General features: G+C 30.8%; 2 long non-coding RNA genes across 4 annotated transcripts; both read left to right on the forward strand.

The window, feature by feature from the left end:
- Positions 1-1,017: 1,017 nt before the first annotated feature.
- LOC146992739 (uncharacterized) lies at positions 1,018-10,296 on the forward strand. The gene is made up of 3 exons (XR_015038823.1): positions 1,018-1,112; positions 5,367-5,469; positions 10,022-10,296. It is a non-coding gene; the product is annotated as an uncharacterized LOC146992739 (long non-coding RNA).
- A 3,984-nt stretch (positions 10,297-14,280) lies between these two features.
- On the forward strand, positions 14,281-52,935 carry LOC146992740 (uncharacterized). 3 transcript variants are annotated; one of them, XR_015039059.1, is made up of 10 exons: positions 14,281-14,384; positions 18,634-18,736; positions 22,980-23,082; positions 24,905-24,959; positions 29,214-29,316; positions 33,557-33,659; positions 35,480-35,534; positions 44,181-44,235; positions 48,489-48,591; positions 52,833-52,935. It is a non-coding gene; the product is annotated as an uncharacterized LOC146992740 (long non-coding RNA). The 3 variants fall into 3 exon arrangements; XR_015039060.1 differs by lacking the exon at positions 24,905-24,959; XR_015039061.1 differs by lacking the exons at positions 35,480-35,534; positions 44,181-44,235.
- Positions 52,936-72,089: the final 19,154 nt, after the last annotated feature.

Genomic DNA, 72,089 nt, shown 5'->3' on the forward strand with positions numbered 1-72,089 from the left:
CTTCGAAACAGAAAAAGAGTATCTTAGTTTTCTTGAATTTTTGGTCACAATTTTAGTATGTAGGTAATTGCAATAGCTCTTCCGCGAAATTGCATTTAAATTTTTTGCGATATTTCAAAATGCTGTTTAATTCAATGGCATTTGATGTGTTTTGGCTTGCTGTATTAAAGCTGGGCTCGAACCCGGGCAGCTAGACAATATGTTCTTTTCCTGAGTGAAATATTGCTATCATTTCATTAAAGTGACGTGGTAATATTTCAAGATAATTTCTCTTACATTGGACTAAGCCGTCCTCTCTCGTGGTTGAGTGTATCTAAGTAAAGAACTTAAAATTAGAAATGGTTCTTACGTTAAAATTCTCAATGAAATATTTCTTTTATGGTTTATGACTTTTGTTTCCAAGATGTTCTTCGAAATCTGTGTTTAGAATGGTGTTTTTGAGCTTTTTTTTAAAAAAAAATCTTTAAAAGTGCTTTAAAAGTGTATATGTATAGCTCTTTTAATGTTAATATATTGCGAGTTTGATTCTTACTCTTTTTTGATCTGTTATGTCACTAATTCTGTGTGTGAATTAAGATAGTTTAATATATAACACCTGCTTCAAAGCTAACAGTAAAGTTTATTTTGTTTATTTGTCATTTAAAATTACCTGCTTATTGTCTCTTGGTGCCGTCTTTCTACCAGTGCTGAAATTATTTACTCTTCTCGAAGATCATTATCTGTAATAACTGTCTAAATATTTTTCCTTTCATTGTTCATGTTGTACCCATACATTAAAACCCCTTTTGCTTACTGTACTTCTGTCGTATTAGGGAAATCATTTGCTTTTCTCTCGACTGCAGTCATCATTTTAGTAGCAATGTAGCACATTGCTGGAATTTAAAACAAAGAAGCTACTTTTGAAGTTTTATATATTAAGAAACAATACTAGATATTTCTCTTTGTGTATAATTTTTCTTAAATTTCAAAGTAGTTAAAATCTAATGATTCCTTTCCCCCCCCCCATGGCTTCTTCTAGTGTAATTTGGCATCATTTTTGTACACTCTTGGATTGCAGATCGTGAAAGAAAAAGAATGGAGAAGCAGTGCAGACAAAAAGACATCTGTGGCTGGTAATTCTTCTTTTATATTAACTTTATTTTCACTAGAAATGCTTGAATGTTATAATTTGTACATCCCTTTTCACATGTTGCTTTATATTGGAGTTTTACTAGTTATTTATTTTACTTGAAAGCTTCATACTACGTTTTAATGTTTAGGGTAGCATTTATGCATTGATTTTTTTGGTTTTGAATTTTGTACCGAAGTGTCTGAATTGGTGCTTTCTTTATATTGTATTCTAATATTCGAAGTGAGGTAGAACTGTTAATCACACTATAATTATCAGAAGTCTGAGATTTTTTAGAGTTCCGTGGCTTTGTAGTGGTTTCAAAATTACTGCTGTAGTGTATTTTTTTCTGAATTGGCCTCCTTTTGCATTAAGAGGAGGAGGCTAAACATTTTCCTCTCTGTGTGGCCTAATATTTTCCCTGTCCAACGGGATCTTCTCTTCCCAACAGGTCAGTGTAATTGAACTGCCTGTGTATAAACCAATTTTGTTTTAGTTTTTCCAGAATTTAGAATCTCTCTATCAAGTGCTGTTTCTCTTAAAACCATTGAAAGTTAAATGTTGAACAAAAAAGAAATGTAAATAAAAATTTAATGAGTACTTATAAAGAAAGTTAGTAGAGCCAAATTGTCTTCTGTTAAGGCTGCTCAAAATGTGCTTTTTCTTAGTTGTTTTAAGCATACTTTATTATATTTTTTCCCTTAATCTGAACTATTTTAGCATATTGTGAAGATTTCTGAACCAATTTGCGAAGATCTATTTAAAATTGATTCAATAAATAAAAATTAATTTTGAAATCGAATCACTGATGTTTTATTATTATCCAAGTTGCATGACAGAATTATTTTTTGAAAAAGCTGATGTCTTTTGCTTATAAAAATGACTGATGCAACTGTAATCGTGTCGTTCTAAAAAGCACGTTTCCCAGCAGCTCTTTTATAGTGTCCAGTTTTTTCTTTAATTGGGTCAATCTTCGCTAGAAGATCAGACATTGCTTTTGTGTTATTTAAGAATTCCTTCATCTTATCTTCTGTTAAAATCTTTTCTTAGTAATGAGCGCTTTTATTATCAAGGGTATTATAAGCACCCAATTCTTCTTTTGTAATTTTCTGATTCATTGTTTGACTTCTCTGTCTTCCATATGTAGAAATTCTTCGGCATCCTTTGCTTTTGAGATTTGTTAGATTTTTTGGACTTCATTTTCAGTCGATGGAAATTGTTTAAAGTAGCAGATAAATTCTCTCCTGTGTTGATGGATGAATGTTGCACCCTGTATGAATGAAATTCTAGCAGTGGACAAATTAAATGGGATCCTTTAAAGTACTGCTATACGCGAAATCACGCTTTACGAGTTTGCGCTCAGCAAGTACCTGCCGTATTAAAAATGATAGACTACGAAACATCACTTGAAGAATCGTATGAGTTATGTGGAATGCAGGTTGGGAGTTTAGTCGTGATAGGTAAACAGACTATACAGATGACCCGAAGTAATAAAAATTTAGATGGGTGTACTATAAATTATTTTACTCCTGGACCATGGACTAGTCGTAAACAGTACTTGTGTAAAAACAGATTAAAGTATATGAATTTCCTGTTTAAGAAAGGAATTTCTCTATGACAGTATGCAGTCTGTATCATAGCTGGAATAGCGAGGTGTTGCGTCTTCAGGGAAACAAAATCTGTTATTCTGTAATTTTTACTGAAAATGTGTGTTTAAATTTTGTTACCTAGATAACCTATTTTTAACTCTTTCTACATAAAAATGAAACCAAATACAGACAAAGAAATAAAATTGCATTCCTTTCCTTGATGCAGTTATTCGCAACTTTAACTTATTGGGAGCCAATATTAAGTTTATAGAATTTTGGCTAGCTGCAATTATATATTGCAATTTTAATATTTCAGTTGTTAGTGCATTACACAAAGTATAAAAATGTGTGGTATAAAATGTTAAAGAAAAGGTATACTCTTTGTATTATTTACAAAAAATTCAGCAAGATGAAAATTAAATACAGGGAAAACATATTTTAATGTGAAATTTAACACTGCATTTCTTCTGCGAGTTATTTTCCCTCTCTAGTACATGCGATGTTATGGCTAAATCCATGCAGTCGTTCGGATGTTTGTTTGTTATCCTGTATCTGAACATTGATTTTTAACAAGTTCATTCTTGAAAATCCTCTTTCACCTTTTCACGTAAATCGAAAGCAGGAATTTATCTTTTTAAAAGTTTAACAGTTCATGATTTTTCTGATCTGGGACTATTCAAATGGGCTTTTTGTGGTATTCTTGATATTAATTAGGATGAAAATTAGATATTTCCATTTCTAGATCGGTAGAATTGTTATTTAACATATTTTCAATCTTTTACCATTTTTCTTAAATACTAGTATTATGTAATGGGTTTGAAGTGAAGGAAGTAGTTGGCCTAATTTTAAATACACTCAAAACATCTAATTTGAAAACTAACTTAAGCTCGATGAGACTTTCCAAATGTTTGTTTCAGTTTTCTTATATTTCACACTTTAGTTCTCCAGATTTTCCAAAGTGGCAAAACGTACATTACATTATGGTATATTATGTATATTCCTTATATTTGTGTAATATTTTCACAAAATTAATTTTCATTTAAAATGAATATATAATAGCCTTTAATTCAAAGACTTTGGTTTAGTTCTCTTCCCCCCCCCCTCAAGTTTAAGATTTTAGTTATTATGTCTGTAAGAATGACTAAATCATAGAACCAGGTATGTTCAGTAATTTCTTCGTAAGTTTCATTTCTGGATTTTTAAAATTCTTCTATGAAACTTTTGTAACAGAAGCTGGGATGGAACCCAGGCAGACAGACAGAATGTCCCTTCCCTGAGTGAAAATTTCTATCATTTCGCTGAAAGTGACATTATACTATTTCATAATGAACCCTCGTAACACTAATAAATGTATATACACTTTTTTATAATGTTTGTATAATGCGTGTTTGGTTCTTACAATATTTTGAGGTATTATATTACTAATTCTGTATGTGCATTAAGACAGTTTAATATAGAATACCTGCTTCAAGGCTAAAAGTAAAGTATTTGAATTAAGTTTTACGTTTCGTCTGTTTTCAGACGCAAGATCTATTCTACAATTTACAGAATTTCTCGGTATTGGACATCTCACATAGCTGACAAAATTTCATTCCTGTGTTTAGGTTTTATGTTATAGTACAATAAGTTGAGCATCCCTGCATTAGTATATGACTTTGGTTCCTTCGAAACAGAAAAAGAGTATCTTAGTTTTCTTGAATTTTTGGTCACAATTTTAGTATGTAGGTAATTGCAATAGCTCTTCCGCGAAATTGCATTTAAATTTTTTGCGATATTTCAAAATGCTGTTTAATTCAATGGCATTTGATGTGTTTTGGCTTGCTGTATTAAAGCTGGGCTCGAACCCGGGCAGCTAGACAATATGTTCTTTTCCTGAGTGAAATATTGCTATCATTTCATTAAAGTGACATGGTAATATTTCAAGATAATTTCTCTTACATTGGACTAAGCCGTCCTCTCTCGTGGTTGAGTGTATCTAAGTAAAGAACTTAAAATTAGAAATGGTTCTTACGTTAAAATTCTCAATGAAATATTTCTTTTATGGTTTATGACTTTTGTTTCCAAGATGTTCTTCGAAATCTGTTTTTAGAATAGTGTTTTTGAGCTTTTTTTTTAAAAAAAAATCTTTAAAAGTGTATATGTATAGCTCTTTTAATGTTAATTAATATATTGCGAGTTTGATTCTTACTCTTTTTTGATCTGTTATGTAACTAATTCTGTGTGTGAATTAAGATAGTTTAATGTATAACACCTGCTTCAAAGCTAACAGTTTATTTTGTTTATTTGTCATTTAAAATTACCTGCTTATTTTCTTTTGGTGCTGTCTTTCTACCAGGGCTGAAATTATTTACTCTTCTCGAAGGTCATTATCCGTAATAACTGTCTAAATATTTTTCCTTTCATTGTTCATGTTGTATCCATACATTAAAACCCCTTTTGCTAACTGTACTTCTGTCGTATTAGGGAAATCATTTGCTTTTCTATCGACTGCAGTCATGATTTTACTAACAATGTAGCACATTGCTGGAATTTAAAACAAAGAAGCTACTTTTTGAAGTTTTATATATTTAGAAACAATATTAGCTATTTCTCTTTGTGTATAATTATTCTTTAATGTCAAAGTAGTTAAAATCTAATGATTTCTTTTTTTCCCCCTTGGCCTCTTCTAGTGTAATTTGTCATCACTTTTGTGCCCTCTTGGATTGCAGAACATGATATCGTGAAAGAAAAAGAACGGAGAAATAGTGCAGAGCAAAAAGACATCTCTGGCTGGTAATTCTTGTTTTTTGTTAACTTTATTTCCACTAGAAATGCCTGAATGTTATAATTTGTATGTCCTTTTTCACAAGTAGCTTTATATTGGAGTTTTACTAGTTATTTTACGTGAACGCTTCATATTACGTTTTAATGTTTAGGGTAGCATTTATGCATTAATTTCTTAGGTTTTGAATTCCGTATTGAAGTGTCTGAATTGGTGCTTTTTTTATATTGTATAGTAATATTCGAAGTTAGGTCGAACTGTTAATCACACTATAATTATCAGAAGTCTGAGATTTCTTAGAGTTCTGTTGCTTCGTAGTGGTTACAAAATTACTGTTGTGTAATTTTTTCCCGAGTGGCCTCCTTTTGCATTATGAGGAGGAGGCTAAACATTTTCCTCTCTGTGTGGCCTAATATTGTCCCTGTCCAACAGGGTCTCCTCTTCCCAATAGGTCAGTTTAATTGCACTGCCTGTGTATAAACCAATTTTGTTTCAGATTTTTTTCCGAATTTAGAGTCTCTCCATCAAGTGCTGTTTCTCTTGAAACCATTGAAAGTTAAATGTTCAACAAAAAAGAAATATAAATAAAAATTTAATGAGTACTCGTATAGAAATTTAGTGGAGCCAAATTGTCTTCTGTTAAGGATGCTCCAAATGTGCTTTTTCTTAGTTGTTTTAAGCATATACTTTATTATATTTTTCCCTTAATCTGAACTATTTTGGCATATTGTGAAGTTTTATGAACCAATTTGGGAAGATCTATTTAAAATTTATTCCACAAATAAAAATTCATTTTGAAATCAAATCAGATATGTTTTATTATTATCGAAGTAAAATTCTGCAGATTGACTTTCAACTTTGTTTTGCAAAGCACTCTGAAAGTTTCTTTCGGACTTCTTTCCGTTCTCTTGGCAAATGCATGACAGAATTATTTTTTGAAAAACTGATGTCCTTCGCTTATAAGAATGACTGATGCAACTGTATGCGTGTCGCTGTAAAGAGCACGTTTCCCAGTAGCTGTTTTAAAGTGTCCTGTTTTTCTCTTTAATTGGGTCATTCTCCGCTATAAGATCAGACGTTGATTTTGTGTTATTTAACAATTCCTTCATCTTATCTTCAGTTAAAAGCTCTTCTTCGTAATGAGCACTTTTTTTATCAAGGGGTTTTATAAGATTCCAAATCTTCTTTTGTAATTTTCTGATTCATTGTTTAACTTCTCTGTCTTCCATGTGTGAAAATTCTACGGCATCGTTTGCTTTTGAGATTTGTAAGATTCTTTGGACTTCATTTTCAGTCGATGGAAATTGTTTAAAGTAGCAGATAAATTCTTTGCATTGTTGATGATTGAATGCTGCAGCACGTATGAATGAAATTCTAGCAGTGGACAAATTAAATGGGATCCTTTAAAGTACTGCTATACGCGAAATCACGCTTTACAAGTCTGCGCTCAGCAAGTACCTGCTGTATTAAAAATGATAAACTAGGAAACATGACTTGAAGAATCGTATGAGTTATGTGGAATGCAGATTGGGAGTTTAGTCGTGATAGGTAAACAGTCTGTACAGATGACCGGAAATAATAAAAATTTAGATGGGAATTACTATAAAGTATTTTACTCCTGGACCATGGATTAGTCATTAACAGTACTTGTGTAAAAACAGATTAAAGTATATGAATTCCCTGTTTTAGAAAGGAATTTCTTTATGACAGTATGAAGTGTGTATCATAGCTGGAATAGCGAGGTGTTGCGTCTTCAGGGAAACAAAATTTGTTATTCTGTAATTTTTACTGAAAATGTGTGTTTAAATTTTGTTTCCTAGATAACCTATTTTTAACTCTTTCTATATGAAAATGAAACCAAATACAGACAAAAAAATAAAATTGTATTCCTATCCTTGGTGCAGTTATTCGCATTTTTAACATAATGGGAGGCAATTTTAAGTTTATAAAATTCTGGCTAGCTGCAATTATATATTGCACTTTTAATATTTCAGTTGTAAGTGCATTGCACAAAGTATAAAAATGTGTGGTATAATATGTTAAAGAAAATGTATACTCTTTGTATTATTTACAAAAAGATCAGCTAGATGAAAATTAAATACAGGGAAATCATATTTTAATGTGAAATTTAACACTGCATTTCTTCTGAGAGTTTTTTTTCTCCTTCTGGTACGTGCCATGTCATGGCTAAATCCATGCAGTCGTTCGGATGTTTGTTTGTTATTCTGTATCTGAACATTGATTTTAACAAGTTCGTTGTTGAAAATCCTCTTTCACATTTTTAAGTAGATCGAAAGAAGGAATTTATCTTTTTAAAAGTTTAACAGTTCATGATTTTTCTGATCTAGGACTATTCAAATCGCTTTTCGTGATATTCCTTATCTTAATTAGGATGAAAATCAGTTATTTCCATCTCTAGATCAGGAGAATTGTTAACCTATTTACAATCTTTTACCATTTTTCTTAAATACTAGTATTATGTAATGGGTTTGAAGTGAATGAAGTAGTTGGCCTAATTTTAAATACCCTCGAAACATCTAATTTAGAAACTAATTTAAGCTCGATGAGTTTCTTTCAGTTTTCTTACATTTCACGCTTTAATTCTCCAGATTTTCAAAGTGGCAAAACGTACATTGCATTATGGTAAAAATGTATATTCCTTATATTTGTGTAATATTTTTACAAAATTAATTTTGATTTAAAATGAATTTAAAATACCCTTGAATTCAAAGACTTAGTTTAGTTCTCACCCCCCCCTCAGGTTTTAAGATTTTAGTTGTTATGTTGTTAACTAAATCATAGAACCAATTATTGTCAATAATTTCTTCATAAGTTTCGTTTCTGGATTTTTAAAATTCTTCTGTGAAACTTTTGTAACCGAAGCTGGGATGGAACCCAGGCAGCCAGACAGAATGTACCTTCCCTGAGTGAAAATTTCTATCATTTCACTGAAAGTGACATTATAATATTTCAGAATAAACCCTCGTAACACTAATAAATGTATGTAGGTTTTTTTTTAATGTTTTTATAATGCGTGTTTGGTTCTTACAATATTTTGAGCTATTATATTACTAATTCTGTATGTGAGTTAAGACATTTTAATATAGAACACCTGCTTCAAGGCTAAAAGTAAAGTATTTGAATTGTGTTTCACCTTTCGTGTGTTTTTAGACGTTCGTTCTACTCTACAGTTTACGGAATTTCTCGGGATTTGGACATCTCACAAATCTGACAAAATTTCATTCCTATGTTTAGGTTTTATAGTACAATAAGTTGAGCATCCCTACATTAGTATATGACTGATTCCTTCGAAAGAAAAAAAAGAGTATCTTAGTTTTGTTGAATTTTTGGTCAAAATTTTAGTATATAGGTAATTGCAATAGCTCTTTCACGAAATTTTATTAAAATTTTTTGCAAGATTTCAAAATGCTGTATCATTCAATGGCATTTGATGTGTTTTGGCTTGCTGTATTAAAGCTGGGCTCGAACCCGGGCAGCTAGACAATATGTTCTTTTCCTGAGTGAAATATTGCTATCATTTCATTAAAGTGACGTAATATTTCAAGATAATTTCTCATACATTGGACTAAGCCGTCCTCTCTCGTGGTTGAGTGTATCTAAGTAAAGAACTTAAAATTAGAAATTGTCCTTACGTTAAAATTCTCAATGAAATATTTCTTTTATGGTTTATGACTTTTGTTTCCAAGATGTTCTTCGAAATCTGTGTTTAGAATGGTGTTTTTGAGCTTTTTTTAAAAAAAAAATCTTTAAAAGTGTATATGTATAGCTCTTTTAATGTTAATATATTGCGAGTTTGATTCTTACTCTTTTTTGATCTGTTATGTCACTAATTCTGTGTGTGAATTAAGATAGTTTAATATATAACACCTGCTTCAAAGCTAACAGTAAAGTTTATATTGTTTCAGAAGTCAAACAACAAAAATCAGCGTTAATTTACAAAGTTTTCACAGGACTAGTTTCGATGGTTTTACCGAACCATCATCTTCAGCTGCAAAACCGCAAATGATGGTTTTGCGGTTTTGCAGCTGAAGATGATGGTTCGGTAAAACCATCGAAACTAGTCCTGTGAAAACTTTGTAAATTAACGCTGATTTTTGTTGTTTGACTTCTGAATTAGTATTTATTCGGCGTGTTATTGTGTCTTAATTTATATTGTTTATTTGTCATTTAAAATTACCTGCTTATTGTCTCTTGGTGCCGTCTTTCTACCAGTGCTGAAATTATTTACTCTTCTCGAAGATCATTATCCATAATAACTGTCTAAATATTTTCCTTTCATTGTTCATGTTGTACCCATACATTAAAACCCCTTTTGCTTACTGTACTTCTGTCGTATTAGGGAAATCATTTGCTTTTCTATCGACTGCAGTCATCATTTTAGTAACAATGTAGCACATTGCTGGAATTTAAAACAAAGAAGCTACTTTTGAAGTTTTATATATTAAGAAACAATACTAGATATTTCTCTTTGTGTATAATTTTTCTTTAATTTCAAATAGTTAAAATCTAATGATTCCTTCCCCCCCCCTTGGCTTCTTCTAGTGTAATTTGCCATCATTTTTGTACACTCTTGGATTGCAGATCGTGAAAGAAAAAGAATGGAGAAACAGTGCAGACAAAAAGACATCTGTGGCTGGTAATTCTTCTTTTATATTAACTTTATTTTCACTAGAAATGCTTGAATGTTATAATTTGTACGTCCCTTTTCACATGTTGCTTTATATTGGAGTTTTACTAGTTATTTATTTTAATTGAAAGCTTCATATTACGTTTTAATGTTTAGGGTAGCATTTATGCATTAATTTCTTTGGTTTTGAATTTCGTATTGAAGTGTCTGAATTGGTGCTTTCTTTATATTGTATTGTAATATTCGAAGTGAGGTAGAACTGTTAATCACACTATAATTATCAGAAGTCTGAGATTTTTTAGAGTTCCGTGGCTTTCTAGTGGTTTCAAAATTACTGCTGTAGTGTATTTTTTTCTAAATTGGCCTCCTTTCGCATTAAGAGGAGGAGGCTAAACATTTTCCTCTCTGTGTGGCCTAATATTTTCCCTGTCCAACGGGATCTTCTCTTCCCAACAGGTCAGTGTAATTGAACTGCCTGTGTATAAACCAATTTTGTTTTAGTTTTTCCAGAATTTAGAATCTCTCTATCAAGTGCTGTTTCTCTTAAAACCATTGAAAGTTAAATGTTGAACAAAAAAGAAATGTAAATAAAAATTTAATGAGTACTCGTAAAGAAAGTTAGTAGAGCCAAATTGTCTTCTGTTAAGGCTGCTCAAAATGTGCTTTTTCTTAGTTGTTTTAAGCATACTTTATTATATTTTTTCCCTTAATCTGAACTACTTTAGCATATTGTGAAGTTTTCTGAACCAATTTGCGAAGATCTATTTAAAATTGATTCAATAAATAAAAATTAATTTTGAAATCGAATCAGTGATGTTTTATTATTATCCAATTTGCATGACAGAATTATTTTTTGAAAAAGCTGATGTCTTTTGCTTGTAAAAATGACTGATGCAACTTTAACCGTGTCCTTGTAAAGAGCACGTTTCCCAGCAGCTCTTTTAAAGTGTCCAGTTTTTTTCTTTAATTGGGTCAATCTCCGCTAGAAGATCAGACATTGCTTTTGTGTTATTTAACAATTCCTTCACCTTATCTTCTGTTAAAATCTTTTCTTAGTAATGAGCGCTTTTATTATCAAGGGTATTATAAGCACCAAATTCTTCTTTTGTAATTTTCTGATTCATTGTTTGACTTCTCTGTCTTCCATATGTAGAAATTCTTCGGCATCCTTTGCTTTTGACATTTGTTAGATTTTTTGGACTTCATTTTCAGTCGATGGAAATTGTTTAAAGTAGCAGATAAATTCTCTCCTGTGTTGATGGATGAATGTTGCACCCTGTATGAATGAAATTCTAGCAGTGGACAAATTAAATGGGATCCTTTAAGAATCGTATGAGTTATGTGGAATGCAGATTGGGAGTTTAGTCGTGATAGGTAAAACAGTCTATGCAGATGACCAGAAATAATAAAAATTTAGATAGGAATTAATATAAAGTATTTTACTCCTGGACCATGGATTAGTCATTAACAGTACTTGTTTAAAAACAGATTAAAGTATATGAATTCCTTGTTTAAGAAAGGAATTTCTTTATGACAGTATGAAGTGTGTATCATAGCTGGAATAGCGAGGTGTTGCGTCTTCAGGGAAACAAAATTTGTTATTCTGTAATTTTTACTGAAAATGTGTGTTTAAATTTTGTTACCTAGATAACCTATTTTTAACTCTTTCTATATGAAAATGAAACCAAATACAGACAAAAAAAATAAAATTGCATTCCTTCCCTTGGTGCAGTTACTCGCATTTTTAACATAATGGGAGGCAATTTTAAGTTTATAAAATTCTGGCTAGCTACAATTATATATTGCACTTTTAATATTTCAGTTGTAAGTGCATTGCACAAAGTATAAAAATGTGTGGTATAAAATGTTAAAGAAAAGTTATACTCTTTGTATTATTTACAAAAAATTCAGCAAGATGAAAATTAAATACAGGGAAAACATATTTTAATGTGAAATTTAACACTGCATTTCTTCTGCGAGTTATTTTCCCTCTCTAGTACATGCGATGTTATGGCTAAATCCATGCAGTCGTTCGGATGTTTGTTTGTTATCCTGTATCTGAACATTGATTTTTAACAAGTTCATTCTTGAAAATCCTCTTTCACCTTTTCACGTAAATCGAAAGCAGGAATTTATCTTTTTAAAAGTTTAACAGTTCATGATTTTTCTGATCTAGGACTATTCAAATGGGCTTTTTGTGGTATTCTTGATATTAATTAGGATGAAAATTAGTTATTTCCATTTCTAGATCGGTAGAATTGTTATTTAACATATTTTCAATCTTTTACCATTTTTCTTAAATACTAGTATTATGTAATGGGTTTGAAGTGAAGGAAGTAGTTGGCCTAATTTTAAATACACTCAAAACATCTAATTTGAAAACTAACTTAAGTTCGATGAGACTTTCCAAATGTTTGTTTCAGTTTTCTTATATTTCACACTTTAGTTCTCCAGATTTTCCAAAGTGGCAAAACGTTCATTACATTATGGTATATTATGTATATTCCTTATATTTGTGTAATATTTTCACAAAATTAATTTTGATTTAAAATGAATTTATAATAGCCTTTAATTCAAAGACTTTGGTTTAGTTCTCTTCCCCCCCCTCAAGTTTAAGATTTTAGTTATTATGTCTGTAAGAATGACTAAATCATAGAACCAGGTATGTTCAATAATTTCTTCATAAGTTTCATTTCTGGATTTTTAAAATTCTTCTATGAAACTTTTGTAACAGAAGCTGGGATGGAACCCAGGCAGACAAACAGAATGTCCCTTCCCTGAGTGAAAATTTCTATCATTTCACTGAAAGTGACATTATACTATTTCATAATAAACCCTCGTAACACTAATAAATGTATATACACTTTTTTATAATGTTTATATAATGCGTGTTTGGTTCTTACAATATTTTGAGGTATTATATTACTAATTCTGTATGTGCATTAAGACAGTTTAATATAGAATACCTGCTTCAAGGCTAAAAGTAAAGTATTTGAATTATGTTTTTCTTTTCGTCTGGTTTCAGACGCAAGATCTATTCTACAATTTACAGAATTTCTCGGTATTGGACATCTCACATAGCTGACAAAATTTCATTCCTGTGTTTAGGTTTTATGTTATAGTACAATAAGTTGAGCATCCCTACATTAGTATATGACTTTGATTCCTTCGAAACAGAAAAAGAGTATCTTAGTTTTCTTGAATTTTTGGTTACAATTTTAGTATGTAGGTAATTGCAATAGCTCTTCCACGAAATTGCATTTAAATTTTTTGCGATATTTCAAAATGCTGTTTAATTCAATGGCATTTGATGTGTTTCGGCTTGCTGTATTAAAGCTGGGCTCGAACACGGGCAGCTAGACAATATGTTCTTTCCCTGAGTTAAATATTGCTATAATTTCATTAAAATGACATGGTAATATTTCAGGATAATTTTTGGTACATTGGACTAAGCTATCTTCTCTCAGGGATAAGAGTACCTAAGTAAAGAATGTAAAATTAGAAACGGTTCTTACATTAAAATTCTCAATGAAATATTTCTTTTATGGTTTATGACTTTTGTTTCCAAGATGTTCTTCGAAATCTGTGTTTAGAATAGTGTTTTTGAGCTTTTTTTTTAAAAAAAAAATCTTTAAAAGTGTATATGTATAGCTCTTTTAATGTTAATATATTGCGAGTTTGATTCTTACTCTTTTTTGATCTGTTATGTAACTAATTCTGTGTGTGAATTAAGATAGTTTAATGTATAACACCTGCTTCAAAGCTAACAGTAAAGTTTATTTTGTTTATTTGTCATTTAAAATTACCTGCTTATTTTCTTTTGGTGCCGTCTTTCTACCAGGGCTGAAATTATTTACTCTTCTCGAAGATCATTATCCGTAATAACTGTCTAAATATTTTTCCTTTCATTGTTCATGTTGTACCCATACATTAAAACCGCTTTTGCTAACTGTACTTCTGTTGTATTACGGAAATCATTTGCTTTTCTATCGACTGCAGTCATGATTTTACTAACAGTGTAGCACATTGCTGGAATTTAAAACAAAGAAGCTACTTTTTGAAGTTTTATATATTTAGAAACAATATTAGCTATTTTTCTTTGTGTATAATTATTCTTTAATGTCAAAGTAGTTAAAATCTAATTATTTCTTTTTTTCCCCCTTGGCCTCTTCTAGTGTAATTTGTCATCACTTTTGTGCCCTCTTGGATTGCAGAACATGATATCGTGAAAGAAAAAGAACGGAGAAATAGTGCAGAGCAAAAAGACATCTCTGGCTGGTAATTCTTGTTTTTTCTTAACTTTATTTCCACTAGAAATGCCTGAATGTTATAATTTGTATGTCCTTTTTCACAAGTAGCTTTATATTGGAGTTTTACTAGTTATTTTACGTGAACGCTTCATATTACGTTTTAATGTTTAGGGTAGCATTTATGCATTAATTTCTTAGGTTTTGAATTCCGTATTGAAGTGTCTGAATTGGTGCTTTCTTTATATTGTATAGTAATGTTCGAAGTTAGGTCGAACTGTTAATCACACTATAATTATCAGAAGTCTGAGATTTCTTAGAGTTCTGTTGCTTCGTAGTGGTTTCAAAATTACTGTTGTAGTGTAATTTTTTCCCGAGTGGCCTCCTTTTGCATTATGAGGAGGAGGCTAAACATTTTCCTCTCTGTGTGGCCTAATATTTTCCCTGTCCAACAGGGTCTCCTCTTCCCAATAGGTCAGTTTAATTGCACTGCCTGTGTATAAACCAATTTTGTTTCAGATTTTTTTCCGAATTTAGAGTCTCTCCATCAAGTGCTGTTTCTCTTAAAACCATTGAAAGTTAAATGTTGAACAAAAAAGAAATGTAAATAAAAATTTAATGAGTACTCATAAAGAAAGTTAGTAGAGCCAAATTGTCTTCTGTTAAGGCTGCTCAAAATGTGCTTTTTCTTAGTTGTTTTAAGCATACTTTATTATATTTTTTCCCTTAATCTGATCTATTTTAGCATATTGTGAAGTTTTCTGAACCAATTTGCGAAGATTTATTTAAAATTGATTCCATAAATAAAAATTAATTTTGAAATCGAATCAGTGATGTTTTATTATTATCCAAGTTGCATGACAGAATTATTTTCTGAAAAAGCTGATGTCTTTTGCTTATAAAAATGACTGATGCAACTGTAACCGTGTCGTTGTAAAGAGCACGTTTCCCAGCAGCTCTTTTAAAGTGTCCAGTTTTTTCTTTAATTGGGTCAATCTTCGCTAGAAGATCAGACGTTGCTTTTGTGTTATTTAAGAATTCCTTCATCTTATCTTCTGTTAAAATCTTTTCTTAGTAATGAGTGCTTTTATTATCAAGGGTATTATAAGCACCCAATTCTTCTTTTGTAATTTTCTGATTCATTGTTTGACTTCTCTGTCTTCCATATGTATAAATTCTTCGGCATTCTTTGCTTTTGAGATTTGTTAGATTTTTTGGACTTCATTTTCAGTCAATGGAAATTGTTTAAAGTAGCAGATAAATTCTTTCCTGTGTTGATGGATGAATGTTGCAGCCTGTATGAATGAAATTCTAGCAGTGCACAAATTAAATGGGATCCTTTAAAGTACTGCTGTACGCGAAATCACACTTTACGAGTTTGCGCTCAGCAAGTACCTGCAGTATTAAAAATGATAGACTACGAAACATCACTTGAAGAATCGTATGAGTTATGTGGAATGCAGGTTGGGAGTTTAGTCGTGATAGGTAAACAGACTATACAGATGACCCGAAGTAATAAAAATTTAGATGGGTGTACTATAAAGTATTTTACTCCTGGACCATGGACTAGTCGTAAACAGTACTTGTGTAAAAACAGATTAAAGTATATGAATTTCCTGTTTAAGAAAGGAATTTCTCTATGACAGTATGCAGTCTGTATCATAGCTGGAATAGCGAGGTGTTGCGTCTTCAGGGAAACAAAATCTGTTATTCTGTAATTTTTACTGAAAATGTGTGTTTAAATTTTGTTACCTAGATAACCTATTTTTAACTCTTTCTACATAAAAATGAAACCAAATACAGACAAAGAAATAAAATTGCATTCCTTTCCTTGATGCAGTTATTCGCAACTTTAACTTATTGGGAGCCAATATTAAGTTTATAGAATTTTGGCTAGCTGCAATTATATATTGCAATTTTAATATTTCAGTTGTTAGTGCATTACACAAAGTATAAAAATGTGTGGTATAAAATGTTAAAGAAAAGGTATACTCTTTGTATTATTTACAAAAAATTCAGCAAGATGAAAATTAAATACAGGGAAAACATATTTTAATGTGAAATTTAACACTGCATTTCTTCTGCGAGTTATTTTCCCTCTCTAGTACATGCGATGTTATGGCTAAATCCATGCAGTCGTTCGGATGTTTGTTTGTTATCCTGTATCTGAACATTGATTTTTAACAAGTTCATTCTTGAAAATCCTCTTTCACCTTTTCACGTAAATCGAAAGCAGGAATTTATCTTTTTAAAAGTTTAACAGTTCATGATTTTTCTGATCTAGGACTATTCAAATGGGCTTTTTGTGGTATTCTTGATATTAATTAGGATGAAAATTAGTTATTTCCATTTCTAGATCGGTAGAATTGTTATTTAACATATTTTCAATCTTTTACCATTTTTCTTAAATACTAGTATTATGTAATGGGTTTGAAGTGAAGGAAGTAGTTGGCCTAATTTTAAATACACTCAAAACATCTAATTTGAAAACTAACTTAAGTTCGATGAGACTTTCCAAATGTTTGTTTCAGTTTTCTTATATTTCACACTTTAGTTCTCCAGATTTTCCAAAGTGGCAAAACGTTCATTACATTATGGTATATTATGTATATTCCTTATATTTGTGTAATATTTTCACAAAATTAATTTTGATTTAAAATGAATTTATAATAGCCTTTAATTCAAAGACTTTGGTTTAGTTCTCTTCCCCCCCCTCAAGTTTAAGATTTTAGTTATTATGTCTGTAAGAATGACTAAATCATAGAACCAGGTATGTTCAATAATTTCTTCATAAGTTTCATTTCTGGATTTTTAAAATTCTTCTATGAAACTTTTGTAACAGAAGCTGGGATGGAACCCAGGCAGACAAACAGAATGTCCCTTCCCTGAGTGAAAATTTCTATCTTTTCACTGAAAGTGACATTATACTATTTCATAATGAACCCTCGTAACACTAATAAATGTATATACACTTTTTTATAATGTTTGTATAATGCGTGTTTGGTTCTTACAATATTTTGAGGTATTATATTACTAATTCTGTATGTGCATTAAGACAGTTTAATATAGAATACCTGCTTCAAGGCTAAAAGTAAAGTATTTGAATTAAGTTTTAAGTTTCGTCTGTTTTCAGACGCAAGATCTATTCTACAATTTACAGAATTTCTCGGTATTGGACATCTCACATAGCTGACAAAATTTCATTCCTGTGTTTAGGTTTTATGTTATAGTACAATAAGTTGAGCATCCCTACATTAGTATATGACTTTGATTCCTTCGAAACAGAAAAAGAGTATCTTAGTTTTCTTGAATTTTTGGTCACAATTTTAGTATGTAGGTAATTGCAATAGCTCTTCCACGAAATTGCATTTAAATTTTTTGCGATATTTCAAAATGCTGTTTAATTCAATGGCATTTGATGTGTTTTGGCTTGCTGTATTAAAGCTGGGCACGAACCCGGGCAGCTAGACAATATGTTCTTTCCCTGAGTTAAATATTGCTATAATTTCATTAAAGTGACATGGTAATATTTCAGGATAATTTTTGGTACATTGGACTAAGCTATCTTCTCTCAGGGATAACAGTACCTAAATAAAGAATGTAAAATTAGAAACGGTTCTTACATTAAAATTCTCAATGAAATATTTCTTTTATGGTTTATGACTTTTGTTTCCAAGATGTTCTTCGAAATCTGTGTTTAGAATAGTGTTTTTGAGCTTTTTTTTAAAAAAAAAATCTTTAAAAGTGTATATGTATAGCTCTTTTAATGTTAATATATTGCGAGTTTGATTCTTACTCTTTTTTGATCTGTTATGTAACTAATTCTGTGTGTGAATTAAGATAGTTTAATGTATAACACCTGCTTCAAAGCTAACAGTAAAGTTTATTTTGTTTATTTGTCATTTAAAATTACCTGCTTATTTTCTTTTGGTGCCGTCTTTCTACCAGGGCTGAAATTATTTACTCTTCTCGAAGGTCATTATCCGTAATAACTGTCTAAATATTTTTCCTTTCATTGTTCATGTTGTACCCATACATTAAAACCCCATTTGCTAACTATACTTCTGTCGTATTAGGGAAATCATTTGCTTTTCTATCGACTGCAGTCATGATTTTACTAACAATGTAGCACATTGCTGGAATTTAAAACAAAGAAGCTACTTTTTGAAGTTTTATATATTTAGAAACAATATTAGCTATTTCTCTTTGTGTATAATTATTCTTTAATGTCAAAGTAGTTAAAATCTAATGATTTCTTTTTCCCCCTTGGCCTCTTCTAGTGTAATTTGTCATCACTTTTGTGCACTTTTGGATTGCAGAACATGATATCGTGAAACAAAAAGAACGGAGAAATGGTGCAGAGCAAAAAGACATCTGTGGCTGGTAATTCTTGTTTTATGTTAACTTTATTTCCACTAGAAATGCTTGAATGTTATAATTTGTATGTCCTTTTTCACAAGTAGCTTTATATTGGAGATTTACTAGTTATTTTACGTGAACGCTTCATATTACGTTTTAATGTTTAGGGTAGCATTTATGCATTAATTTCTTAGGTTTTGAATTCCGTATTGAAGTGTCTGAATTGGTGCTTTCTTTATATTGTATAGTAATATTCGAAGTTAGGTCGAACTGTTAATCACACTATAATTGTCAGAAGTCTGAGATTTCTTAGAGTTCTGTTGCTTCGTAGTGGTTTCAAAATTACTGTTGTAGTGTAATTTTTTCCCGAGTGGCCTCCTTTTGCATTATGAGGAGGAGGCTAAACATTTTCCTCTCTGTGTGGCCTAATATATTCCCTGTCCAACAGGGTCTCCTCTTCCCAACAGGTCAGTGTAATTGCACTGCCTGTGTATAAACCAATTTTGTTTCAGATTTTTTCCGAATTTAGAGTCTCTCTATCAAGTGCTATTTCTCTTGAAACCATTGAAAGTTAAATGTTCAACAAAAAAGAAATGTAAATAAAAATTTAATGAGTACTGGTATAGAAAGTTAGTGGAGCTGCAAATTGTGAAGTTTTATGAACCAATTTGCGAAGATCTGTTTAAAAGTGATTCCACAAATAAAAATTCATTTTGAAATCAAATCAGAGATGTTTTATTATTATCGAAGTAAAATTCTGCAGATTGACTTTCAACTTTGTTTTGCAAAGCACTCTGAAATTTCTTTCGGACTTCTTTCCGTTCTCTTGGCAAATGCATGACAGAATTATTTTTTCAAAAAGCTGATGTCCTTTGCTTATAAGAATGACTGATGCAACTGTATGCATGTCGCTGTAAAGAGCACATGTTTCCCAGTAGCTGTTTTAAAGTGTCCTGTTTTTTTCGTTAATTGGGTCATTCTCCGCTATAAGATCAGACGTTGATTTTGTGTTATTTAACAATTCCTTCATCTTATCTTCAGTTAAAAGCTCTTCTTCGTAATGAGCACTTTTTTTATCAAGGGGTTTTATAAGATTCCAATTCTTCTTTTGTAATTTTCTGATTCATTGTTTAACTTCTCTGTCTTCCATGTGTGAAAATTCTACGGCATCGTTTGCTTTTGAGATTTGTAAGATTTTTTGGACTTCATTTTCAGTTGAATGAAATTGTTTAAAGTAGCAGATAAATTCTTTCCATTGTTGATGATTGAATGCTGCAGCACGTATGAATGAAATTCTAGCAGTGGACAAATTAAATGGGATCCTTTAAAGTACTGCTATACGCGAAATCACGCTTTACGAGTTTGCGCTCAGCAAGTACCTGCAGTATTAAAAATGATAGACTACGAAACATCACTTGAAGAATCGTATGAGTTATGTGGAATGCAGGTTGGGAGTTTAGTCGTGATAGGTAAACAGACTATACAGATGACCCGAAGTAATAAAAATTTAGATGGGTGTACTATAAAGTATTTTACTCCTGGACCATGGACTAGTCGTAAACAGTACTTGTGTAAAAACAGATTAAAGTATATGAATTTCCTGTTTAAGAAAGGAATTTCTCTATGACAGTATGCAGTCTGTATCATAGCTGGAATAGCGAGATGTTGAGTCTTCAGGGAAACAAAATCTGTTATTCTGTAATTTTTACTGAAAATGTGTGTTTAAATTTTGTTACCTAGATAACCTATTTTTAACTCTTTCTACATAAAAATGAAACCAAATACAGACAAAGAAATAAAATTGCATTCCTTTCCTTGATGCAGTTATTCGCAACTTTAACTTATTGGGAGCCAATATTAAGTTTATAGAATTTTGGCTAGCTGCAATTATATATTGCAATTTTAATATTTCAGTTGTTAGTGCATTACACAAAGTATAAAAATGTGTGGTATAAAATGTTAAAGAAAAGGTATACTCTTTGTATTATTTACAAAAAATTCAGCAAGATGAAAATTAAATACAGGGAAAACATATTTTAATGTGAAATTTAACACTGCATTTCTTCTGCGAGTTATTTTCCCTCTCTAGTACATGCGATGTTATGGCTAAATCCATGCAGTCGTTCGGATGTTTGTTTGTTATCCTGTATCTGAACATTGATTTTTAACAAGTTCATTCTTGAAAATCCTCTTTCACCTTTTCACGTAAATCGAAAGCAGGAATTTATCTTTTTAAAAGTTTAACAGTTCATGATTTTTCTGATCTAGGACTATTCAAATGGGCTTTTTGTGGTATTCTTGATATTAATTACAATGAAAATTAGTTATTTCCATTTCTAGATCGGTAGAATTGTTATTTAACATATTTTCAATCTTTTACCATTTTTCTTAAATACTAGTATTATGTAATGGGTTTGAAGTGAAGGAAGTAGTTGGCCTAATTTTAAATACACTCAAAACATCTAATTTGAAAACTAACTTAAGTTCGATGAGACTTTCCAAATGTTTGTTTCAGTTTTCTTATATTTCACACTTTAGTTCTCCAGATTTTCCAAAGTGGCAAAACGTTCATTACATTATGGTATATTATGTATATTCCTTATATTTGTGTAATATTTTCACAAAATTAATTTTGATTTAAAATGAATTTATAATAGCCTTTAATTCAAAGACTTTGGTTTAGTTCTCTTCCCCCCCCTCAAGTTTAAGATTTTAGTTATTATGTCTGTAAGAATGACTAAATCATAGAACCAGGTATGTTCAATAATTTCTTCATAAGTTTCATTTCTGGATTTTTAAAATTCTTCTATGAAACTTTTGTAACAGAAGCTGGGATGGAACCCAGGCAGACAAACAGAATGTCCCTTCCCTGAGTGAAAATTTCTATCATTTCACTGAAAGTGACATTATACTATTTCATAATAAACCCTCGTAACACTAATAAATGTATATACACTTTTTTATAATGTTTATATAATGCGTGTTTGGTTCTTACAATATTTTGAGGTATTATATTACTAATTCTGTATGTGCATTAAGACAGTTTAATATAGAATACCTGCTTCAAGGCTAAAAGTAAAGTATTTGAATTATGTTTTTCTTTTCGTCTGGTTTCAGACGCAAGATCTATTCTACAATTTACAGAATTTCTCGGTATTGGACATCTCACATAGCTGACAAAATTTCATTCCTGTGTTTAGGTTTTATGTTATAGTACAATAAGTTGAGCATCCCTACATTAGTATATGACTTTGATTCCTTCGAAACAGAAAAAGAGTATCTTAGTTTTCTTGAATTTTTGGTTACAATTTTAGTATGTAGGTAACTGCAATAGCTCTTCCACGAAATTGCATTAAAATTTTTTGCGATATTTCAAAATGCTGTTTAATTCAATGGCATTTGATGTGTTTTGGCTTGCTGTATTAAAGCTGGGCTCGAACACGGGCAGCTAGACAATATGTTCTTTCCCTGAGTTAAATATTGCTATAATTTCATTAAAATGACATGGTAATATTTCAGGATAATTTTTGGTACATTGGACTAAGCTATCTTCTCTCAGGGATAAGAGTACCTAAGTAAAGAATGTAAAATTAGAAACGGTTCTTACATTAAAATTCTCAATGAAATATTTCTTTTATGGTTTATGACTTTTGTTTCCAAGATGTTCTTCGAAATCTGTGTTTAGAATAGTGTTTTTGAGCTTTTTTTTTAAAAAAAAAATCTTTAAAAGTGTATATGTATAGCTCTTTTAATGTTAATATATTGCGAGTTTGATTCTTACTCTTTTTTGATCTGTTATGTAACTAATTCTGTGTGTGAATTAAGATAGTTTAATGTATAACACCTGCTTCAAAGCTAACAGTAAAGTTTATTTTGTTTATTTGTTATTTAAAATTACCTGCTTATTTTCTTTTGGTGCTGTCTTTCTACCAGGGCTGAAATTATTTAGTCTTCTCGAAGATCATTATCCGTAATAACTGTCTAAATATTTTTCCTTTCATTGTTCATGTTGTACCCATACATTAAAACCGCTTTTGCTAACTGTACTTCTGTTGTATTACGGAAATCATTTGCTTTTCTATCGACTGCAGTCATGATTTTACTAACAGTGTAGCACATTGCTGGAATTTAAAACAAAGAAGCTACTTTTTGAAGTTTTATATATTTAGAAACAATATTAGCTATTTCTCTTTGTGTATAATTATTCTTTAATGTCAAAGTAGTTAAAATCTAATTATTTCTTTTTTTCCCCCTTGGCCTCTTCTAGTGTAATTTGTCATCACTTTTGTGCCCTCTTGGATTGCAGAACATGATATCGTGAAAGAAAAAGAACGGAGAAATAGTGCAGAGCAAAAAGACATCTCTGGCTGGTAATTCTTGTTTTTTCTTAACTTTATTTCCACTAGAAATGCCTGAATGTTATAATTTGTATGTCCTTTTTCACAAGTAGCTTTATATTGGAGTTTTACTAGTTATTTTACGTGAACGCTTCATATTACGTTTTAATGTTTAGGGTAGCATTTATGCATTAATTTCTTAGGTTTTGAATTCCGTATTGAAGTGTCTGAATTGGTGCTTTCTTTATATTGTATAGTAATGTTCGAAGTTAGGTCGAACTGTTAATCACACTATAATTATCAGAAGTCTGAGATTTCTTAGAGTTCTGTTGCTTCGTAGTGGTTTCAAAATTACTGTTGTAGTGTAATTTTTTCCCGAGTGGCCTCCTTTTGCATTATGAGGAGGAGGCTAAACATTTTCCTCTCTGTGTGGCCTAATATTTTCCCTGTCCAACAGGGTCTCCTCTTCCCAATAGGTCAGTTTAATTGCACTGCCTGTGTATAAACCAATTTTGTTTCAGATTTTTTTCCGAATTTAGAGTCTCTCCATCAAGTGCTGTTTCTCTTGAAACCATTGAAAGTTAAATGTTCAACAAAAAAGAAATATAAATAAAAATTTAATGAGTACTCGTATAGAAATTTAGTGGAGCCAAATTGTCTTCTGTTAAGGATGCTCCAAATGTGCTTTTTCTTAGTTGTTTTAAGCATATACTTTATTATATTTTTCCCTTAATCTGAACTATTTTGGCATATTGTGAAGTTTTATGAACCAATTTGGGAAGATCTATTTAAAAGTTATTCCACAAATAAAAATTCATTTTGAAATCAAATCAGATATGTTTTATTATTATCGAAGTAAAATTTTGCAGATTGACTTTCAACTTTGTTTTGAAAAGCACCCTGAATGTTTCTTTTGGACTTTTTAACGTTGTCTTGGCAAATGCATGACAGAATTATTTTTTGAAAAAGCTGATGTCTTTTGCTTATAAGAATGACTAATGCAACTGTAACCGTGTCGCTGTAAAGAGCACATGTTTCCCAGTAGCTCTTTTAAAGTGTCCTGTTTTTTCTTGAATTGGGTCAATCTCGTCTAGAAGATCAGACATTGCTTTTGTGTTATTTAACAATTCTTTCATCTTATATTAGGTTAAAAAGCTCTTCTTCGTAATGAGCGTTTTTATTATCAAGGGGTTTTATAAGCACCCAATTCTTCTTTTATTTAACATATTTATTTATTTAACTTTAAAACTTCTTTTATTTAACCAATCTTTAAAAGTGTATATGTATAGCTCTTTTAATGTTAATATATTGCGAGTTTGATTCTTACTCTTTTTTGATCTGTTATGTCTCTAATTCTGTGTGTGAATTAAGATAGTTTAATATATAACACCTGCTTCAAAGCTAACAATAAAGTTTATTTTGTTTATTTGTCATTTAAAATTACCTGCTTATTGTCTCTTGGTGCCGTCTTTCTACCAGTGCTGAAATTATTTACTCTTCTCGAAGATCATTATCCGTAATAACTGTCTAAATATTTTTCCTTTCATTGTTCATGTTGTACCCATACATTAAAACCCCTTTTGCTTACTGTACTTCTGTCCTATTAGGGAAATCATTTGCTTTTCTATCGACTGCAGTCATCATTTTAGTAACAATGTAGCACATGGCTGGAATTTAAAACAAAGAAGCTACTTTTGAAGTTTTGTATATTAAGAAACAATACTAGATATTTCTCTTTGTGTATAATTTTTCTTTAATTTCAAAGTAGTTAAAATCTAATGATTCCTTTCCCCCCCTCCCCCTTGGCTTCTTCTAGTGTAATTTGCCATAATTTTTGTACACTCTTGGATTGCAGATCGTGAAAGAAAAAGAATGGAAAAACAGTGCAGACAAAAAGACATCTGTGGCTGGTAATTCTTCTTTTATATTAACTTTATTTTCACTAGAAATGCTTGAATGTTATAATTTGTACGTCCCTTTTCACATGTTGCTTTATATTGGAGTTTTACTAGTTATTTATTTTACTTGAAAGCTTCATATTACGTTTTAATGTTTAGGATAGCATTTATGCATTAATTTTTTTGGTTTTGAATTTTGTATTGAAGTGTCTGAATTGGTGCTTTCTTTATATTGTATTGTAATATTCTAAGTGAGGTAGAACTGTTAATCACACTATAATTATCAGAAGTCTGAGATTTTTTAGAGTTCCGTGGCTTTGTAGTGGTTTCAAAATTACTGCTGTAGTGTATTTTTTTCTGAATTGGCCTCCTTTTGCATTAAGAGGAGGAGGCTAAACATTTTCCTCTCTGTGTGGCCTAATATTTTCCCTGTCCAACGGGATCTTCTCTTCCCAACAGGTCAGTGTAATTGAACTGCCTGTGTATAAACCAATTTTGTTTTAGTTTTTCCAGAATTTAGAATCTCTCTATCAAGTGCTGTTTCTCTTAAAACCATTGAAAGTTAAATGTTGAACAAAAAAGAAATGTAAATAAAAATTTAATGAGTACTCATAAAGAAAGTTAGTAGAGCCAAATTGTCTTCTGTTAAGGCTGCTCAAAATGTGCTTTTTCTTAGTTGTTTTAAGCATACTTTATTATATTTTTTCCCTTATTCTGAACTATTTTAGCATATTGTGAAGTTTTCTGAACCAATTTGCGAAGATTTATTTAAAATTGATTCCATAAATAAAAATTAATTTTGAAATCGAATCAGTGATGTTTTATTATTATCCAAGTTGCATGACAGAATTATTTTTTGAAAAAGCTGATGTCTTTTGCTTATAAAAATGACTGATGCAACTGTAACCGTGTCGTTGTAAAGAGCACGTTTCCCAGCAGCTCTTTTAAAGTGTCCAGTTTTTTCTTTAATTGGGTCAATCTTCGCTAGAAGATCAGACATTGCTTTTGTGTTATTTAAGAATTCCTTCATCTTATCTTCTGTTAAAATCTTTTCTTAGTAATGAGTGCTTTTATTATCAAGGGTATTATAAGCACCCAATTCTTCTTTTGTAATTTTCTGATTCATTGTTTGACTTCTCTGTCTTCCATATGTATAAATTCTTTGGCATTCTTTGCTTTTGAGATTTGTTAGATTTTTTGGACTTCATTTTCAGTCAATGGAAATTGTTTAAAGTAGCAGATAAATTCTTTCCTGTGTTGATGGATGAATGTTGCAGCCTGTATGAATGAAATTCTAGCAGTGCACAAATTAAATGGGATCCTTTAAAGTACTGCTATACGCGAAATCACGCTTTACGAGTTTGCGCTCAGCAAGTACCTGCAGTATTAAAAATGATAGACTACGAAACATCACTTGAAGAATCGTATGAGTTATGTGGAATGCAGGTTGGGAGTTTAGTCGTGATAGGTAAACAGACTATACAGATGACCCGAAGTAATAAAAATTTAGATGGGTGTACTATAAAGTATTTTACTCCTGGACCATGGACTAGTCGTAAACAGTACTTGTGTAAAAACAGATTAAAGTATATGAATTTCCTGTTTAAGAAAGGAATTTCTCTATGACAGTATGCAGTCTGTATCATAGCTGGAATAGCGAGGTGTTGCGTCTTCAGGGAAACAAAATCTGTTATTCTGTAATTTTTACTGAAAATGTGTGTTTAAATTTTGTTACCTAGATAACCTATTTTTAACTCTTTCTACATAAAAATGAAACCAAATACAGACAAAGAAATAAAATTGCATTCCTTTCCTTGATGCAGTTATTCGCAACTTTAACTTATTGGGAGCCAATATTAAGTTTATAGAATTTTGGCTAGCTGCAATTATATATTGCAATTTTAATATTTCAGTTGTTAGTGCATTACACAAAGTATAAAAATGTGTGGTATAAAATGTTAAAGAAAAGGTATACTCTTTGTATTATTTACAAAAAATTCAGCAAGATGAAAATTAAATACAGGGAAAACATATTTTAATGTGAAATTTAACACTGCATTTCTTCTGCGAGTTATTTTCCCTCTCTAGTACATGCGATGTTATGGCTAAATCCATGCAGTCGTTCGGATGTTTGTTTGTTATCCTGTATCTGAACATTGATTTTTAACAAGTTCATTCTTGAAAATCCTCTTTCACCTTTTCACGTAAATCGAAAGCAGGAATTTATCTTTTTAAAAGTTTAACAGTTCATGATTTTTCTGATCTAGGACTATTCAAATGGGCTTTTTGTGGTATTCTTGATATTAATTAGGATGAAAATTAGTTATTTCCATTTCTAGATCGGTAGAATTGTTATTTAACATATTTTCAATCTTTTACCATTTTTCTTAAATACTAGTATTATGTAATGGGTTTGAAGTGAAGGAAGTAGTTGGCCTAATTTTAAATACACTCAAAACATCTAATTTGAAAACTAACTTAAGTTCGATGAGACTTTCCAAATGTTTGTTTCAGTTTTCTTATATTTCACACTTTAGTTCTCCAGATTTTCCAAAGTGGCAAAACGTACATTACATTATGGTATATTGTGTATATTCCTTATATTTGTGTAATATTTTCACAAAATTAATTTTGATTTAAAATGAATTTATAATAGCCTTTAATTCAAAGACTTTGGTTTAGTTCTCTTCCCCCCCCCCTCAAGTTTAAGATTTTAGTTATTATGTCTGTAAGAATGACTAAATCATAGAACCAGGTATGTTCAATAATTTCTTCATAAGTTTCATTTCTGGATTTTTAAAATTCTTCTATGAAACTTTTGTAACAGAAGCTGGGATGGAACCCAGGCAGACAAACAGAATGTCCCTTCCCTGAGTGAAAATTTCTATCTTTTCACTGAAAGTGACATTATACTATTTCATAATGAACCCTCGTAACACTAATAAATGTATATACACTTTTTTATAATGTTTGTATAATGCGTGTTTGGTTCTTACAATATTTTGAGGTATTATATTACTAATTCTGTATGTGCATTAAGACAGTTTAATATAGAATACCTGCTTCAAGGCTAAAAGTAAAGTATTTGAATTAAGTTTTAAGTTTCGTCTGTTTTCAGACGCAAGATCTATTCTACAATTTACAGAATTTCTCGGTATTGGACATCTCACATAGCTGACAAAATTTCATTCCTGTGTTTAGGTTTTATGTTATAGTACAATAAGTTGAGCATCCCTACATTAGTATATGACTTTGATTCCTTCGAAACAGACAAAGAGTATCTTAGTTTTCTTGAATTTTTGGTCACAATTTTAGTATGTAGGTAATTGCAATAGCTCTTCCACGAAATTGCATTTAAATTTTTTGCGATGTTTCAAAATGCTGTTTAATTCAATGGCATTTGATGTGTTTCGGCTTGCTGTATTAAAGCTGGGCTCGAACCCGGGCAGCTAGACAATATGTTCTTTCCCTGAGTTCAATATTGCTATAATTTCATTAAAGTGACATGGTAATATTTCAGGATAATTTTTGGTACATTGGACTAAGCTATCTTCTCTCAGGGATAACAGTACCTAAATAAAGAATGTAAAATTAGAAACGGTTCTTACATTAAAATTCTCAATGAAATATTTCTTTTATGGTTTATGACTTTTGTTTCCAAGATGTTCTTCGAAATCTGTGTTTAGAATAGTGTTTTTGAGCTTTTTTTTAAAAAAAAAATCTTTAAAAGTGTATATGTATAGCTCTTTTAATGTTAATATATTGCGAGTTTGATTCTTACTCTTTTTTGATCTGTTATGTAACTAATTCTGTGTGTGAATTAAGATAGTTTAATGTATAACACCTGCTTCAAAGCTAACAGTAAAGTTTATTTTGTTTATTTGTCATTTAAAATTACCTGCTTATTTTCTTTTGGTGCCGTCTTTCTACCAGGGCTGAAATTATTTACTCTTCTCGAAGGTCATTATCCGTAATAACTGTCTAAATATTTTTCCTTTCATTGTTCATGTTGTACCCATACATTAAAACCCCATTTGCTAACTATACTTCTGTCGTATTAGGGAAATCATTTGCTTTTCTATCGACTGCAGTCATGATTTTACTAACAATGTAGCACATTGCTGGAATTTAAAACAAAGAAGCTACTTTTTGAAGTTTTATATATTTAGAAACAATATTAGCTATTTCTCTTTGTGTATAATTATTCTTTAATGTCAAAGTAGTTAAAATCTAATGATTTCTTTTTTCCCCCTTGGCCTCTTCTAGTGTAATTTGTCATCACTTTTGTGCACTTTTGGATTGCAGAACATGATATCGTGAAACAAAAAGAACGGAGAAATGGTGCAGAGCAAAAAGACATCTGTGGCTGGTAATTCTTGTTTTATGTTAACTTTATTTCCACTAGAAATGCTTGAATGTTATAATTTGTATGTCCTTTTTCACAAGTAGCTTTATATTGGAGATTTACTAGTTATTTTACGTGAACGCTTCATATTACGTTTTAATGTTTAGGGTAGCATTTATGCATTAATTTCTTAGGTTTTGAATTCCGTATTGAAGTGTCTGAATTGGTGCTTTCTTTATATTGTATAGTAATATTCGAAGTTAGGTCGAACTGTTAATCACACTATAATTGTCAGAAGTCTGAGATTTCTTAGAGTTCTGTTGCTTCGTAGTGGTTTCAAAATTACTGTTGTAGTGTAATTTTTTCCCGAGTGGCCTCCTTTTGCATTATGAGGAGGAGGCTAAACATTTTCCTCTCTGTGTGGCCTAATATATTCCCTGTCCAACAGGGTCTCCTCTTCCCAACAGGTCAGTGTAATTGCACTGCCTGTGTATAAACCAATTTTGTTTCAGATTTTTTCCGAATTTAGAGTCTCTCTATCAAGTGCTATTTCTCTTGAAACCATTGAAAGTTAAATGTTCAACAAAAAAGAAATGTAAATAAAAATTTAATGAGTACTGGTATAGAAAGTTAGTGGAGCTGCAAATTGTGAAGTTTTATGAACCAATTTGCGAAGATCTGTTTAAAAGTGATTCCACAAATAAAAATTCATTTTGAAATCAAATCAGAGATGTTTTATTATTATCGAAGTAAAATTTTGCAGATTGACTTTCAACTTTGTTTTGCAAAGCACTCTGAAATTTCTTTCGGACTTCTTTCCGTTCTCTTGGCAAATGCATGACAGAATTATTTTTTCAAAAAGCTGATGTCCTTTGCTTATAAGAATGACTGATGCAACTGTATGCATGTCGCTGTAAAGAGCACATGTTTCCCAGTAGCTGTTTTAAAGTGTCCTGTTTTTTTCTTTAATTGGGTCATTCTCCGCTATAAGATCAGACGTTGATTTTGTGTTATTTAACATTTCCTTCATCTTATCTTCAGTTAAAAGCTCTTCTTCGTAATGAGCACTTTTTTTATCAAGGGGGTTTATAAGATTCCAATTCTTCTTTTGTAATTTTCTGATTCATTGTTTAACTTCTCTGTCTTCCATGTGTGAAAATTCTACGGCATCGTTTGCTTTTGAGATTTGTAAGATTTTTTGGACTTCATTTTCAGTTGATGGAAATTGTTTAAAGTAGCAGATAAATTCTTTCCATTGTTGATGATTGAATGCTGCAGCACGTATGAATGAAATTCTAGCAGTGGACAAATTAAATGGGATCCTTTAAAGTACTGCTATACGCGAAATCACACTTTACGAGTTTGCGCTCAGCAAGTACCTGCAGTATTAAAAATGATAGACTACGAAACATCACTTGAAGAATCGTATGAGTTATGTGGAATGCAGGTTGGGAGTTTAGTCGTGATAGGTAAACAGACTATAGAGATGACCCGAAGTAATAAAAATTTAGATGGGTGTACTATAAAGTATTTTACTCCTGGACCATGGACTAGTCGTAAACAGTACTTGTGTAAAAACAGATTAAAGTATATGAATTTCCTGTTTAAGAAAGGAATTTCTCTATGACAGTATGCAGTCTGTATCATAGCTGGAATAGCGAGATGTTGCGTCTTCAGGGAAACAAAATCTGTTATTCTGTAATTTTTACTGAAAATGTGTGTTTAAATTTTGTTACCTAGATAACCTATTTTTAACTCTTTCTACATAAAAATGAAACCAAATACAGACAAAGAAATAAAATTGCATTCCTTCCCTTGGTGCAGTTATTCGCAACTTTAACTTATTGGGAGCCAATATTAAGTTTATAGAATTTTGGCTAGCTGCAATTATATATTGCAATTTTAATATTTCAGTTGTTAGTGCATTACACAAAGTATAAAAATGTGTGGTATAAAATGTTAAAGAAAAGGTATACTCTTTGTATTATTTACAAAAAATTCAGCAAGATGAAAATTAAATACAGGGAAAACATATTTTAATGTGAAATTTAACACTGCATTTCATCTGCGAGTTATTTTCCCTCTCTAGTACATGCGATGTTATGGCTAAATCCATGCAGTCGTTCGGATGTTTGTTTGTTATCCTGTATCTGAACATTGATTTTTAACAAGTTCATTCTTGAAAATCCTCTTTCACCTTTTCACGTAAATCGAAAGCAGGAATTTATCTTTTTAAAAGTTTAACAGTTCATGATTTTTCTGATCTAGGACTATTCAAATGGGCTTTTTGTGGTATTCTTGATATTAATTAGGATGAAAATTAGTTATTTCCATTTCTAGATCGGTAGAATTGTTATTTAACATATTTTCAATCTTTTACCATTTTTCTTAAATACTAGTATTATGTAATGGGTTTGAAGTGAAGGAAGTAGTTGGCCTAATTTTAAATACACTCAAAACATCTAATTTGAAAACTAATTTAAGTTCGATGAGACTTTCCAAATGTTTGTTTCAGTTTTCTTATATTTCACACTTTAGTTCTCCAGATTTTCCAAAGTGGCAAAACGTTCATTACATTATGGTATATTATGTATATTCCTTATATTTGTGTAATATTTTCACAAAATTAATTTTGATTTAAAATGAATTTATAATAGCCTTTAATTCAAAGACTTTGGTTTAGTTCTCTTCCCCCCCCTCAAGTTTAAGATTTTAGTTATTATGTCTGTAAGAATGACTAAATCATAGAACCAGGTATGTTCAATAATTTCTTCATAAGTTTCATTTCTGGATTTTTAAAATTCTTCTATGAAACTTTTGTAACAGAAGCTGGGATGGAACCCAGGCAGACAAACAGAATGTCCCTTCCCTGAGTGAAAATTTCTATCATTTCACTGAAAGTGACATACTATTTCATAATAAACCCTCGTAACACTAATAAATGTATATACACTTTTTTATAATGTTTATATAATGCGTGTTTGGTTCTTACAATATTTTGAGGTATTATATTACTAATTCTGTATGTGCATTAAGACAGTTTAATATAGAATACCTGCTTCAAGGCTAAAAGTAAAGTATTTGAATTATGTTTTTCTTTTCGTCTGGTTTCAGACGCAAGATCTATTCTACAATTTACAGAATTTCTCGGTATTGGACATCTCACATAGCTGACAAAATTTCATTCCTGTGTTTAGGTTTTATGTTATAGTACAATAAGTTGAGCATCCCTACATTAGTATATGACTTTGATTCCTTCGAAACAGAAAAAGAGTATCTTAGTTTTCTTGAATTTTTGGTTACAATTTTAGTATGTAGGTAACTGCAATAGCTCTTCCACGAAATTGCATTAAAATTTTTTGCGATATTTCAAAATGCTGTTTAATTCAATGGCATTTGATGTGTTTTGGCTTGCTGTATTAAAGCTGGGCTCGAACACGGGCAGCTAGACAATATGTTCTTTCCCTGAGTTAAATATTGCTATAATTTCATTAAAATGACATGGTAATATTTCAGGATAATTTTTGGTACATTGGACTAAGCTATCTTCTCTCAGGGATAAGAGTACCTAAGTAAAGAATGTAAAATTAGAAACGGTTCTTACATTAAAATTCTCAATGAAATATTTCTTTTATGGTTTATGACTTTTGTTTCCAAGATGTTCTTCGAAATCTGTGTTTAGAATAGTGTTTTTGAGCTTTTTTTTAAAAAAAAAAATCTTTAAAAGTGTATATGTATAGCTCTTTTAATGTTAATATATTGCGAGTTTGATTCTTACTCTTTTTTGATCTGTTATGTAACTAATTCTGTGTGTGAATTAAGATAGTTTAATGTATAACACCTGCTTCAAAGCTAACAGTAAAGTTTATTTTGTTTATTTGTCATTTAAAATTACCTGCTTATTTTCTTTTGGTGCCGTCTTTCTACCAGGGCTGAAATTATTTAGTCTTCTCGAAGATCATTATCCGTAATAACTGTCTAAATATTTTTCCTTTCATTGTTCATGTTGTACCCATACATTAAAACCGCTTTTGCTAACTGTACTTCTGTTGTATTACGGAAATCATTTGCTTTTCTATCGACTGCAGTCATGATTTTACTAACAGTGTAGCACATTGCTGGAATTTAAAACAAAGAAGCTACTTTTTGAAGTTTTATATATTTAGAAACAATATTAGCTATTTCTCTTTGTGTATAATTATTCTTTAATGTCAAAGTAGTTAAAATCTAATTATTTCTTTTTTTCCCCCTTGGCCTCTTCTAGTGTAATTTGTCATCACTTTTGTGCCCTCTTGGATTGCAGAACATGATATCGTGAAAGAAAAAGAACGGAGAAATAGTGCAGAGCAAAAAGACATCTCTGGCTGGTAATTCTTGTTTTTTCTTAACTTTATTTCCACTAGAAATGCCTGAATGTTATAATTTGTATGTCCTTTTTCACAAGTAGCTTTATATTGGAGTTTTACTAGTTATTTTACGTGAACGCTTCATATTACGTTTTAATGTTTAGGGTAGCATTTATGCATTAATTTCTTAGGTTTTGAATTCCGTATTGAAGTGTCTGAATTGGTGCTTTCTTTATATTGTATAGTAATGTTCGAAGTTAGGTCGAACTGTTAATCACACTATAATTATCAGAAGTCTGAGATTTCTTAGAGTTCTGTTGCTTCGTAGTGGTTTCAAAATTACTGTTGTAGTGTAATTTTTTCCCGAGTGGCCTCCTTTTGCATTATGAGGAGGAGGCTAAACATTTTCCTCTCTGTGTGGCCTAATATTTTCCCTGTCCAACAGGGTCTCCTCTTCCCAATAGGTCAGTTTAATTGCACTGCCTGTGTATAAACCAATTTTGTTTCAGATTTTTTTCCGAATTTAGTCTCTCCATCAAGTGCTGTTTCTCTTGAAACCATTGAAAGTTAAATGTTCAACAAAAAAGAAATATAAATAAAAATTTAATGAGTACTCGTATAGAAATTTAGTGGAGCCAAATTGTCTTCTGTTAAGGATGCTCCAAATGTGCTTTTTCTTAGTTGTTTTAAGCATATACTTTATTATATTTTTCCCTTAATCTGAACTATTTTGGCATATTGTGAAGTTTTATGAACCAATTTGGGAAGATCTATTTAAAAGTTATTCCACAAATAAAAATTCATTTTGAAATCAAATCAGATATGTTTTATTATTATCGAAGTAAAATTTTGCAGATTGACTTTCAACTTTGTTTTGAAAAGCACCCTGAATGTTTCTTTTGGACTTTTTAACGTTGTCTTGGCAAATGCATGACAGAATTATTTTTTGAAAAAGCTGATGTCTTTTGCTTATAAGAATGACTAATGCAACTGTAACCGTGTCGCTGTAAAGAGCACATGTTTCCCAGTAGCTCTTTTAAAGTGTCCTGTTTTTTCTTGAATTGGGTCAATCTCGTCTAGAAGATCAGACATTGCTTTTGTGTTATTTAACAATTCTTTCATCTTATATTAGGTTAAAAAGCTCTTCTTCGTAATGAGCGTTTTTATTATCAAGGGGTTTTATAAGCACCCAATTCTTCTTTTATTTAACATATTTATTTATTTAACTTTAAAACTTCTTTTATTTAACCAATCTTTAAAAGTGTATATGTATAGCTCTTTTAATGTTAATATATTGCGAGTTTGATTCTTACTCTTTTTTGATCTGTTATGTCTCTAATTCTGTGTGTGAATTAAGATAGTTTAATATATAACACCTGCTTCAAAGCTAACAATAAAGTTTATTTTGTTTATTTGTCATTTAAAATTACCTGCTTATTGTCTCTTGGTGCCGTCTTTCTACCAGTGCTGAAATTATTTACTCTTCTCGAAGATCATTATCCGTAATAACTGTCTAAATATTTTTCCTTTCATTGTTCATGTTGTACCCATACATTAAAACCCCTTTTGCTTACTGTACTTCTGTCCTATTAGGGAAATCATTTGCTTTTCTATCGACTGCAGTCATCATTTTAGTAACAATGTAGCACATGGCTGGAATTTAAAACAAAGAAGCTACTTTTGAAGTTTTGTATATTAAGAAACAATACTAGATATTTCTCTTTGTGTATAATTTTTCTTTAATTTCAAAGTAGTTAAAATCTAATGATTCCTTTCCCCCCCTCCCCCTTGGCTTCTTCTAGTGTAATTTGCCATAATTTTTGTACACTCTTGGATTGCAGATCGTGAAAGAAAAAGAATGGAAAAACAGTGCAGACAAAAAGACATCTGTGGCTGGTAATTCTTCTTTTATATTAACTTTATTTTCACTAGAAATGCTTGAATGTTATAATTTGTACGTCCCTTTTCACATGTTGCTTTATATTGGAGTTTTACTAGTTATTTATTTTACTTGAAAGCTTCATATTACGTTTTAATGTTTAGGGTAGCATTTATGCATTAATTTTTTTGGTTTTGAATTTTGTATTGAAGTGTCTGAATTGGTGCTTTCTTTATATTGTATTGTAATATTCTAAGTGAGGTAGAACTGTTAATCACACTATAATTATCAGAAGTCTGAGATTTTTTAGAGTTCCGTGGCTTTGTAGTGGTTTCAAAATTACTGCTGTAGTGTATTTTTTTCTGAATTGGCCTCCTTTTGCATTAAGAGGAGGAGGCTAAACATTTTCCTCTCTGTGTGGCCTAATATTTTCCCTGTCCAACGGGATCTTCTCTTCCCAACAGGTCAGTGTAATTGAACTGCCTGTGTATAAACCAATTTTGTTTTAGTTTTTCCAGAATTTAGAATCTCTCTATCAAGTGCTGTTTCTCTTAAAACCATTGAAAGTTAAATGTTGAACAAAAAAGAAATGTAAATAAAAATTTAATGAGTACTCATAAAGAAAGTTAGTAGAGCCAAATTGTCTTCTGTTAAGGCTGCTCAAAATGTGCTTTTTCTTAGTTGTTTTAAGCATACTTTATTATATTTTTTCCCTTATTCTGAACTATTTTAGCATATTGTGAAGTTTTCTGAACCAATTTGCGAAGATTTATTTAAAATTGATTCCATAAATAAAAATTAATTTTGAAATCGAATCAGTGATGTTTTATTATTATCCAAGTTGCATGACAGAATTATTTTTTGAAAAAGCTGATGTCTTTTGCTTATAAAAATGACTGATGCAACTGTAACCGTGTCGTTGTAAAGAGCACGTTTCCCAGCAGCTCTTTTAAAGTGTCCAGTTTTTTCTTTAATTGGGTCAATCTTCGCTAGAAGATCAGACATTGCTTTTGTGTTATTTAAGAATTCCTTCATCTTATCTTCTGTTAAAATCTTTTCTTAGTAATGAGTGCTTTTATTATCAAGGGTATTATAAGCACCCAATTCTTCTTTTGTAATTTTCTGATTCATTGTTTGACTTCTCTGTCTTCCATATGTATAAATTCTTTGGCATTCTTTGCTTTTGAGATTTGTTAGATTTTTTGGACTTCATTTTCAGTCAATGGAAATTGTTTAAAGTAGCAGATAAATTCTTTCCTGTGTTGATGGATGAATGTTGCAGCCTGTATGAATGAAATTCTAGCAGTGCACAAATTAAATGGGATCCTTTAAAGTACTGCTATACGCGAAATCACACTTTACGAGTTTGCGCTCAGCAAGTACCTGCAGTATTAAAAATGATAGACTACGAAACATCACTTGAAGAATCGTATGAGTTATGTGGAATGCAGGTTGGGAGTTTAGTCGTGATAGGTAAACAGACTATACAGATGACCCGAAGTAATAAAAATTTAGATGGGTGTACTATAAAGTATTTTACTCCTGGACCATGGACTAGTCGTAAACAGTACTTGTGTAAAAACAGATTAAAGTATATGAATTTCCTGTTTAAGAAAGGAATTTCTCTATGACAGTATGCAGTCTGTATCATAGCTGGAATAGCGAGATGTTGAGTCTTCAGGGAAACAAAATCTGTTATTCTGTAATTTTTACTGAAAATGTGTGTTTAAATTTTGTTACCTAGATAACCTATTTTTAACTCTTTCTACATAAAAATGAAACCAAATACAGACAAAGAAATAAAATTGCATTCCTTTCCTTGATGCAGTTATTCGCAACTTTAACTCATTGGGAGCCAATATTAAGTTTATAGAATTTTGGCTAGGTGTAATTATATATTGCAATTTTAATATTTCAGTTGTTAGTGCATTACACAAAGTATAAAAATGTGTGGTATAAAATGTTAAAGAAAAGGTATACTCTTTGTATTATTTACAAAAAATTCAGCAAGATGAAAATTAAATACAGGGAAAACATATTTTAATGTGAAATTTAACACTGCATTTCTTCTGCGAGTTATTTTCCCTCTCTAGTACATGCGATGTTATGGCTAAATCCATGCAGTCGTTCGGATGTTTGTTTGTTATCCTGTATCTGAACATTGATTTTTAACAAGTTCATTCTTGAAAATCCTCTTTCACCTTTTCACGTAAATCGAAAGCAGGAATTTATCTTTTTAAAAGTTTAACAGTTCATGATTTTTCTGATCTAGGACTATTCAAATGGGCTTTTTGTGGTATTCTTGATATTAATTAGGATGAAAATTAGTTATTTCCATTTCTAGATCGGTAGAATTGTTATTTAACATATTTTCAATCTTTTACCATTTTTCTTAAATACTAGTATTATGTAATGGGTTTGAAGTGAAGGAAGTAGTTGGCCTAATTTTAAATACACTCAAAACATCTAATTTGAAAACTAACTTAAGTTCGATGAGACTTTCCAAATGTTTGTTTCAGTTTTCTTATATTTCACACTTTAGTTCTCCAGATTTTCCAAAGTGGCAAAACGTACATTACATTATGGTATATTGTGTATATTCCTTATATTTGTGTAATATTTTCACAAAATTAATTTTGATTTAAAATGAATTTATAATAGCCTTTAATTCAAAGACTTTGGTTTAGTTCTCTTCCCCCCCCCTCAAGTTTAAGATTTTAGTTATTATGTCTGTAAGAATGACTAAATCATAGAACCAGGTATGTTCAATAATTTCTTCATAAGTTTCATTTCTGGATTTTTAAAATTCTTCTATGAAACTTTTGTAACAGAAGCTGGGATGGAACCCAGGCAGACAAACAGAATGTCCCTTCCCTGAGTGAAAATTTCTATCTTTTCACTGAAAGTGACATTATACTATTTCATAATGAACCCTCGTAACACTAATAAATGTATATACACTTTTTTATAATGTTTGTATAATGCGTGTTTGGTTCTTACAATATTTTGAGGTATTATATTACTAATTCTGTATGTGCATTAAGACAGTTTAATATAGAATACCTGCTTCAAGGCTAAAAGTAAAGTATTTGAATTAAGTTTTAAGTTTCGTCTGTTTTCAGACGCAAGATCTATTCTACAATTTACAGAATTTCTCGGTATTGGACATCTCACATAGCTGACAAAATTTCATTCCTGTGTTTAGGTTTTATGTTATAGTACAATAAGTTGAGCATCCCTACATTAGTATATGACTTTGATTCCTTCGAAACAGACAAAGAGTATCTTAGTTTTCTTGAATTTTTGGTCACAATTTTAGTATGTAGGTAATTGCAATAGCTCTTCCACGAAATTGCATTTAAATTTTTTGCGATGTTTCAAAATGCTGTTTAATTCAATGGCATTTGATGTGTTTCGGCTTGCTGTATTAAAGCTGGGCTCGAACCCGGGCAGCTAGACAATATGTTCTTTCCCTGAGTTCAATATTGCTATAATTTCATTAAAGTGACATGGTAATATTTCAGGATAATTTTTGGTACATTGGACTAAGCTATCTTCTCTCAGGGATAACAGTACCTAAATAAAGAATGTAAAATTAGAAACGGTTCTTACATTAAAATTCTCAATGAAATATTTCTTTTATGGTTTATGACTTTTGTTTCCAAGATGTTCTTCGAAATCTGTGTTTAGAATAGTGTTTTTGAGCTTTTTTTTTAAAAAAAATCTTTAAAAGTGTATATGTATAGCTCTTTTAATGTTAATATATTGCGAGTTTGATTCTTACTCTTTTTTGATCTGTTATGTAACTAATTCTGTGTGTGAATTAAGATAGTTTAATATATAACACCTGCTTCAAAGCTAACAATAAAGTTTATTTTGTTTATTTGTCATTTAAAATTACCTGCTTATTGTCTCTTGGTGCCGTCTTTCTACCAGTGCTGAAATTATTTACTCTTCTCGAAGATCATTATCCGTAATAACTGTCTAAATATTTTTCCTTTCATTGTTCATGTTGTACCCATACATTAAAACCCCTTTTGCTTACTGTACTTCTGTCCTATTAGGGAAATCATTTGCTTTTCTATCGACTGCAGTCATCATTTTAGTAACAATGTAGCACATGGCTGGAATTTAAAACAAAGAAGCTACTTTTGAAGTTTTGTATATTAAGAAACAATACTAGATATTTCTCTTTGTGTATAATTTTTCTTTAATTTCAAAGTAGTTAAAATCTAATGATTCCTTTCCCCCCCTCCCCCTTGGCTTCTTCTAGTGTAATTTGCCATAATTTTTGTACACTCTTGGATTGCAGATCGTGAAAGAAAAAGAATGGAAAAACAGTGCAGACAAAAAGACATCTGTGGCTGGTAATTCTTCTTTTATATTAACTTTATTTTCACTAGAAATGCTTGAATGTTATAATTTGTACGTCCCTTTTCACATGTTGCTTTATATTGGAGTTTTACTAGTTATTTATTTTACTTGAAAGCTTCATATTACGTTTTAATGTTTAGGGTAGCATTTATGCATTAATTTTTTTGGTTTTGAATTTTGTATTGAAGTGTCTGAATTGGTGCTTTCTTTATATTGTATTGTAATATTCTAAGTGAGGTAGAACTGTTAATCACACTATAATTATCAGAAGTCTGAGATTTTTTAGAGTTCCGTGGCTTTGTAGTGGTTTCAAAATTACTGCTGTAGTGTATTTTTTTCTGAATTGGCCTCCTTTTGCATTAAGAGGAGGAGGCTAAACATTTTCCTCTCTGTGTGGCCTAATATTTTCCCTGTCCAACGGGATCTTCTCTTCCCAACAGGTCAGTGTAATTGAACTGCCTGTGTATAAACCAATTTTGTTTTAGTTTTTCCAGAATTTAGAATCTCTCTATCAAGTGCTGTTTCTCTTAAAACCATTGAAAGTTAAATGTTGAACAAAAAAGAAATGTAAATAAAAATTTAATGAGTACTCATAAAGAAAGTTAGTAGAGCCAAATTGTCTTCTGTTAAGGCTGCTCAAAATGTGCTTTTTCTTAGTTGTTTTAAGCATACTTTATTATATTTTTTCCCTTATTCTGAACTATTTTAGCATATTGTGAAGTTTTCTGAACCAATTTGCGAAGATTTATTTAAAATTGATTCCATAAATAAAAATTAATTTTGAAATCGAATCAGTGATGTTTTATTATTATCCAAGTTGCATGACAGAATTATTTTTTGAAAAAGCTGATGTCTTTTGCTTATAAAAATGACTGATGCAACTGTAACCGTGTCGTTGTAAAGAGCACGTTTCCCAGCAGCTCTTTTAAAGTGTCCAGTTTTTTCTTTAATTGGGTCAATCTTCGCTAGAAGATCAGACATTGCTTTTGTGTTATTTAAGAATTCCTTCATCTTATCTTCTGTTAAAATCTTTTCTTAGTAATGAGTGCTTTTATTATCAAGGGTATTATAAGCACCCAATTCTTCTTTTGTAATTTTCTGATTCATTGTTTGACTTCTCTGTCTTCCATATGTATAAATTCTTTGGCATTCTTTGCTTTTGAGATTTGTTAGATTTTTTGGACTTCATTTTCAGTCAATGGAAATTGTTTAAAGTAGCAGATAAATTCTTTCCTGTGTTGATGGATGAATGTTGCAGCCTGTATGAATGAAATTCTAGCAGTGCACAAATTAAATGGGATCCTTTAAAGTACTGCTATATGCGAAATCACACTTTACGAGTTTGCGCTCAGCAAGTACCTGCAGTATTAAAAATGATAGACTACGAAACATCACTTGAAGAATCGTATGAGTTATGTGGAATGCAGGTTGGGAGTTTAGTCGTGATAGGTAAACAGACTATACAGATGACCCGAAGTAATAAAAATTTAGATGGGTGTACTATAAAGTATTTTACTCCTGGACCATGGACTAGTCGTAAACAGTACTTGTGTAAAAACAGATTAAAGTATATGAATTTCCTGTTTAAGAAAGGAATTTCTCTATGACAGTATGCAGTCTGTATCATAGCTGGAATAGCGAGATGTTGAGTCTTCAGGGAAACAAAATCTGTTATTCTGTAATTTTTACTGAAAATGTGTGTTTAAATTTTGTTACCTAGATAACCTATTTTTAACTCTTTCTACATAAAAATGAAACCAAATACAGACAAAGAAATAAAATTGCATTCCTTTCCTTGATGCAGTTATTCGCAACTTTAACTCATTGGGAGCCAATATTAAGTTTATAGAATTTTGGCTAGGTGTAATTATATATTGCAATTTTAATATTTCAGTTGTTAGTGCATTACACAAAGTATAAAAATGTGTGGTATAAAATGTTAAAGAAAAGGTATACTCTTTGTATTATTTACAAAAAATTCAGCAAGATGAAAATTAAATACAGGGAAAACATATTTTAATGTGAAATTTAACACTGCATTTCTTCTGCGAGTTATTTTCCCTCTCTAGTACATGCGATGTTATGGCTAAATCCATGCAGTCGTTCGGATGTTTGTTTGTTATCCTGTATCTGAACATTGATTTTTAACAAGTTCATTCTTGAAAATCCTCTTTCACCTTTTCACGTAAATCGAAAGCAGGAATTTATCTTTTTAAAAGTTTAACAGTTCATGATTTTTCTGATCTAGGACTATTCAAATGGGCTTTTTGTGGTATTCTTGATATTAATTAGGATGAAAATTAGTTATTTCCATTTCTAGATCGGTAGAATTGTTATTTAACATATTTTCAATCTTTTACCATTTTTCTTAAATACTAGTATTATGTAATGGGTTTGAAGTGAAGGAAGTAGTTGGCCTAATTTTAAATACACTCAAAACATCTAATTTGAAAACTAACTTAAGTTCGATGAGACTTTCCAAATGTTTGTTTCAGTTTTCTTATATTTCACACTTTAGTTCTCCAGATTTTCCAAAGTGGCAAAACGTACATTACATTATGGTATATTGTGTATATTCCTTATATTTGTGTAATATTTTCACAAAATTAATTTTGATTTAAAATGAATTTATAATAGCCTTTAATTCAAAGACTTTGGTTTAGTTCTCTTCCCCCCCCTTCAAGTTTAAGATTTTAGTTATTATGTCTGTAAGAATGACTAAATCATAGAACCAGGTATGTTCAATAATTTCTTCATAAGTTTCATTTCTGGATTTTTAAAATTCTTCTATGAAACTTTTGTAACAGAAGCTGGGATGGAACCCAGGCAGACAAACAGAATGTCCCTTCCCTGAGTGAAAATTTCTATCTTTTCACTGAAAGTGACATTATACTATTTCATAATGAACCCTCGTAACACTAATAAATGTATATACACTTTTTTATAATGTTTGTATAATGCGTGTTTGGTTCTTACAATATTTTGAGGTATTATATTACTAATTCTGTATGTGCATTAAGACAGTTTAATATAGAATACCTGCTTCAAGGCTAAAAGTAAAGTATTTGAATTAAGTTTTAAGTTTCGTCTGTTTTCAGACGCAAGATCTATTCTACAATTTACAGAATTTCTCGGTATTGGACATCTCACATAGCTGACAAAATTTCATTCCTGTGTTTAGGTTTTATGTTATAGTACAATAAGTTGAGCATCCCTACATTAGTATATGACTTTGATTCCTTCGAAACAGACAAAGAGTATCTTAGTTTTCTTGAATTTTTGGTCACAATTTTAGTATGTAGGTAATTGCAATAGCTCTTCCACGAAATTGCATTTAAATTTTTTGCGATGTTTCAAAATGCTGTTTAATTCAATGGCATTTGATGTGTTTCGGCTTGCTGTATTAAAGCTGGGCTCGAACCCGGGCAGCTAGACAATATGTTCTTTCCCTGAGTTCAATATTGCTATAATTTCATTAAAATAACATGGTAATATTTCAGGATAATTTTTGGTACATTGGACTAAGCTATCTTCTCTCAGGGATAAGGGTACCTAAGTAAAGAATGTAAAATTAGAAACGGTTCTTACATTAAAATTCTCAATGAAATATTTCTTTTATGGTTTATGACTTTTGTTTCCAAGATGTTCTTCGAAATCTGTGTTTAGAATAGTGTTTTTGTGCTTTTTTTTTTTAAAAAAAATCTTTAAAAGTGTATATGTATAGCTCTTTTAATGTTAATATATTGCGAGTTTGATTCTTACTCTTTTTTGATCTGTTATGTAACTAATTCTGTGTGTGAATTAAGATAGTTTAATGTATAACACCTGCTTCAAAGCTAACAGTAAAGTTTATTTTGTTTATTTGTCATTTAAAATTACCTGCTTATTTTCTTTTGGTGCCGTCTTTCTACCAGGGCTGAAATTATTTACTCTTCTCGAAGGTCATTATCCGTAATAACTGTCTAAATATTTTTCCTTTCATTGTTCATGTTGTACCCATACATTAAAACCCCTTTTGCTTACTGTACTTCTGTCCTATTAGGGAAATCATTTGCTTTTCTATCGACTGCAGTCATCATTTTAGTAACAATGTAGCACATGGCTGGAATTTAAAACAAAGAAGCTACTTTTGAAGTTTTGTATATTAAGAAACAATACTAGATATTTCTCTTTGTGTATAATTTTTCTTTAATTTCAAAGTAGTTAAAATCTAATGATTCCTTTCCCCCCTCCCCCTTGGCTTCTTCTAGTGTAATTTGCCATAATTTTTGTACACTCTTGGATTGCAGATCGTGAAAGAAAAAGAATGGAAAAACAGTGCAGACAAAAAGACATCTGTGGCTGGTAATTCTTCTTTTATATTAACTTTATTTTCACTAGAAATGCTTGAATGTTATAATTTGTACGTCCCTTTTCACATGTTGCTTTATATTGGAGTTTTACTAGTTATTTATTTTACTTGAAAGCTTCATATTACGTTTTAATGTTTAGGGTAGCATTTATGCATTAATTTTTTTGGTTTTGAATTTTGTATTGAAGTGTCTGAATTGGTGCTTTCTTTATATTGTATTGTAATATTCTAAGTGAGGTAGAACTGTTAATCACACTATAATTATCAGAAGTCTGAGATTTTTTAGAGTTCCGTGGCTTTGTAGTGGTTTCAAAATTACTGCTGTAGTGTATTTTTTTCTGAATTGGCCTCCTTTTGCATTAAGAGGAGGAGGCTAAACATTTTCCTCTCTGTGTGGCCTAATATTTTCCCTGTCCAACGGGATCTTCTCTTCCCAACAGGTCAGTGTAATTGAACTGCCTGTGTATAAACCAATTTTGTTTTAGTTTTTCCAGAATTTAGAATCTCTCTATCAAGTGCTGTTTCTCTTAAAACCATTGAAAGTTAAATGTTGAACAAAAAAGAAATGTAAATAAAAATTTAATGAGTACTCATAAAGAAAGTTAGTAGAGCCAAATTGTCTTCTGTTAAGGCTGCTCAAAATGTGCTTTTTCTTAGTTGTTTTAAGCATACTTTATTATATTTTTTCCCTTATTCTGAACTATTTTAGCATATTGTGAAGTTTTCTGAACCAATTTGCGAAGATTTATTTAAAATTGATTCCATAAATAAAAATTAATTTTGAAATCGAATCAGTGATGTTTTATTATTATCCAAGTTGCATGACAGAATTATTTTTTGAAAAAGCTGATGTCTTTTGCTTATAAAAATGACTGATGCAACTGTAACCGTGTCGTTGTAAAGAGCACGTTTCCCAGCAGCTCTTTTAAAGTGTCCAGTTTTTTCTTTAATTGGGTCAATCTTCGCTAGAAGATCAGACATTGCTTTTGTGTTATTTAAGAATTCCTTCATCTTATCTTCTGTTAAAATCTTTTCTTAGTAATGAGTGCTTTTATTATCAAGGGTATTATAAGCACCCAATTCTTCTTTTGTAATTTTCTGATTCATTGTTTGACTTCTCTGTCTTCCATATGTATAAATTCTTTGGCATTCTTTGCTTTTGAGATTTGTTAGATTTTTTGGACTTCATTTTCAGTCAATGGAAATTGTTTAAAGTAGCAGATAAATTCTTTCCTGTGTTGATGGATGAATGTTGCAGCCTGTATGAATGAAATTCTAGCAGTGCACAAATTAAATGGGATCCTTTAAAGTACTGCTATACGCGAAATCACACTTTACGAGTTTGCGCTCAGCAAGTACCTGCAGTATTAAAAATGATAGACTACGAAACATCACTTGAAGAATCGTATGAGTTATGTGGAATGCAGGTTGGGAGTTTAGTCGTGATAGGTAAACAGACTATACAGATGACCCGAAGTAATAAAAATTTAGATGGGTGTACTATAAAGTATTTTACTCCTGGACCATGGACTAGTCGTAAACAGTACTTGTGTAAAAACAGATTAAAGTATATGAATTTCCTGTTTAAGAAAGGAATTTCTCTATGACAGTATGCAGTCTGTATCATAGCTGGAATAGCGAGATGTTGAGTCTTCAGGGAAACAAAATCTGTTATTCTGTAATTTTTACTGAAAATGTGTGTTTAAATTTTGTTACCTAGATAACCTATTTTTAACTCTTTCTACATAAAAATGAAACCAAATACAGACAAAGAAATAAAATTGCATTCCTTTCCTTGATGCAGTTATTCGCAACTTTAACTCATTGGGAGCCAATATTAAGTTTATAGAATTTTGGCTAGGTGTAATTATATATTGCAATTTTAATATTTCAGTTGTTAGTGCATTACACAAAGTATAAAAATGTGTGGTATAAAATGTTAAAGAAAAGGTATACTCTTTGTATTATTTACAAAAAATTCAGCAAGATGAAAATTAAATACAGGGAAAACATATTTTAATGTGAAATTTAACACTGCATTTCTTCTGCGAGTTATTTTCCCTCTCTAGTACATGCGATGTTATGGCTAAATCCATGCAGTCGTTCGGATGTTTGTTTGTTATCCTGTATCTGAACATTGATTTTTAACAAGTTCATTCTTGAAAATCCTCTTTCACCTTTTCACGTAAATCGAAAGCAGGAATTTATCTTTTTAAAAGTTTAACAGTTCATGATTTTTCTGATCTAGGACTATTCAAATGGGCTTTTTGTGGTATTCTTGATATTAATTAGGATGAAAATTAGTTATTTCCATTTCTAGATCGGTAGAATTGTTATTTAACATATTTTCAATCTTTTACCATTTTTCTTAAATACTAGTATTATGTAATGGGTTTGAAGTGAAGGAAGTAGTTGGCCTAATTTTAAATACACTCAAAACATCTAATTTGAAAACTAACTTAAGTTCGATGAGACTTTCCAAATGTTTGTTTCAGTTTTCTTATATTTCACACTTTAGTTCTCCAGATTTTCCAAAGTGGCAAAACGTACATTACATTATGGTATATTGTGTATATTCCTTATATTTGTGTAATATTTTCACAAAATTAATTTTGATTTAAAATGAATTTATAATAGCCTTTAATTCAAAGACTTTGGTTTAGTTCTCTTCCCCCCCCCTCAAGTTTAAGATTTTAGTTATTATGTCTGTAAGAATGACTAAATCATAGAACCAGGTATGTTCAATAATTTCTTCATAAGTTTCATTTCTGGATTTTTAAAATTCTTCTATGAAACTTTTGTAACAGAAGCTGGGATGGAACCCAGGCAGACAAACAGAATGTCCCTTCCCTGAGTGAAAATTTCTATCTTTTCACTGAAAGTGACATTATACTATTTCATAATGAACCCTCGTAACACTAATAAATGTATATACACTTTTTTATAATGTTTGTATAATGCGTGTTTGGTTCTTACAATATTTTGAGGTATTATATTACTAATTCTGTATGTGCATTAAGACAGTTTAATATAGAATACCTGCTTCAAGGCTAAAAGTAAAGTATTTGAATTAAGTTTTAAGTTTCGTCTGTTTTCAGACGCAAGATCTATTCTACAATTTACAGAATTTCTCGGTATTGGACATCTCACATAGCTGACAAAATTTCATTCCTGTGTTTAGGTTTTATGTTATAGTACAATAAGTTGAGCATCCCTACATTAGTATATGACTTTGATTCCTTCGAAACAGACAAAGAGTATCTTAGTTTTCTTGAATTTTTGGTCACAATTTTAGTATGTAGGTAATTGCAATAGCTCTTCCACGAAATTGCATTTAAATTTTTTGCGATGTTTCAAAATGCTGTTTAATTCAATGGCATTTGATGTGTTTCGGCTTGCTGTATTAAAGCTGGGCTCGAACCCGGGCAGCTAGACAATATGTTCTTTCCCTGAGTTCAATATTGCTATAATTTCATTAAAGTGACATGGTAATATTTCAGGATAATTTTTGGTACATTGGACTAAGCTATCTTCTCTCAGGGATAACAGTACCTAAATAAAGAATGTAAAATTAGAAACGGTTCTTACATTAAAGTTCTCAATGAAATATTTCTTTTATGGTTTATGACTTTTGTTTCCAAGATGTTCTTCGAAATCTGTGTTTAGAATAGTGTTTTTGAGCTTTTTTTTAAAAAAAAAATCTTTAAAAGTGTATATGTATAGCTCTTTTAATGTTAATATATTGCGAGTTTGATTCTTACTCTTTTTTGATCTGTTATGTAACTAATTCTGTGTGTGAATTAAGATAGTTTAATGTATAACACCTGCTTCAAAGCTAACAGTAAAGTTTATTTTGTTTATTTGTCATTTAAAATTACCTGCTTATTTTCTTTTGGTGCCGTCTTTCTACCAGGGCTGAAATTATTTACTCTTCTCGAAGGTCATTATCCGTAATAACTGTCTAAATATTTTTCCTTTCATTGTTCATGTTGTACCCATACATTAAAACCCCATTTGCTAACTATACTTCTGTCGTATTAGGGAAATCATTTGCTTTTCTATCGACTGCAGTCATGATTTTACTAACAATGTAGCACATTGCTGGAATTTAAAACAAAGAAGCTACTTTTTGAAGTTTTATATATTTAGAAACAATATTAGCTATTTCTCTTTGTGTATAATTATTCTTTAATGTCAAAGTAGTTAAAATCTAATGATTTCTTTTTTCCCCCTTGGCCTCTTCTAGTGTAATTTGTCATCACTTTTGTGCACTTTTGGATTGCAGAACATGATATCGTGAAACAAAAAGAACGGAGAAATGGTGCAGAGCAAAAAGACATCTGTGGCTGGTAATTCTTGTTTTATGTTAACTTTATTTCCACTAGAAATGCTTGAATGTTATAATTTGTATGTCCTTTTTCACAAGTAGCTTTATATTGGAGATTTACTAGTTATTTTACGTGAACGCTTCATATTACGTTTTAATGTTTAGGGTAGCATTTATGCATTAATTTCTTAGGTTTTGAATTCCGTATTGAAGTGTCTGAATTGGTGCTTTCTTTATATTGTATAGTAATATTCGAAGTTAGGTCGAACTGTTAATCACACTATAATTGTCAGAAGTCTGAGATTTCTTAGAGTTCTGTTGCTTCGTAGTGGTTTCAAAATTACTGTTGTAGTGTAATTTTTTCCCGAGTGGCCTCCTTTTGCATTATGAGGAGGAGGCTAAACATTTTCCTCTCTGTGTGGCCTAATATATTCCCTGTCCAACAGGGTCTCCTCTTCCCAACAGGTCAGTGTAATTGCACTGCCTGTGTATAAACCAATTTTGTTTCAGATTTTTTCCGAATTTAGAGTCTTTCTATCAAGTGCTATTTCTCTTGAAACCATTGAAAGTTAAATGTTCAACAAAAAAGAAATGTAAATAAAAATTTAATGAGTACTGGTATAGAAAGTTAGTGGAGCTGCAAATTGTGAAGTTTTATGAACCAATTTGCGAAGATCTGTTTAAAAGTGATTCCACAAATAAAAATTCATTTTGAAATCAAATCAGAGATGTTTTATTATTATCGAAGTAAAATTCTGCAGATTGACTTTCAACTTTGTTTTGCAAAGCACTCTGAAATTTCTTTCGGACTTCTTTCCGTTCTCTTGGCAAATGCATGACAGAATTATTTTTTCAAAAAGCTGATGTCCTTTGCTTATAAGAATGACTGATGCAACTGTATGCATGTCGCTGTAAAGAGCACATGTTTCCCAGTAGCTGTTTTAAATTGTCCTGTTTTTTTCTTTAATTGGGTCATTCTCCGCTATAAGATCAGACGTTGATTTTGTGTTATTTAACAATTCCTTCATCTTATCTTCAGTTAAAAGCTCTTCTTCGTAATGAGCACTTTTTTTATCAAGGGGTTTTATAAGATTCCAATTCTTCTTTTGTAATTTTCTGATTCATTGTTTAACTTCTCTGTCTTCCATGTGTGAAAATTCTACGGCATCGTTTGCTTTTGAGATTTGTAAGATTTTTTGGACTTCATTTTCAGTCGATGGAAATTGTTTAAAGTAGCAGATAAATTCTTTCCATTGTTGATGATTGAATGCTGCAACACGTATGAATGAAATTTTAGCAGTGGACAAATTAAATGGGATCCTTTAAAGTACTGCTATACGCGAAATCACGCTTTACGAGTTTGCGCTCAGCAAGTACCTGCTGTATTAAAAATGATAGACTAGGAAACATGACTTGAAGAATCGTATGAGTTATGTGGAATGCAGATTGGGAGTTTAGTCGTGATAGGTAAACAGTCTATACAGATGACCGGAAATAATAAAAATTTAGATGGGAATTACTATAAAGTATTTTACTCCTGGACCATGGACTAGTCATTAACAGTACTTGTGTAAAAACAGATTAAAGTATATGAATTCCCTGTTTTAGAAAGGAATTTCTTTGACAGTATGAAGTGTGTATCATAGCTGGAATAGCGAGGTGTTGCGTCTTCAGGGAAACAAAATTTGTTATTCTGTAATTTTTACTGAAAATGTGTGTTTAAATTTTGTTACCTAGATAACCTATTTTTAACTCTTTCTATATAAAAATGAAACCAAATACAGACAAAGAAATAAAATTGCATTCCTTTCCTTGGTGCAGTTATTCACAACTTTAACTTATTGGGAGCCAATATTAAGTTTATAGAATTTTGGCTAGGTGTAATTATATATTGCAATTTTAATATTTCAGTTGTTAGTGCATTACACAAAGTATAAAAATGTGTGGTATAAAATGTTAAAGAAAAGGTATACTCTTTGTATTATTTACAAAAAATTCAGCAAGATGAAAATTAAATACAGGGAAAACATATTTTAATGTGAAATTTAACACTGCATTTCTTCTGCGAGTTATTTTCCCTCTCTAGTACATGCGATGTTATGGCTAAATCCATGCAGTCGTTCGGATGTTTGTTTGTTATCCTGTATCTGAACATTGATTTTTAACAAGTTCATTCTTGAAAATCCTCTTTCACCTTTTTACGTAAATCGAAAGCAGGAATTTATCTTTTTAAAAGTTTAACAGTTCATGATTTTTCTGATCTAGGACTATTCAAATGGGCTTTTTGTGGTATTCTTGATATTAATTAGGATGAAAATTAGTTATTTCCATTTCTAGATCGGTAGAATTGTTATTTAACATATTTTCAATCTTTTACCATTTTTCTTAAATACTAGTATTATGTAATGGGTTTGAAGTGAAGGAAGTAGTTGGCCTAATTTTAAATACACTCAAAACATCTAATTTGAAAACTAACTTAAGCTCGATGAGACTTTCCAAATGTTTGTTTCAGTTTTCTTATATTTCACACTTTAGTTCTCCAGATTTTCCAAAGTGGCAAAACGTACATTACATTATGGTATATTATGTATATTCCTTATATTTGTGTAATATTTTCACAAAATTAATTTTGATTTAAAATGAATTTATAATAGCCTTTAATTCAAAGACTTTGGTTTAGTTCTCTTCCCCCCCTCAAGTTTAAGATTTTAGTTATTATGTCTGTAAGAATGACTAAATCATAGAATCAGGTATGTTCAATAATTTCTTCGTAAGTTTCATTTCTGGATATTTAAAATTCTTCTATGAAACTTTTGTAACAGAAGCTGGGATGGAACCCAGGCAGACAGACAGAATGTCCCTTCCCTGAGTGAAAATTTCTATCATTTCACTGAAAGTGACATTATACTATTTCATAATAAACCCTCGTAACACTAATAAATGTATATACACTTTTTTATAATGTTTCTATAATGCGTGTTTGGTTCTTACAATATTTTGAGGTATTATATTACTAATTCTGTATGTGCATTAAGACAGTTTAATATAGAATACCTGCTTCAAGGCTAAAAGTAAAGTATTTGAATTATGTTTTTCTTTTCGTCTGGTTTCAGACGCAAGATCTATTCTACAATTTACAGAATTTCTCGGTATTGGACATCTCACATAGCTGACAAAATTTCATTCCTGTGTTTAGGTTTTATGTTATAGTACAATAAGTTGAGCATCCCTACATTAGTATATGACTTTGATTCCTTCGAAACAGAAAAAGAGTATCTTAGTTTTCTTGAATTTCTGGTTACAATTTTAGTATGTAGGTAACTGCAATAGCTCTTCCACGAAATTGCATTTAAATTTTTTGCGATATTTCAAAATGCTGTTTAATTCAATGGCATTTGATGTGTTTTGGCTTGCTGTATTAAAGCTGGGCTCGAACACGGGCAGCTAGACAATATGTTCTTTCCCTGAGTTAAATATTGCTATAATTTCATTAAAATGACATGGTAATATTTCAGGATAATTTTTGGTACATTGGACTAAGCTATCTTCTCTCAGGGATAAGAGTACCTAAGTAAAGAATGTAAAATTAGAAATGGTTCTTACATTAAAATTCTCAATGAAATATTTCTTTTATGGTTTATGACTTTTGTTTCCAAGATGTTCTTCGAAATCTGTGTTTAGAATAGTGTTTTTGAGCTTTTTTTTTAAAAAAAAAATCTTTAAAAGTGTATATGTATAGCTCTTTTAATGTTAATATATTGCGAGTTTGATTCTTACTCTTTTTTGATCTGTTATGTAACTAATTCTGTGTGTGAATTAAGATAGTTTAATGTATAACACCTGCTTCAAAGCTAACAGTAAAGTTTAATTTGTTTATTTTTCATTTAAAATTACCTGCTTATTTTCTTTTGGTGCCGTCTTTCTACCAGGGCTGAAATTATTTACTCTTCTCGAAGATCATTATCCGTAATAACTGTCTAAATATTTTTCCTTTCATTGTTCATGTTGTACCCATACATTAAAACCGCTTTTGCTAACTGTACTTCTGTTGTATTACGGAAATCATTTGCTTTTCTATCGACTGCAGTCATGATTTTACTAACAGTGTAGCACATTGCTGGAATTTAAAACAAAGAAGCTACTTTTTGAAGTTTTATATATTTAGAAACAATATTAGCTATTTCTCTTTGTGTATAATTATTCTTTAATGTCAAAGTAGTTAAAATCTAATTATTTCTTTTTTTCCCCCTTGGCCTCTTCTAGTGTAATTTGTCATCACTTTTGTGCCCTCTTGGATTGCAGAACATGATATCGTGAAAGAAAAAGAACGGAGAAATAGTGCAGAGCAAAAAGACATCTCTGGCTGGTAATTCTTGTTTTTTCTTAACTTTATTTCCACTAGAAATGCCTGAATGTTATAATTTGTATGTCCTTTTTCACAAGTAGCTTTATATTGGAGTTTTACTAGTTATTTTACGTGAACGCTTCATATTACGTTTTAATGTTTAGGGTAGCATTTATGCATTAATTTCTTAGGTTTTGAATTACGTATTGAAGTGTCTGAATTGGTGCTTTCTTTATATTGTATAGTAATGTTCGAAGTTAGGTCGAACTGTTAATCACACTATAATTATCAGAAGTCTGAGATTTCTTAGAGTTCTGTTGCTTCGTAGTGGTTTCAAAATTACTGTTGTAGTGTAATATTTTCCCGAGTGGCCTCCTTTTGCATTATGAGGAGGAGGCTAAACATTTTCCTCTCTGTGTGGCCTAATATTTTCCCTGTCCAACAGGGTCTCCTCTTCCCAATAGGTCAGTTTAATTGCACTGCCTGTGTATAAACCAATTTTGTTTCAGATTTTTTTCCGAATTTAGAGTCTCTCCATCAAGTGCTGTTTCTCTTGAAACCATTGAAAGTTAAATGTTCAACAAAAAGGAAATATAAATAAAAATTTAATGAGTACTCGTATAGAAATTTAGTGGAGCCAAATTGTCTTCTGTTAAGGATGCTCCAAATGTGCTTTTTCTTAGTTGTTTTAAGCATATACTTTATTATATTTTTCCCTTAATCTGAACTATTTTGGCATATTGTGAAGTTTTATGAACCAATTTGGGAAGATCTATTTAAAAGTTATTCCACAAATAAAAATTCATTTTGAAATCAAATCAGATATGTTTTATTATTATCGAAGTAAAATTTTGCAGATTGACTTTCAACTTTGTTTTGCAAAGCACTCTGAAAGTTTCTTTCGGACTTCTTTCCGTTCTCTTGGCAAATGCATGACAGAATTATTTTTTGAAAAAGCTGATGTCCTTCGCTTATAAGAATGACTGATGCAACTGTATGCGTGTCGCTGTAAAGAGCACATGTTTCCCAGTAGCTGTTTTAAAGTGTCCTGTTTTTTTCTTTAATTGGGTCATTCTCCGCTATAAGATCAGACGTTGATTTTGTGTTATTTAACAATTCCTTCATCTTATCTTCAGTTAAAAGCTCTTCTTCGTAATGAGCACTTTTTTTATCAAGGGGTTTTATAAGATTCCAATTCTTCTTTTGTAATTTTCTGATTCATTGTTTAACTTCTCTGTCTTCCATGTGTGAAAATTCTACGGCATCGTTTGCTTTTGAGATTTGTAAGATTTTTTGGACTTCATTTTCAGTCGATGGAAATTGTTTAAAGTAGCAGATAAATTCTTTCCATTGTTGATGATTGAATGCTGCAGCACTTATGAATGAAATTCTAGCAGTGGACAAATTAAATGGGATCCTTTAAAGTACTGCTATACGCGAAATCACGCTTTACGAGTTTGCGCTCAGCAAGTACCTGCTGTATTAAAAATGATAGACTAGGAAACATGACTTGAAGAATCGTATGAGTTATGTGGAATGCAGATTGGGAGTTTAGTCGTGATAGGTAAACAGTCTATACAGATGACCGGAAATAATAAAAATTTAGATGGGAATTACTATAAAGTATTTTACTCCTGGACCATGGACTAGTCATTAACAGTACTTGTGTAAAAACAGATTAAAGTATATGAATTCCCTGTTTTAGAAAGGAATTTCTTTGACAGTATGAAGTGTGTATCATAGCTGGAATAGCGAGGTGTTGCGTCTTCAGGGAAACAAAATTTGTTATTCTGTAATTTTTACTGAAAATGTGTGTTTAAATTTTGTTACCTAGATAACCTATTTTTAACTCTTTCTATATAAAAATGAAACCAAATACAGACAAAGAAATAAAATTGCATTCCTTTCCTTGGTGCAGTTATTCACAACTTTAACTTATTGGGAGCCAATATTAAGTTTATAGAATTTTGGCTAGGTGTAATTATATATTGCAATTTTAATATTTCAGTTGTTAGTGCATTACACAAAGTATAAAAATGTGTGGTATAAAATGTTAAAGAAAAGGTATACTCTTTGTATTATTTACAAAAAATTCAGCAAGATGAAAATTAAATACAGGGAAAACATATTTTAATGTGAAATTTAACACTGCATTTCTTCTGCGAGTTATTTTCCCTCTCTAGTACATGCGATGTTATGGCTAAATCCATGCAGTCGTTCGGATGTTTGTTTGTTATCCTGTATCTGAACATTGATTTTTAACAAGTTCATTCTTGTAAATCCTCTTTCACCTTTTTACGTAAATCGAAAGCAGGAATTTATCTTTTTAAAAGTTTAACAGTTCATGATTTTTCTGATCTAGGACTATTCAAATGGGCTTTTTGTGGTATTCTTGATATTAATTAGGATGAAAATTAGTTATTTCCATTTCTAGATCGGTAGAATTGTTATTTAACATATTTTCAATCTTTTACCATTTTTCTTAAATACTAGTATTATGTAATGGGTTTGAAGTGAAGGAAGTAGTTGGCCTAATTTTAAATACACTCAAAACATCTAATTTGAAAACTAACTTAAGCTCGATGAGACTTTCCAAATGTTTGTTTCAGTTTTCTTATATTTCACACTTTAGTTCTCCAGATTTTCCAAAGTGGCAAAACGTACATTACATTATGGTATATTATGTATATTCCTTATATTTGTGTAATATTTTCACAAAATTAATTTTGATTTAAAATGAATTTATAATAGCCTTTAATTCAAAGACTTTGGTTTAGTTCTCTTCCCCCCCTCAAGTTTAAGATTTTAGTTATTATGTCTGTAAGAATGACTAAATCATAGAATCAGGTATGTTCAATAATTTCTTCGTAAGTTTCATTTCTGGATATTTAAAATTCTTCTATGAAACTTTTGTAACAGAAGCTGGGATGGAACCCAGGCAGACAGACAGAATGTCCCTTCCCTGAGTGAAAATTTCTATCATTTCACTGAAAGTGACATTATACTATTTCATAATAAACCCTCGTAACACTAATAAATGTATATACACTTTTTTATAATGTTTATATAATGCGTGTTTGGTTCTTACAATATTTTGAGGTATTATATTACTAATTCTGTATGTGCATTAAGACAGTTTAATATAGAATACCTGCTTCAAGGCTAAAAGTAAAGTATTTGAATTATGTTTTTCGTTTCGTCTGGTTTCAGACGCAAGATCTATTCTACAATTTACAGAATTTCTCGGTATTGGACATCTCACATAGCTGACAAAATTTCATTCCTGTGTTTAGGTTTTATGTTATAGTACAATAAGTTGAGCATCCCTACATTAGTATATGACTTTGATTCCTTCGAAACAGAAAAAGAGTATCTTAGTTTTCTTGAATTTTTGGTTACAATTTTAGTATGTAGGTAACTGCAATAGCTCTTCCACGAAATTGCATTTAAATTTTTTGCGATATTTCAAAATGCTGTTTAATTCAATGGCATTTGATGTGTTTTGGCTTGCTGTATTAAAGCTGGGCTCGAACACGGGCAGCTAGACAATATGTTCTTTCCCTGAGTTAAATATTGCTATAATTTCATTAAAATAACATGGTAATATTTCAGGATAATTTTTGGTACATTGGACTAAGCTATCTTCTCTCAGGGATAAGAGTACCTAAGTAAAGAATGTAAAATTAGAAATGGTTCTTACATTAAAATTCTCAATGAAATATTTCTTTTATGGTTTATGACTTTTGTTTCCAAGATGTTCTTCGAAATCTGTGTTTAGAATAGTGTTTTTGAGCTTTTTTTTTAAAAAAAAAATCTTTAAAAGTGTATATGTATAGCTCTTTTAATGTTAATATATTGCGAGTTTGATTCTTACTCTTTTTTGATCTGTTATGTAACTAATTCTGTGTGTGAATTAAGATAGTTTAATGTATAACACCTGCTTCAAAGCTAACAGTAAAGTTTAATTTGTTTATTTTTCATTTAAAATTACCTGCTTATTTTCTTTTGGTGCCGTCTTTCTACCAGGGCTGAAATTATTTACTCTTCTCGAAGATCATTATCCGTAATAACTGTCTAAATATTTTTCCTTTCATTGTTCATGTTGTACCCATACATTAAAACCGCTTTTGCTAACTGTACTTCTGTTGTATTACGGAAATCATTTGCTTTTCTATCGACTGCAGTCATGATTTTACTAACAGTGTAGCACATTGCTGGAATTTAAAACAAAGAAGCTACTTTTTGAAGTTTTATATATTTAGAAACAATATTAGCTATTTCTCTTTGTGTATAATTATTCTTTAATGTCAAAGTAGTTAAAATCTAATTATTTCTTTTTTTCCCCCTTGGCCTCTTCTAGTGTAATTTGTCATCACTTTTGTGCCCTCTTGGATTGCAGAACATGATATCGTGAAAGAAAAAGAACGGAGAAATAGTGCAGAGCAAAAAGACATCTCTGGCTGGTAATTCTTGTTTTTTCTTAACTTTATTTCCACTAGAAATGCCTGAATGTTATAATTTGTATGTCCTTTTTCACAAGTAGCTTTATATTGGAGTTTTACTAGTTATTTTACGTGAACGCTTCATATTACGTTTTAATGTTTAGGGTAGCATTTATGCATTAATTTCTTAGGTTTTGAATTACGTATTGAAGTGTCTGAATTGGTGCTTTCTTTATATTGTATAGTAATGTTCGAAGTTAGGTCGAACTGTTAATCACACTATAATTATCAGAAGTCTGAGATTTCTTAGAGTTCTGTTGCTTCGTAGTGGTTTCAAAATTACTGTTGTAGTGTAATATTTTCCCGAGTGGCCTCCTTTTGCATTATGAGGAGGAGGCTAAACATTTTCCTCTCTGTGTGGCCTAATATTTTCCCTGTCCAACAGGGTCTCCTCTTCCCAATAGGTCAGTTTAATTGCACTGCCTGTGTATAAACCAATTTTGTTTCAGATTTTTTTCCGAATTTAGAGTCTCTCCATCAAGTGCTGTTTCTCTTGAAACCATTGAAAGTTAAATGTTCAACAAAAAAGAAATATAAATAAAAATTTAATGAGTACTCGTATAGAAATTTAGTGGAGCCAAATTGTCTTCTGTTAAGGATGCTCCAAATGTGCTTTTTCTTAGTTGTTTTAAGCATATACTTTATTATATTTTTCCCTTAATCTGAACTATTTTGGCATATTGTGAAGTTTTATGAACCAATTTGGGAAGATCTATTTAAAAGTTATTCCACAAATAAAAATTCATTTTGAAATCAAATCAGATATGTTTTATTATTATCGAAGTAAAATTTTGCAGATTGACTTTCAACTTTGTTTTGCAAAGCACTCTGAAAGTTTCTTTCGGACTTCTTTCCGTTCTCTTGGCAAATGCATGACAGAATTATTTTTTGAAAAAGCTGATGTCCTTCGCTTATAAGAATGACTGATGCAACTGTATGCGTGTCGCTGTAAAGAGCACATGTTTCCCAGTAGCTGTTTTAAAGTGTCCTGTTTTTTTCTTTAATTGGGTCATTCTCCGCTATAAGATCAGACGTTGATTTTGTGTTATTTAACAATTCCTTCATCTTATCTTCAGTTAAAAGCTCTTCTTCGTAATGAGCACTTTTTTTATCAAGGGGTTTTATAAGATTCCAATTCTTCTTTTGTAATTTTCTGATTCATTGTTTAACTTCTCTGTCTTCCATGTGTGAAAATTCTACGGCATCGTTTGCTTTTGAGATTTGTAAGATTTTTTGGACTTCATTTTCAGTCGATGGAAATTGTTTAAAGTAGCAGATAAATTCTTTCCATTGTTGATGATTGAATGCTGCAGCACTTATGAATGAAATTCTAGCAGTGGACAAATTAAATGGGATCCTTTAAAGTACTGCTATACGCGAAATCACGCTTTACGAGTTTGCGCTCAGCAAGTACCTGCTGTATTAAAAATGATAGACTAGGAAACATGACTTGAAGAATCGTATGAGTTATGTGGAATGCAGATTGGGAGTTTAGTCGTGATAGGTAAACAGTCTATACAGATGACCGGAAATAATAAAAATTTAGATGGGAATTACTATAAAGTATTTTACTCCTGGACCATGGACTAGTCATTAACAGTACTTGTGTAAAAACAGATTAAAGTATATGAATTCCCTGTTTTAGAAAGGAATTTCTTTGACAGTATGAAGTGTGTATCATAGCTGGAATAGCGAGGTGTTGCGTCTTCAGGGAAACAAAATTTGTTATTCTGTAATTTTTACTGAAAATGTGTGTTTAAATTTTGTTACCTAGATAACCTATTTTTAACTCTTTCTATATAAAAATGAAACCAAATACAGACAAAGAAATAAAATTGCATTCCTTTCCTTGGTGCAGTTATTCACAACTTTAACTTATTGGGAGCCAATATTAAGTTTATAGAATTTTGGCTAGGTGTAATTATATATTGCAATTTTAATATTTCAGTTGTTAGTGCATTACACAAAGTATAAAAATGTGTGGTATAAAATGTTAAAGAAAAGGTATACTCTTTGTATTATTTACAAAAAATTCAGCAAGATGAAAATTAAATACAGGGAAAACATATTTTAATGTGAAATTTAACACTGCATTTCTTCTGCGAGTTATTTTCCCTCTCTAGTACATGCGATGTTATGGCTAAATCCATGCAGTCGTTCGGATGTTTGTTTGTTATCCTGTATCTGAACATTGATTTTTAACAAGTTCATTCTTGAAAATCCTCTTTCACCTTTTTACGTAAATCGAAAGCAGGAATTTATCTTTTTAAAAGTTTAACAGTTCATGATTTTTCTGATCTAGGACTATTCAAATGGGCTTTTTGTGGTATTCTTGATATTAATTAGGATGAAAATTAGTTATTTCCATTTCTAGATCGGTAGAATTGTTATTTAACATATTTTCAATCTTTTACCATTTTTCTTAAATACTAGTATTATGTAATGGGTTTGAAGTGAAGGAAGTAGTTGGCCTAATTTTAAATACACTCAAAACATCTAATTTGAAAACTAACTTAAGCTCGATGAGACTTTCCAAATGTTTGTTTCAGTTTTCTTATATTTCACACTTTAGTTCTCCAGATTTTCCAAAGTGGCAAAACGTACATTACATTATGGTATATTATGTATATTCCTTATATTTGTGTAATATTTTCACAAAATTAATTTTGATTTAAAATGAATTTATAATAGCCTTTAATTCAAAGACTTTGGTTTAGTTCTCTTCCCCCCCTCAAGTTTAAGATTTTAGTTATTATGTCTGTAAGAATGACTAAATCATAGAATCAGGTATGTTCAATAATTTCTTCGTAAGTTTCATTTCTGGATATTTAAAATTCTTCTATGAAACTTTTGTAACAGAAGCTGGGATGGAACCCAGGCAGACAGACAGAATGTCCCTTCCCTGAGTGAAAATTTCTATCATTTCACTGAAAGTGACATTATACTATTTCATAATAAACCCTCGTAACACTAATAAATGTATATACACTTTTTTATAATGTTTATATAATGCGTGTTTGGTTCTTACAATATTTTGAGGTATTATATTACTAATTCTGTATGTGCATTAAGACAGTTTAATATAGAATACCTGCTTCAAGGCTAAAAGTAAAGTATTTGAATTATGTTTTTCGTTTCGTCTGGTTTCAGACGCAAGATCTATTCTACAATTTACAGAATTTCTCGGTATTGGACATCTCACATAGCTGACAAAATTTCATTCCTGTGTTTAGGTTTTATGTTATAGTACAATAAGTTGAGCATCCCTACATTAGTATATGACTTTGATTCCTTCGAAACAGAAAAAGAGTATCTTAGTTTTCTTGAATTTTTGGTTACAATTTTAGTATGTAGGTAACTGCAATAGCTCTTCCACGAAATTGCATTTAAATTTTTTGCGATATTTCAAAATGCTGTTTAATTCAATGGCATTTGATGTGTTTTGGCTTGCTGTATTAAAGCTGGGCTCGAACACGGGCAGCTAGACAATATGTTCTTTCCCTGAGTTAAATATTGCTATAATTTCATTAAAATAACATGGTAATATTTCAGGATAATTTTTGGTACATTGGACTAAGCTATCTTCTCTCAGGGATAAGGGTACCTAAGTAAAGAATGTAAAATTAGAAACGGTTCTTACATTAAAATTCTCAATGAAATATTTCTTTTATGGTTTATGACTTTTGTTTCCAAGATGTTCTTCGAAATCTGTGTTTAGAATAGTGTTTTTGAGCTTTTTTTTTTAAAAAAAAATCTTTAAAAGTGTATATGTATAGCTCTTTTAATGTTAATATATTGCGAGTTTGATTCTTACTCTTTTTTGATCTGTTATGTAACTAATTCTGTGTGTGAATTAAGATAGTTTAATGTATAACACCTGCTTCAAAGCTAACAGTAAAATTTATTTTGTTTATTTGTCATTTAAAATTACCTGCTTATTTTCTTTTGGTGCCGTCTTTCTACCAGGGCTGAAATTATTTACTCTTCTCGAAGATCATTATCCGTAATAACTGTCTAAATATTTTTCCTTTCATTGTTCATGTTGTACCCATACATTAAAACCGCTTTTGCTAACTGTACTTCTGTTGTATTACGGAAATCATTTGCTTTTCTATCGACTGCAGTCATGATTTTACTAACAGTGTAGCACATTGCTGGAATTTAAAACAAAGAAGCTACTTTTTGAAGTTTTATATATTTAGAAACAATATTAGCTATTTCTCTTTGTGTATAATTATTCTTTAATGTCAAAGTAGTTAAAATCTAATTATTTCTTTTTTTCCCCCTTGGCCTCTTCTAGTGTAATTTGTCATCACTTTTGTGCCCTCTTGGATTGCAGAACATGATATCGTGAAAGAAAAAGAACGGAGAAATAGTGCAGAGCAAAAAGACATCTCTGGCTGGTAATTCTTGTTTTTTCTTAACTTTATTTCCACTAGAAATGCCTGAATGTTATAATTTGTATGTCCTTTTTCACAAGTAGCTTTATATTGGAGTTTTACTAGTTATTTTACGTGAACGCTTCATATTACGTTTTAATGTTTAGGGTAGCATTTATGCATTAATTTCTTAGGTTTTGAATTCCGTATTGAAGTGTCTGAATTGGTGCTTTCTTTATATTGTATAGTAATGTTCGAAGTTAGGTCGAACTGTTAATCACACTATAATTATCAGAAGTCTGAGATTTCTTAGAGTTCTGTTGCTTCGTAGTGGTTTCAAAATTACTGTTGTAGTGTAATATTTTCCCGAGTGGCCTCCTTTTGCATTATGAGGAGGAGGCTAAACATTTTCCTCTCTGTGTGGCCTAATATTTTCCCTGTCCAACAGGGTCTCCTCTTCCCAATAGGTCAGTTTAATTGCACTGCCTGTGTATAAACCAATTTTGTTTCAGATTTTTTTCCGAATTTAGAGTCTCTCCATCAAGTGCTGTTTCTCTTGAAACCATTGAAAGTTAAATGTTCAACAAAAAAGAAATATAAATAAAAATTTAATGAGTACTCGTATAGAAATTTAGTGGAGCCAAATTGTCTTCTGTTAAGGATGCTCCAAATGTGCTTTTTCTTAGTTGTTTTAAGCATATACTTTATTATATTTTTCCCTTAATCTGAACTATTTTGGCATATTGTGAAGTTTTATGAACCAATTTGGGAAGATCTATTTAAAAGTTATTCCACAAATAAAAATTCATTTTGAAATCAAATCAGATATGTTTTATTATTATCGAAGTAAAATTTTGCAGATTGACTTTCAACTTTGTTTTGCAAAGCACTCTGAAAGTTTCTTTCGGACTTCTTTCCGTTCTCTTGGCAAATGCATGACAGAATTATTTTTTGAAAAAGCTGATGTCCTTCGCTTATAAGAATGACTGATGCAACTGTATGCGTGTCGCTGTAAAGAGCACATGTTTCCCAGTAGCTGTTTTAAAGTGTCCTGTTTTTTTCTTTAATTGGGTCATTCTCCGCTATAAGATCAGACGTTGATTTTGTGTTATTTAACAATTCCTTCATCTTATCTTCAGTTAAAAGCTCTTCTTCGTAATGAGCACTTTTTTTATCAAGGGGTTTTATAAGATTCCAATTCTTCTTTTGTAATTTTCTGATTCATTGTTTAACTTCTCTGTCTTCCATGTGTGAAAATTCTACGGCATCGTTTGCTTTTGAGATTTGTAAGATTTTTTGGACTTCATTTTCAGTCGATGGAAATTGTTTAAAGTAGCAGATAAATTCTTTCCATTGTTGATGATTGAATGCTGCAGCACGTATGAATGAAATTCTAGCAGTGGACAAATTAAATGGGATCCTTTAAAGTACTGCTATACGCGAAATCACGCTTTACGAGTTTGCGCTCAGCAAGTACCTGCTGTATTAAAAATGATAGACTAGGAAACATGACTTGAAGAATCGTATGAGTTATGTGGAATGCAGATTGGGAGTTTAGTCGTGATAGGTAAACAGTCTATACAGATGACCGGAAATAATAAAAATTTAGATGGGAATTACTATAAAGTATTTTACTCCTGGACCATGGACTAGTCATTAACAGTACTTGTGTAAAAACAGATTAAAGTATATGAATTCCCTGTTTTAGAAAGGAATTTCTTTGACAGTATGAAGTGTGTATCATAGCTGGAATAGCGAGGTGTTGCGTCTTCAGGGAAACAAAATTTGTTATTCTGTAATTTTTACTGAAAATGTGTGTTTAAATTTTGTTACCTAGATAACCTATTTTTAACTCTTTCTATATAAAAATGAAACCAAATACAGACAAAGAAATAAAATTGCATTCCTTTCCTTGGTGCAGTTATTCACAACTTTAACTTATTGGGAGCCAATATTAAGTTTATAGAATTTTGGCTAGGTGTAATTATATATTGCAATTTTAATATTTCAGTTGTTAGTGCATTACACAAAGTATAAAAATGTGTGGTATAAAATGTTAAAGAAAAGGTATACTCTTTGTATTATTTACAAAAAATTCAGCAAGATGAAAATTAAATACAGGGAAAACATATTTTAATGTGAAATTTAACACTGCATTTCTTCTGCGAGTTATTTTCCCTCTCTAGTACATGCGATGTTATGGCTAAATCCATGCAGTCGTTCGGATGTTTGTTTGTTATCCTGTATCTGAACATTGATTTTTAACAAGTTCATTCTTGAAAATCCTCTTTCACCTTTTTACGTAAATCGAAAGCAGGAATTTATCTTTTTAAAAGTTTAACAGTTCATGATTTTTCTGATCTAGGACTATTCAAATGGGCTTTTTGTGGTATTCTTGATATTAATTAGGATGAAAATTAGTTATTTCCATTTCTAGATCGGTAGAATTGTTATTTAACATATTTTCAATCTTTTACCATTTTTCTTAAATACTAGTATTATGTAATGGGTTTGAAGTGAAGGAAGTAGTTGGCCTAATTTTAAATACACTCAAAACATCTAATTTGAAAACTAACTTAAGCTCGATGAGACTTTCCAAATGTTTGTTTCAGTTTTCTTATATTTCACACTTTAGTTCTCCAGATTTTCCAAAGTGGCAAAACGTACATTACATTATGGTATATTATGTATATTCCTTATATTTGTGTAATATTTTCACAAAATTAATTTTGATTTAAAATGAATTTATAATAGCCTTTAATTCAAAGACTTTGGTTTAGTTCTCTTCCCCCCCTCAAGTTTAAGATTTTAGTTATTATGTCTGTAAGAATGACTAAATCATAGAATCAGGTATGTTCAATAATTTCTTCGTAAGTTTCATTTCTGGATATTTAAAATTCTTCTATGAAACTTTTGTAACAGAAGCTGGGATGGAACCCAGGCAGACAGACAGAATGTCCCTTCCCTGAGTGAAAATTTCTATCATTTCACTGAAAGTGACATTATACTATTTCATAATAAACCCTCGTAACACTAATAAATGTATATACACTTTTTTATAATGTTTATATAATGCGTGTTTGGTTCTTACAATATTTTGAGGTATTATATTACTAATTCTGTATGTGCATTAAGACAGTTTAATATAGAATACCTGCTTCAAGGCTAAAAGTAAAGTATTTGAATTATGTTTTTCGTTTCGTCTGGTTTCAGACGCAAGATCTATTCTACAATTTACAGAATTTCTCGGTATTGGACATCTCACATAGCTGACAAAATTTCATTCCTGTGTTTAGGTTTTATGTTATAGTACAATAAGTTGAGCATCCCTACATTAGTATATGACTTTGATTCCTTCGAAACAGAAAAAGAGTATCTTAGTTTTCTTGAATTTTTGGTTACAATTTTAGTATGTAGGTAACTGCAATAGCTCTTCCACGAAATTGCATTTAAATTTTTTGCGATATTTCAAAATGCTGTTTAATTCAATGGCATTTGATGTGTTTTGGCTTGCTGTATTAAAGCTGGGCTCGAACACGGGCAGCTAGACAATATGTTCTTTCCCTGAGTTAAATATTGCTATAATTTCATTAAAATAACATGGTAATATTTCAGGATAATTTTTGGTACATTGGACTAAGCTATCTTCTCTCAGGGATAAGGGTACCTAAGTAAAGAATGTAAAATTAGAAACGGTTCTTACATTAAAATTCTCAATGAAATATTTCTTTTATGGTTTATGACTTTTGTTTCCAAGATGTTCTTCGAAATCTGTGTTTAGAATAGTGTTTTTGAGCTTTTTTTTTTAAAAAAAAATCTTTAAAAGTGTATATGTATAGCTCTTTTAATGTTAATATATTGCGAGTTTGATTCTTACTCTTTTTTGATCTGTTATGTAACTAATTCTGTGTGTGAATTAAGATAGTTTAATGTATAACACCTGCTTCAAAGCTAACAGTAAAATTTATTTTGTTTATTTGTCATTTAAAATTACCTGCTTATTTTCTTTTGGTGCCGTCTTTCTACCAGGGCTGAAATTATTTACTCTTCTCGAAGATCATTATCCGTAATAACTGTCTAAATATTTTTCCTTTCATTGTTCATGTTGTACCCATACATTAAAACCGCTTTTGCTAACTGTACTTCTGTTGTATTACGGAAATCATTTGCTTTTCTATCGACTGCAGTCATGATTTTACTAACAGTGTAGCACATTGCTGGAATTTAAAACAAAGAAGCTACTTTTTGAAGTTTTATATATTTAGAAACAATATTAGCTATTTCTCTTTGTGTATAATTATTCTTTAATGTCAAAGTAGTTAAAATCTAATTATTTCTTTTTTTCCCCCTTGGCCTCTTCTAGTGTAATTTGTCATCACTTTTGTGCCCTCTTGGATTGCAGAACATGATATCGTGAAAGAAAAAGAACGGAGAAATAGTGCAGAGCAAAAAGACATCTCTGGCTGGTAATTCTTGTTTTTTCTTAACTTTATTTCCACTAGAAATGCCTGAATGTTATAATTTGTATGTCCTTTTTCACAAGTAGCTTTATATTGGAGTTTTACTAGTTATTTTACGTGAACGCTTCATATTACGTTTTAATGTTTAGGGTAGCATTTATGCATTAATTTCTTAGGTTTTGAATTCCGTATTGAAGTGTCTGAATTGGTGCTTTCTTTATATTGTATAGTAATGTTCGAAGTTAGGTCGAACTGTTAATCACACTATAATTATCAGAAGTCTGAGATTTCTTAGAGTTCTGTTGCTTCGTAGTGGTTTCAAAATTACTGTTGTAGTGTAATATTTTCCCGAGTGGCCTCCTTTTGCATTATGAGGAGGAGGCTAAACATTTTCCTCTCTGTGTGGCCTAATATTTTCCCTGTCCAACAGGGTCTCCTCTTCCCAATAGGTCAGTTTAATTGCACTGCCTGTGTATAAACCAATTTTGTTTCAGATTTTTTTCCGAATTTAGAGTCTCTCCATCAAGTGCTGTTTCTCTTGAAACCATTGAAAGTTAAATGTTCAACAAAAAAGAAATATAAATAAAAATTTAATGAGTACTCGTATAGAAATTTAGTGGAGCCAAATTGTCTTCTGTTAAGGATGCTCCAAATGTGCTTTTTCTTAGTTGTTTTAAGCATATACTTTATTATATTTTTCCCTTAATCTGAACTATTTTGGCATATTGTGAAGTTTTATGAACCAATTTGGGAAGATCTATTTAAAAGTTATTCCACAAATAAAAATTCATTTTGAAATCAAATCAGATATGTTTTATTATTATCGAAGTAAAATTTTGCAGATTGACTTTCAACTTTGTTTTGCAAAGCACTCTGAAAGTTTCTTTCGGACTTCTTTCCGTTCTCTTGGCAAATGCATGACAGAATTATTTTTTGAAAAAGCTGATGTCCTTCGCTTATAAGAATGACTGATGCAACTGTATGCGTGTCGCTGTAAAGAGCACATGTTTCCCAGTAGCTGTTTTAAAGTGTCCTGTTTTTTTCTTTAATTGGGTCATTCTCCGCTATAAGATCAGACGTTGATTTTGTGTTATTTAACAATTCCTTCATCTTATCTTCAGTTAAAAGCTCTTCTTCGTAATGAGCACTTTTTTTATCAAGGGGTTTTATAAGATTCCAATTCTTCTTTTGTAATTTTCTGATTCATTGTTTAACTTCTCTGTCTTCCATGTGTGAAAATTCTACGGCATCGTTTGCTTTTGAGATTTGTAAGATTTTTTGGACTTCATTTTCAGTCGATGGAAATTGTTTAAAGTAGCAGATAAATTCTTTCCATTGTTGATGATTGAATGCTGCAGCACGTATGAATGAAATTCTAGCAGTGGACAAATTAAATGGGATCCTTTAAAGTACTGCTATACGCGAAATCACGCTTTACGAGTTTGCGCTCAGCAAGTACCTGCTGTATTAAAAATGATAGACTAGGAAACATGACTTGAAGAATCGTATGAGTTATGTGGAATGCAGATTGGGAGTTTAGTCGTGATAGGTAAACAGTCTATACAGATGACCGGAAATAATAAAAATTTAGATGGGAATTACTATAAAGTATTTTACTCCTGGACCATGGACTAGTCATTAACAGTACTTGTGTAAAAACAGATTAAAGTATATGAATTCCCTGTTTTAGAAAGGAATTTCTTTGACAGTATGAAGTGTGTATCATAGCTGGAATAGCGAGGTGTTGCGTCTTCAGGGAAACAAAATTTGTTATTCTGTAATTTTTACTGAAAATGTGTGTTTAAATTTTGTTACCTAGATAACCTATTTTTAACTCTTTCTATATAAAAATGAAACCAAATACAGACAAAGAAATAAAATTGCATTCCTTTCCTTGGTGCAGTTATTCACAACTTTAACTTATTGGGAGCCAATATTAAGTTTATAGAATTTTGGCTAGGTGTAATTATATATTGCAATTTTAATATTTCAGTTGTTAGTGCATTACACAAAGTATAAAAATGTGTGGTATAAAATGTTAAAGAAAAGGTATACTCTTTGTATTATTTACAAAAAATTCAGCAAGATGAAAATTAAATACAGGGAAAACATATTTTAATGTGAAATTTAACACTGCATTTCTTCTGCGAGTTATTTTCCCTCTCTAGTACATGCGATGTTATGGCTAAATCCATGCAGTCGTTCGGATGTTTGTTTGTTATCCTGTATCTGAACATTGATTTTTAACAAGTTCATTCTTGAAAATCCTCTTTCACCTTTTTACGTAAATCGAAAGCAGGAATTTATCTTTTTAAAAGTTTAACAGTTCATGATTTTTCTGATCTAGGACTATTCAAATGGGCTTTTTGTGGTATTCTTGATATTAATTAGGATGAAAATTAGTTATTTCCATTTCTAGATCGGTAGAATTGTTATTTAACATATTTTCAATCTTTTACCATTTTTCTTAAATACTAGTATTATGTAATGGGTTTGAAGTGAAGGAAGTAGTTGGCCTAATTTTAAATACACTCAAAACATCTAATTTGAAAACTAACTTAAGCTCGATGAGACTTTCCAAATGTTTGTTTCAGTTTTCTTATATTTCACACTTTAGTTCTCCAGATTTTCCAAAGTGGCAAAACGTACATTACATTATGGTATATTATGTATATTCCTTATATTTGTGTAATATTTTCACAAAATTAATTTTGATTTAAAATGAATTTATAATAGCCTTTAATTCAAAGACTTTGGTTTAGTTCTCTTCCCCCCCCTCAAGTTTAAGATTTTAGTTATTATGTCTGTAAGAATGACTAAATCATAGAATCAGGTATGTTCAATAATTTCTTCGTAAGTTTCATTTCTGGATATTTAAAATTCTTCTATGAAACTTTTGTAACAGAAGCTGGGATGGAACCCAGGCAGACAGACAGAATGTCCCTTCCCTGAGTGAAAATTTCTATCATTTCACTGAAAGTGACATTATACTATTTCATAATAAACCCTCGTAACACTAATAAATGTATATACACTTTTTTATAATGTTTATATAATGCGTGTTTGGTTCTTACAATATTTTGAGGTATTATATTACTAATTCTGTATGTGCATTAAGACAGTTTAATATAGAATACCTGCTTCAAGGCTAAAAGTAAAGTATTTGAATTATGTTTTTCGTTTCGTCTGGTTTCAGACGCAAGATCTATTCTACAATTTACAGAATTTCTCGGTATTGGACATCTCACATAGCTGACAAAATTTCATTCCTGTGTTTAGGTTTTATGTTATAGTACAATAAGTTGAGCATCCCTACATTAGTATATGACTTTGATTCCTTCGAAACAGAAAAAGAGTATCTTAGTTTTCTTGAATTTTTGGTTACAATTTTAGTATGTAGGTAACTGCAATAGCTCTTCCACGAAATTGCATTTAAATTTTTTGCGATATTTCAAAATGCTGTTTAATTCAATGGCATTTGATGTGTTTTGGCTTGCTGTATTAAAGCTGGGCTCGAACACGGGCAGCTAGACAATATGTTCTTTCCCTGAGTTAAATATTGCTATAATTTCATTAAAATAACATGGTAATATTTCAGGATAATTTTTGGTACATTGGACTAAGCTATCTTCTCTCAGGGATAAGAGTACCTAAGTAAAGAATGTAAAATTAGAAATGGTTCTTACATTAAAATTCTCAATGAAATATTTCTTTTATGGTTTATGACTTTTGTTTCCAAGATGTTCTTCGAAATCTGTGTTTAGAATAGTGTTTTTGAGCTTTTTTTTTAAAAAAAAAATCTTTAAAAGTGTATATGTATAGCTCTTTTAATGTTAATATATTGCGAGTTTGATTCTTACTCTTTTTTGATCTGTTATGTAACTAATTCTGTGTGTGAATTAAGATAGTTTAATGTATAACACCTGCTTCAAAGCTAACAGTAAAGTTTAATTTGTTTATTTTTCATTTAAAATTACCTGCTTATTTTCTTTTGGTGCCGTCTTTCTACCAGGGCTGAAATTATTTACTCTTCTCGAAGATCATTATCCGTAATAACTGTCTAAATATTTTTCCTTTCATTGTTCATGTTGTACCCATACATTAAAACCGCTTTTGCTAACTGTACTTCTGTTGTATTACGGAAATCATTTGCTTTTCTATCGACTGCAGTCATGATTTTACTAACAGTGTAGCACATTGCTGGAATTTAAAACAAAGAAGCTACTTTTTGAAGTTTTATATATTTAGAAACAATATTAGCTATTTCTCTTTGTGTATAATTATTCTTTAATGTCAAAGTAGTTAAAATCTAATTATTTCTTTTTTTCCCCCTTGGCCTCTTCTAGTGTAATTTGTCATCACTTTTGTGCCCTCTTGGATTGCAGAACATGATATCGTGAAAGAAAAAGAACGGAGAAATAGTGCAGAGCAAAAAGACATCTCTGGCTGGTAATTCTTGTTTTTTCTTAACTTTATTTCCACTAGAAATGCCTGAATGTTATAATTTGTATGTCCTTTTTCACAAGTAGCTTTATATTGGAGTTTTACTAGTTATTTTACGTGAACGCTTCATATTACGTTTTAATGTTTAGGGTAGCATTTATGCATTAATTTCTTAGGTTTTGAATTCCGTATTGAAGTGTCTGAATTGGTGCTTTCTTTATATTGTATAGTAATGTTCGAAGTTAGGTCGAACTGTTAATCACACTATAATTATCAGAAGTCTGAGATTTCTTAGAGTTCTGTTGCTTCGTAGTGGTTTCAAAATTACTGTTGTAGTGTAATATTTTCCCGAGTGGCCTCCTTTTGCATTATGAGGAGGAGGCTAAACATTTTCCTCTCTGTGTGGCCTAATATTTTCCCTGTCCAACAGGGTCTCCTCTTCCCAATAGGTCAGTTTAATTGCACTGCCTGTGTATAAACCAATTTTGTTTCAGATTTTTTTCCGAATTTAGAGTCTCTCCATCAAGTGCTGTTTCTCTTGAAACCATTGAAAGTTAAATGTTCAACAAAAAAGAAATATAAATAAAAATTTAATGAGTACTCGTATAGAAATTTAGTGGAGCCAAATTGTCTTCTGTTAAGGATGCTCCAAATGTGCTTTTTCTTAGTTGTTTTAAGCATATACTTTATTATATTTTTCCCTTAATCTGAACTATTTTGGCATATTGTGAAGTTTTATGAACCAATTTGGGAAGATCTATTTAAAAGTTATTCCACAAATAAAAATTCATTTTGAAATCAAATCAGATATGTTTTATTATTATCGAAGTAAAATTTTGCAGATTGACTTTCAACTTTGTTTTGCAAAGCACTCTGAAAGTTTCTTTCGGACTTCTTTCCGTTCTCTTGGCAAATGCATGACAGAATTATTTTTTGAAAAAGCTGATGTCCTTCGCTTATAAGAATGACTGATGCAACTGTATGCGTGTCGCTGTAAAGAGCACATGTTTCCCAGTAGCTGTTTTAAAGTGTCCTGTTTTTTTCTTTAATTGGGTCATTCTCCGCTATAAGATCAGACGTTGATTTTGTGTTATTTAACAATTCCTTCATCTTATCTTCAGTTAAAAGCTCTTCTTCGTAATGAGCACTTTTTTTATCAAGGGGTTTTATAAGATTCCAATTCTTCTTTTGTAATTTTCTGATTCATTGTTTAACTTCTCTGTCTTCCATGTGTGAAAATTCTACGGCATCGTTTGCTTTTGAGATTTGTAAGATTTTTTGGACTTCATTTTCAGTCGATGGAAATTGTTTAAAGTAGCAGATAAATTCTTTCCATTGTTGATGATTGAATGCTGCAGCACGTATGAATGAAATTCTAGCAGTGGACAAAT

Source organism: Stegodyphus dumicola, chromosome X2, assembly GCF_044657685.1.
Source record: "Stegodyphus dumicola isolate Sdum_Otavi_A_Nest chromosome X2, ASM4465768v1".
NCBI classification, from domain to species: domain Eukaryota; kingdom Metazoa; phylum Arthropoda; class Arachnida; order Araneae; family Eresidae; genus Stegodyphus; species Stegodyphus dumicola.